The sequence below is a fragment of the Gambusia affinis genome, linkage group LG01, assembly GCF_019740435.1.
Source record: "Gambusia affinis linkage group LG01, SWU_Gaff_1.0, whole genome shotgun sequence".
Taxonomy (NCBI): Eukaryota; Metazoa; Chordata; class Actinopteri; order Cyprinodontiformes; family Poeciliidae; genus Gambusia; species Gambusia affinis.
The window spans coordinates 43,752,376-43,823,871 of NC_057868.1; the positions used below are offsets into that span (position 1 = coordinate 43,752,376).

At 39.7% G+C, this 71,496-nt stretch overlaps 4 protein-coding genes across 4 annotated transcripts in view; 2 read left to right on the forward strand and 2 right to left on the reverse strand.

Moving 5' to 3' along the window:
- The first annotated feature begins 12,479 nt into the window (after positions 1-12,479).
- On the forward strand, positions 12,480-27,188 carry LOC122836625 (mitofusin-2-like). The gene is given in 19 exon segments (XM_044126339.1): positions 12,480-12,795; positions 13,930-14,111; positions 16,458-16,593; positions 17,758-17,920; positions 18,033-18,157; positions 18,287-18,395; positions 18,563-18,670; positions 19,365-19,518; positions 20,115-20,182; positions 20,390-20,511; positions 21,137-21,263; positions 21,717-21,821; positions 22,750-22,852; positions 23,040-23,260; positions 23,443-23,598; positions 24,267-24,319; positions 24,321-24,461; positions 24,576-24,710; positions 25,862-27,188. Coding segments are annotated over 18 exon segments (2,274 nt in total). The 5' UTR covers positions 12,480-12,795; positions 13,930-13,933; the 3' UTR covers positions 25,932-27,188.
- Positions 27,189-29,064: 1,876 nt separating this feature from the next.
- Positions 29,065-37,508, reverse strand: LOC122836635 (zinc finger protein PLAG1-like). The gene is made up of 2 exons (XM_044126347.1): positions 37,361-37,508; positions 29,065-34,059 (listed from the first exon to the last, which is right to left on the reverse strand). Exon 2 carries the CDS (start codon positions 33,621-33,623, stop codon positions 32,358-32,360), a length of 1,266 nt encoding a protein of 421 aa, XP_043982282.1. The 5' UTR covers positions 33,624-34,059; positions 37,361-37,508; the 3' UTR covers positions 29,065-32,357.
- Positions 37,509-39,544: 2,036 nt separating this feature from the next.
- On the forward strand, positions 39,545-59,707 carry LOC122836642 (polycomb group protein ASXL1-like). Its single transcript, XM_044126360.1, is given in 13 exon segments — positions 39,545-39,877; positions 45,897-45,979; positions 46,422-46,424; positions 47,551-47,668; positions 47,962-48,163; positions 51,171-51,289; positions 51,830-51,914; positions 52,978-53,144; positions 54,649-54,745; positions 55,399-55,504; positions 55,667-55,844; positions 55,846-56,622; positions 56,718-59,707. Coding segments are annotated over 13 exon segments (4,566 nt in total). The 5' UTR covers positions 39,545-39,820; the 3' UTR covers positions 59,292-59,707.
- A 4,308-nt stretch (positions 59,708-64,015) lies between these two features.
- Positions 64,016-71,496, reverse strand: part of LOC122830119 (myelin transcription factor 1-like) — a 7,883-nt gene continuing 402 nt past the window's right edge. Inside the window, exons 2-7 of the mRNA XM_044115210.1 lie at positions 71,036-71,257; positions 70,103-70,194; positions 68,146-68,249; positions 67,833-67,976; positions 65,054-65,191; positions 64,016-64,925 (exon numbers count right to left, since the gene is read on the reverse strand). Of these exons, the coding sequence (XP_043971145.1) occupies positions 64,911-64,925; positions 65,054-65,191; positions 67,833-67,976; positions 68,146-68,249; positions 70,103-70,194; positions 71,036-71,257 (715 nt within the window). The 3' untranslated portion in view covers positions 64,016-64,910. The remainder of the gene's footprint in view (positions 64,926-65,053; positions 65,192-67,832; positions 67,977-68,145; positions 68,250-70,102; positions 70,195-71,035; positions 71,258-71,496) is intronic.

Consider the following 71,496-nt stretch of genomic DNA (forward strand, 5'->3'; position numbering starts at 1 on the left):
TGGGCAAACCCCAACTAGAAAATTCCTGAAGAAATTTAACTGGGGCCTGCCAAAGTGTGCCCGTCGGTTTGGACCCAGCGTTCTGATGCTAAGAATTAGCATCAATGCTAAAGAAAGCTGCAATGTAATCAATAGCATGTGGAGAATCACAAGAATGTTAAGTAAGCTGGACATGCAACATTCAGTATGATAAAGTAAGTGTATTAGCTAAAATGAGCAAATATGCTAATATAAGCATAAATACTGTCAGTAGCATGTGGGGTATCATTAGAATGTTTACTGTCATTTACTTACTCCATTAAGTATACTAAACATGGCTAATAAGTCTGAAAAATAGAAAATAGCTTATTTAAGCTAAAAGGCTAATGCTAATGAACTGCCTTGCTGTGCAAGGCAGTTCTAACCTCGGATAAACAGATAATGCAGAATGATATCACTGCACCGCCTCCGTGCACTATCAGAGGGGCATATTGAGGCTTTTATTTTGAAATTTGCAGTAAGCTTCATATTAAATGCCCACACTAATCCAGTGTCTAAGAGTGCTTTGGATAAACCAGTCACGCTACAAGCAAAATGAGCAAATATATGATGTAAAAATTGCCAAAGCTTTTATTTTGAAATTTTTGTTAAGCTTCATTTGAAAGGGTCAAAGTCATCCCATGTGTAACAGTCATTGGATTAAATCAGTCATATAACGCTCAAAAAAGCAATGACCTGATGTAAAAATTTTCAAGGGCTTTTATTTTGAAATTTTCAGTAAGCTTCATTTTGAAGGGCTAGACTCATCCCATGTGTAACAGTGACAGGGTTAAATGAGTTATATACAGCCCATAGCAGCAAGTTTTTCTAAAGGCCAGCTCAGTCCTCTGTTTTAACTGAACTACTATTTGAACTACAGTGATGCGTATTTGTAGTCCTCAGCAGCTCTCCCTGCTCTGGGTTCCGTTGCCATGGTAAATAATCCTCTCTGCCAGCTGTGAGTGAGACATCCAGGGGGAGACAATTCTCTGTTTGAGCCAGCCAGTTTGACTAAAAAAGCATTGCAAACAACTGTTTCCGTTACGGGAACCGTAATACATATTCGAAAACCGTTTGAAGCATATGAGAGACGGCTATTTGTCGTCTCACATAGTCCCGCCATTCATATCTCTACCTCACTCACAGTATTAACAGCGATGAGATAAAAAAGTGTGTGCCAAGGTCTGAAATTTTCCGAAATACATGGAAGTGAATCAGTGAGATCTGTCTGCTACCCTGGCGCATGACTTTGCTCTGAAGCACCTGGAGAGAAAACTGTAAGCGCTAGATAATTTTTTAAAACATTTGACCGGAGCAGGCACGTGTATCAATGTCATGACCAAGTTTGATACCAATCATGCAATATTTGTGAGCGTGAGGGCGAGTTAAAAAATGATTTGGGGTCAAAATGTCGCTCTGACTCTCACTCTAGAGGAGCAGCCTTCACACTCTGATTTTTCCAAAAATCAAAAACTTTGGGTCGCTTAGAAAGAAGTTGTGGACAAACCATAATACATATTGACGTGCTGTCTTCACTTTAAAAGAGATCAGACGTATCTACAAAATGAAGTTTGAATGGCGTTTCTACATAAGGTTATGACGACACAGAAAATCCTCAAAAATAGGGTATTTTCAGGATTTACTGGTTGCCTCGTCCCCTTGACGACGAGACTTGCACCTGGTGAGCTCGTTAGTGATTTTGGGGTCGTTTTTTGCTTTTTACGTCGCCATGGTAACTCCAAATCCCACCAAAAGTAATAGCTCCAATGCCGGGTTCGAGCCGCATCGCGTTTGATACCACTTTTATGGGTGGGCTCATGGCGGTACGAGCCGCATTAACGGTAACGGAAGAATAAAATATAATATATAAATAAAGAGACATTCTATTGGGTGTAGAACAATAGGTGCCTGCCATGCAATGCATGGAGGCAGTGACTGACTTGCTTCGCAAGTCAGTCACTGCTCTCCTTATGCATTGCTATGGGCAGGCCCCAACTAGAAAATTCCTGAAGAAATTTAACTGGGGCCTGCCAAAGTGTGCCCGTCGGTTTGGACCCAGCGTTCTGATGCTAAAAATTTGCATCAATGCTAAATAAACTGCAATGTAATCAATAGCATGTGGAGAATCACAAGAATGTTAAGTAAGCTGGACATGCAACATTCAGTATGATAAAGCAAGTGCATTAGCTAAAATGAGCAAATATGCTAATGTAAGCATAAATACTTTCAGTAGCATGTGGGGTATCATTAGAATGTTTACTGTCATTTACTTACTCCATTAAGTATACTAAACATGGCTAATAAGTCTGAAAAATAGAAAATAGCTTATTTAAGCTAAAAGGCTAATGCTAATGAACTGCCTTGCTGCGCAAGGCAGTTCCCTAACCTCGGATAAACAGATAATGCAGAATGATATCACTGCACCGCCTCTGGCCAGAGAGGCATTTTGAGGCTTTTATTTTGAAATTTGCAGTAAGCTTCATATTAAATGCCCACACTAATCCAATGTGTAAGAGTGCTTTGGATAAACCAGTCACATAAAGCCAAAAGAGCAATTACATGATGTAAAAATTCCCAAGGCTTTTATTTTGAAATTTTTGTTAAGCTTCATTTGAAAGGGTCAAAGTCATCCATGTGTAACAGTCATTGGATTAAATCAGTCATATAACGCTCAAAAAGCAATGACCTGATGTAAAAATTTTCAAGGGCTTTTATTTTGAAATTTTCAGTAAGCTTCATTTCATAGGGCTAGACTCATCCCATGTGTAACAGTGACAGGGTTAAATTAGTTATATACAGCCCATAGCAGCAAGTTGTTCTAAAGGCCAGCTCAGTCCTCCTCTGTTTTAACTGAACTAGTAGTTCGAACTACAGTGATGCGATTTGTAGTCCTCAGCAGCTCTCCCTGCTCTGGGTTCCGTTGCCATGGTAAATAATCCTCTCTGCCAGCTGTGAGTGAGACATCCAGGGGAGACAATTCTCTGTTTGAGCCAGCCAGTTTGACTAAAAAGCATTGCAAAAAACTGTTTCCGTTAGGAACCGTAATACATATTCGAAAACCGTTTGAAGCATATGAGAGGGCTATTTGTCGTCTCACATAGTCCCGCCATTCATATCTCTACCTCACTCACAGTATTAACAGCGATGAGATAAAAAAAGTGTGTGCCAAGGTCTGTAATTTTTCAGAAATACATGGAAGTGAATCAGTGAGATCTGTCTGCTACCCTGGCGCATGACTTTGCTCTGAAGCACCTGGAGAGAAAACTGTAAGCGCTAGATAATTTTTGAAAACATTTGACCGGAGCAGGCACGCGTATCAATGTCATGACCAAGTTTGATACCAATCATGCAATATTTGTGAGCGTGAGGCGAAGTTAAAAAATGATTTGGGGTCAACATGTAGCTCTGACTCTCAATCTAGAGGATAATACTTCACACTCTGATTTTTCCAAAAATCAAAAACTTTGGGTCGCTTAGAAAGATGTTGTGGACAAACCATAATACATATTGACGTGCTGTCTTCACTTTAAAAGAGATCACGGACGTATCTACAAAATGAAGTTTGAATGGCGTTTCTACATAAGGTTATGACGACACAGAAAATCCTCAAAAATAGGGTATTTTCAGGATTTACTGGTTGCCTCGTCCCCTTGACGACGAGACTTGCACCTGGTGAGCTCGTTAGTGATTTTGGGGTCGTTTTTTGCTTTTTAAGTCGCCATGGTAACTCCAAATCCCACCCAAAGTAATAGCTCCAAATCCGGGTTCGAGCATGCGTTTGATACCACTTTTATGGGTGGGCTCGCAGCGGTACGAGCCGCATTAACGGTAACGGAAGAATAAAATATAATATACTAGAAAATTCCTGAAGAAATTTAACTGGGGCCTGCCAAAGTGTGCCCGTCGGTTTGGACCCAGCGTTCTGATGCTAAGAATTAGCATCGATGCTAAAGAAAGCTGCAATGTAATCAATAGCATGTGGAGAATCACAAGAATGTTAAGTAAGCTGGACATGCAACATTCAGTATGATAAAGCAAGTGTATTAGCTAAAATGAACAAATATGCTAATGTAAGCATAAATACTTTCAGTACCATGTGGGGTATCATTAGAATGTTTACTGTCATTTACTTACTCCATTAAGTATACTAAACATGGCTAATAAGTCTGAAAAATAGAAAATAGCTTATTTAAGCTAAAAGGCTAATGCTAATGAACTGCCTTGCTGCGCAAGGCAGTTCCCTAACCTCGGATAAACAGATAATGCAGAATGATATCACTGCACCGCCTCTGGCGGTGCACTGTCCAGAGGGGCATTTTGAGGCTTTTATTTTGAAATTTGCAGTAAGCTTCATATAAAATGCCCACACTAATCCAATGTGTAAGAGTGCTTTGGATAAACCAGTCACATAAAGCCAAAAAGAGCAATTACATGATGTAAAAATTGCCAAAGCTTTTATTTTGAAATTTTTATTTAGCTTCATTTGAAAGGGTCAAAGTCATCCCATGTGTAACAGTCATTGGATTAAATCAGTCATATAACGCTCAAAAAAGCAATGACCTGATGTAAAAATTTTCAAGGGCTTTTATTTTGAAATTTTCAGTAAGCTTCATATTAAATGCCCACACTAATCCAATGTGTAAGAGTGCTTTGGATAAACCAATCACATAAAGCCAAAAAGAGCAATTACATGATGTAAAAATTCCCAAGGCTTTTATTTTGAAATTTTTGTTAAGCTTCATTTGAAAGGGTCAAAGTCATCCCATGTGTAACAGTCATTGGATTAAATCAGTCATATAACGCTCAAAAAAGCAATTACCTGATGTAAAAATTTTCAAGGGCTTTTATTTTGAAATTTTCAGTAAGCTTCATTTCAAAGGGCCAAACTCATCCCATGTGTAACAGTGACAGGGTTAAATTAGTTATATACAGCCCATAGCAGCAAGTTGTTCTAAAGGCCAGCTCAGTCCTCCTCTGTTTTAACTGAACTACTAGTTAGAACTACAGTGATGCGTATTTGTAGTCCTTAGCAGCTCTCCCTGCTCTGGGTTCCGTTGCCATGGTAAATAATCCTCTCTGCCAGCTGTGAGTGAGACATCCAGGGGGAGACAATTCTCTGTTTGAGCCAGCCAGTTTGACTAAAAAAAGCATTGCAAAAAACTGTTTCCCGTTCGGGAACCGTAATACATATTCGAAAACCGTTTGAAGCATATGAGAGGGCTATTTGTCGTCTCACATAGTCCCGCCATTCATATCTCTACCTCACTCACAGTATTAACAGCGATGAGATAAAAAAAGTGTGTGCCAAGGTCTGAAATTTTTCAGAAATACATGGAAGTGAATCAGTGAGATCTGTCTGCTACCCTGGCGCATGACTTTGCTCTGAAGCACCTGGAGAGAAAACTGTAAGCGCTAGATAATTTTTGAAAACATTTGACCGGAGCAGGCATGCGTATCAATGTCATGACCAAGTTTGATACCAATCATGCAATATTTGTGAGCGTGAGGGCGAGTTAAAAAATGATTTGGGGTCAAAATGTCGCTCTGACTCTCACTCTAGCGGAGCGGCCTTCACACTCTGATTTTTCCAAAAATCAAAAACTTTGGGTCGCTTAGAAAGAAGTTGTGGACAAACCATAATACATATTGACGTGCTGTCTTCACTTTAAAAGAGATCACGGACGTATCTACAAAATGAAGTTTGAATGGCGTTTCTACATAAAGTTATGACGACACAGAAAATCCTCAAAAATAGGGTATTTTCAGGATTTACTGGTTGCCTCATCCCCTTGACGACGAGAGATGCACCTGGTGAGCTCGTTAGTGATTTTGGGGTCGTTTTTTGCTTTTTACGTCGCCATGGTAACTCCAAATCCCACCAAAAGTAATAGCACACCTCACGGGATCGAGCCGCCCGTTTTGTTACCACTTTTGTGGTGGGCTGAGCGGTACGAGCCGCATTCACGGTGACGGAAGAATAAGTTAAGAACTAGAAAATTCCTGAAGAAATTTAACTGGGGCCTGCCAAAGTGTGCCCGTCGGTTTGGACCCAGCGTTCTGATGCTAAGAATTAGCATCAATGCTAAAGAAAGCTGCAATGTAATCAATAGCATGTGGAGAATCACAAGAATGTTAAGTAAGCTGGACATGCAACATTCAGTATGATAAAGTAAGTGTATTAGCTAAAATGAGCAAATATGCTAATATAAGCATAAATACTGTCAGTAGCATGTGGGGTATCATTAGAATGTTTACTGTCATTTACTTACTCCATTAAGTATACTAAACATGGCTAATAAGTCTGAAAAATAGAAAATAGCTTATTTAAGCTAAAAGGCTAATGCTAATGAACTGCCTTGCTGTGCAAGGCAGTTCCCTAACCTCGGATAAACAGATAATGCGGAATGATATCACTGCACCGCCTCCGGCGGTGCACTGTCCAGAGGGGCATATTGAGGCTTTTATTTTGAAATTTGCAGTAAGCTTCATATTAAATGCCCACACTAATCCAGTGTCTAAGAGTGCTTTGGATAAACCAGTCACGTCAAGCAAAAATGAGCAAATATATGATGTAAAAATTGCCAAAGCTTTTATTTTGAAATTTTTGTTAAGCTTCATTTGAAAGGGTCAAAGTCATCCCATGTGTAACAGTCATTGGATTAAATCAGTCATATAACGCTCAAAAAAGCAATGACCTGATGTAAAAATGTTCAAGGGCTTTTATTTTGAAATTTTCAGTAAGCTTCATTTTGAAGGGCTAGACTCATCCCATGTGTAACAGTGACAGGGTTAAATAAGTTATATACAGCCCATAGCAGCAAGTTGTTCTAAAGGCCAGCTCAGTCCTCCTCTGTTTTAACTGAACTAGTAGTTCGAACTACAGTGATGCGTATTTGTAGTCCTCAGCAGCTCTCCCTGCTCTGGGTTCCGTTGCCATGGTAAATAATCCTCTCTGCCAGCTGTGAGTGAGACATCCAGGGGGAGACAATTCTCTGTTTGAGCCAGCCAGTTTGACTAAAAAAAGCATTGCAAAAAACTGTTTCCCGTTCGGGAACCGTAATACATATTCGAAAACCGTTTGAAGCATATGAGAGGGCTATTTGTCGTCTCACATAGTCCCGCCATTCATATCTCTACCTCACTCACAGTATTAACAGCGATGAGATAAAAAAAGTGTGTGCCAAGGTCTGTAATTTTTCAGAAATACATGGAAGTGAATCAGTGAGATCTGTCTGCTACCCTGGCGCATGACTTTGCTCTGAAGCACCTGGAGAGAAAACTGTAAGCGCTAGATAATTTTTGAAAACATTTGACCGGAGCAGGCACGCGTATCAATGTCATGACCAAGTTTGATACCAATCATGCAATATTTGTGAGCGTGAGGGCGAGTTAAAAAATGATTTGGGGTCAAAATGTCGCTCTGACTCTCACTCTAGAGGAGCAGCCTTCACACTCTGATTTTTCCAAAAATCAAAAACTTTGGGTCGCTTAGAAAGAAGTTGTGGACAAACCATAATACATATTGACGTGCTGTCTTCACTTTAAAAGAGATCACGGACGTATCTACAAAATGAAGTTTGAATGGCGTTTCTACATAAGGTTATGACGACACAGAAAATCCTCAAAAATAGGGTATTTTCAGGATTTACTGGTTGCCTCGTCCCCTTGACGACGAGACTTGCACCTGGTGAGCTCGTTAGTGATTTTGGGGTCGTTTTTTGCTTTTTACGTCGCCATGGTAACTCCAAATCCCACCAAAAGTAATAGCTCCAATGCCGGGTTCGAGCCGCACGTTTTGATACCACTTTTATGGGTGGGCTACTCAGAGCGAGCCGCATTAACGGTAACGGAAGAATAAAATATAATATATAAATAAAGAGACATTCTATTGGGTGTAGAACAATAGGTGCCTGCCATGCAATGCATGGAGGCAGTGACTGACTTGCTTCGCAAGTCAGCCACTGCTCTCCTTATGCATTGCTATGGGCAGGCCCCAATAATAAAGAGACATTCTATTGGGTGTAGAACAATAGGTGCCTGCCATGCAATGCATGGAGGCAGTGACTGACTTGCTTCGCAAGTCAGCCACTGCTCTCCTTATGCATTGCTATGGGCAGGCCCCAATAAATAAAGAGACATTCTATTGGGTGTAGAACAATAGGTGCCTGCCATGCAATGCATGGAGGCAGTGACTGACTTGCTTCGCAAGTCAGTCACTGCTCTCCTTATGCATTGCTATGGGCAGGCCCCAATAAATAAAGAGACATTCTATTGGGTGTAGAACAATAGGTGCCTGCCATGCAATGCATGGAGGCAGTGACTGACTTGCTTCGCAAGTCAGTCACTGCTCTCCTTATGCATTGCTATGGGCAGGCCCCAACTAGAAAATTCCTGAAGAAATTTAACTGGGGCCTGCCAAAGTGTGCCCGTCGGTTTGGACCCAGCGTTCTGATGCTAAGAATTAGCATCAATGCTAAAGAAAGCTGCAATGTAATCAATAGCATGTGGAGAATCACAAGAATGTTAAGTAAGCTGGACATGCAACATTCAGTATGATAAAGTAAGTGTATTAGCTAAAATGAGCAAATATGCTAATATAAGCATAAATACTGTCAGTAGCATGTGGGGTATCATTAGAATGTTTACTGTCATTTACTTACTCCATTAAGTATACTAAACATGGCTAATAAGTCTGAAAAATAGAAAATAGCTTATTTAAGCTAAAAGGCTAATGCTAATGAACTGCCTTGCTGTGCAAGGCAGTTCCCTAACCTCGGATAAACAGATAATGCGGAATGATATCACTGCACCGCCTCCGGCGGTGCACTGTCCAGAGGGGCATATTGAGGCTTTTATTTTGAAATTTGCAGTAAGCTTCATATTAAATGCCCACACTAATCCAGTGTCTAAGAGTGCTTTGGATAAACCAGTCACGTCAAGCAAAAATGAGCAAATATATGATGTAAAAATTGCCAAAGCTTTTATTTTGAAATTTTTGTTAAGCTTCATTTGAAAGGGTCAAAGTCATCCCATGTGTAACAGTCATTGGATTAAATCAGTCATATAACGCTCTAAAAGCAATGACCTGATGTAAAATGTTCAAGGGCTTTTATTTTGAAATTTTCAGTAAGCTTCATTTTGAAGGGCTAGACTCATCCCATGTGTAACAGTGACAGGGTTAAATGAGTTATATACAGCCCATAGCAGCAAGTTGTTCTAAAGGCCAGCTCAGTCCTCTGTTTTAACTGAACTACTATTTCGAACTACAGTGATGCGTATTTGTAGTCCTAAGCAGCTCTCCCTGCTCTGGGTTCCGTTGCCATGGTAAATAATCCTCTCTGCCAGCTGTGAGTGAGACATCCAGGGGGAGACAATTCTCTGTTTGAGCCAGCCAGTTTGACTAAAAAAAGCATTGCAAACAACTGTTTCCCGTTAGAACCGTAATACATATTCGAAAACCGTTTGAAGCATATGAGACGGCTATTTGTCGTCTCACATAGTCCCGCCATTCATATCTCTACCTCACTCACAGTATTAACAGCGATGAGATAAAAAAAGTGTGTGCCAAGGTCTGAAATTTATCAGAAATACATGGAAGTGAATCAGTGAGATCTGTCTGCTACCCTGGCGCATGACTTTGCTCTGAAGCACCTGGAGAGAAAACTGTAAGCGCTAGATAATTTTTGAAAACATTTGACCGGAGCAGGCACGCGTATCAATGTCATGACCAAGTTTGATACCAATCATGCAATATTTGTGAGCGTGAGGCGAGTTAAAAATGATTTGGGGTCAAAATGTCGCTCTGACTCTCACTCTAGCGGAGCGGCCTTCACACTCTGATTTTTCCAAAAATGAAAAACTTTGGGTCGCTTAGAAAGAAGTTGTGGACAAACCATAATACATATTGACGTGCTGTCTTCACTTTAAAAGAGATCACGGACGTATCTACAAAATGAAGTTTGAATGGCGTTTCTACATAAAGTTATGACGACACAGAAAATCCTCAAAAATAGGGTATTTTCAGGATTTACTGGTTGCCTCGCCCCTTGACGAGAGTTGCACCTGGTGAGCTCGTTAGTGATTTTGGGGTCGTTTTTGCTTTTTACGCCGCCATGGTAACTCCAAATCCCACCAAAAGTAATAGCTCCAATGCGGGTTCGAGCCGCGCGTTTTGATACCACTTTTGTGGGTGGGCTCATGAGCGATGCAGCCGCATTAACGGAGACGGAAGAAAAATAAATAATAAAGAGGCATTCTATTGGGTGTAGAACAATAGGTGCCTGCCATGCAATGCATGGAGGCAGTGACTGACTTGCTTCGCAAGTCAGTCACTGCTCTCCTTATGCATTGCTATGGGCAGGCCCCAATAAAGAGACATTCTATTGGGTGTAGAACAATAGGTGCCTGCCATGCAATGCATGGAGGCAGTGACTGACTTGCTTCGCAAGTCAGTCACTGCTCTCCTTATGCATTGCTATGGGCAGGCCCCAATAAAGATATAAAGAGACATTCTATTGGGTGTAGAACAATAGGTGCCTGCCATGCAATGCATGGAGGCAGTGACTGACTTGCTTCGCAAGTCAGTCACTGCTCTCCTTATGCATTGCTATGGGCAAACCCCAATAAATAAAGAGACATTCTATTGGGTGTAGAACAATAGGTGCCTGCCATGCTTCGCAAGTCAGTCACTGCTCTCCTTATGCATTGCTATGGGCAGGCCCCAATAAAGAGACATTCTATTGGGTGTAGAACAATAGGTGCCTGCCATGCAATGCATGGAGGCAGTGACTGACTTGCTTCGCAAGTCAGTCACTGCTCTCCTTATGCATTGCTATGGGCAGGCCCCAATAAAAAATAAAGAGACATTCTATTGGGTGTAGAACAATAGGTGCCTGCCATGCAATGCATGGAGGCAGTGACTGACTTGCTTCGCAAGTCAGTCACTGCTCTCCTTATGCATTGCTATGGGGCAGGCCCCAATAATAATAAAGAGACATTCTATTGGGTGTAGAACAATAGGTGCCTGCCATGCAATGCATGGAGGCAGTGACTGACTTGCGAAGCAAGTCAGTCACTGCTCTCCTTATGCATTGCTATGGGCAGGCCCCAATAAATAAAGAGACATTCTATTGGGTGTAGAACAATAGGTGCCTGCCATGCAATGCATGGAGGCAGTGACTGACTTGCTTCGCAAGTCAGCCACTGCTCTCCTTATGCATTGCTATGCGCAGGCCCCAAATATTTGTAGGACATGCAAGAAGAAAAAACAGAAAACAAGAGTCAGTTATGACACGCCAGAATACAGTTTAATGCAAGTCTTAAAGCTGCAGTGTGTGACTTTAATAAAATATATATTTTTAACATATTTGTTAAAACTGTGGGCTGCACAGTGGCGCAGTTGGTAGAGCTGTTGTCTTGCAGCAAGAAGGTCCTGGGTTCGATTCCCGGCCGGGGATCTTTCTGCATGGAGTTTGCATGTTCTCCCTGTGCATGCGTGGATTCTCTCCGGGTTCTCCGGCTTCCTCCCACAGTCCAAAAACATGACTGTCAGGTTAATTGGTTTCTCTAAATTCTCCCTAGGTGTGAGTGTGTGTGTGAGTGTGTTGTTTGTCTTGTTGCCCTGCGACAGACTGGCGACCTGTCCAGGGTGAACCCCGCCTCTCGCCTGGAACGCAGCTGGAGATAGACACCAGCAACCCTCCCGACCCCATTAGGGAAGAAGGGTGTAAAGAAAATGGATGGATGGATGGATGGATGTTAAAACTGTCACCAGGTTGTCATAGTGTAATAGGAGACAGATAAAGAGCTACTACTACTGTCTGAAGAAATGAACCTCTCCTGGTCAAAAATAATCAGTCAAGAGGAGGATCTTAGCACTGTCAATCAAGAGTGTGTGCTGCTCAAAGTGGAATGGAGTAGAAACACCTTATGCTTTCAGGAAAACTGTTTATCCATGTTAACTTGCCTGACCATTCACAACAACAACTTAAAACCTAGGCTTTAACAAACCTAAATTCATCAAAATCTTTAGAAAACCTTCATCAGGGTAAACACCCTAATTGGAGTTTATTTGAATTTGTCCTGAATGTTTTCTTGTATGGAAGACCAGGAAAAACAAAATAAACATTTATGGTTTTATTTTTTATTATGTCAGTTTTGGTCCTCCATACTCACGAAGGTGCATCACATGTGAACCACAAAGGGGCTCAAACAAGGACTGAATTAATTAAATACACAAAAGAAAATCTTTTTGGAAGCAAAGTAATTAAAATAATAGCTCAAGACATGTCATTTTGAAAAGTAAAAATCTTCTAGAAAAAAAATCTAATCGTTTTTAGAAAATAAAATAATTTCCAAACTCCAGTCCAGTTAGTGGCGATAATCCAACTTTATTCTTGGTCTGTCAACCGAGAAGAAGAAGTCAAGCTTCTGTCTTTAGCGGATGTGCTTCTGTTTCCGTTTCCTGCAGAGCTCAGCTGTCTGTCTGGAGAGAAGGGACAGGACGAGATCAAGCTAATAGGAACGGCGCTGAGCCTGTGCAGCTTCTGGGCTTGTGGCTTTAACCCAACAGCATAACTGATATTTATAATATTACGAACAGAAGCTGTTAAGATTGCAGTGTCGCCAGAAATGCTTGCGGCGTGACGGGTTTTTATTCTCGTCTGACAGCTCGGATGGTCACACACTAACCTTCGCAGCCCGTGTGCATGCAAGGATACCGACCCTGTCCTAACCAACGATGCAAGGAGTCTGTTCGTGAAAACACCCTGATCCAAGGCAAGTAGCTTAACTATGTTTTTAGTTTTTAACATTTGCCTGCGCCTCTGCAGTCGAGACGAAAACTCCCGGATTGTTTTATTCTATGAGACATTTTTTTAACGATAAATTGGAATAACCATAAATGCAAGACCTTTGAAAAATCATTATAAGTAGCATCTCACGAAAATGTCTCATAGCACATCAAGCAGACGGATAATAAGAAAATTGGGTTTTGTTTACGGAATAACTGCTTTTCGAGGTGTCAGCACGCCTCGGAACCATCTTGCTAAGTAAAATTTGTCTATAATTACAAAATTTATATAGACTTTCTGAAGAAAGTTACCTTTTAATAGGTGAATAAAATGTTCTAGAAAAGCTTTGTAGTTTGTACCTAAATGAAACATGATTAAACTATTTTCTTTTCTTCCATTAGTACTACTTTTCTATTTTAAAGTATATTTAAAGTCTCTTTGTTTTTAGGGGTGCACCGATTGCAGTTTTCTGACCAATTTCCAACCACCGATCTTTGACAAGCCTGACTTGCCGTTGCCGCATTTGGCCAATACATTTTTTTTGTCTGAAATGCTGCAAAGTACAGCAAGAAAGTTGCTGAATTGCCAACAATAGGGGTGACCATTGTTGACTGCAAATGTACAGACGTGGCCTGATGTGTAGGCCTGTCATTCAACCTCTCTCACTGAAGGGCAAAAGAGGACAGTGGCTGGTTGATATGTGGAGAAGGTTGGTGGATGAGATCGGCTTCATATGTAAATATCGCAAATGTAATGAAATTGGGACCGGTTTATCGCTTCACCCCTATTTGTCTGTTGAGAGGTTTCGCTAATATTAATTAACTACCTTTTTTGGGCCTCAAGCCTGCTGATGAAATCCTGGCTGTATACACATTTTTTTTTTACATAACTGAGCTGACTTACAAAATGAGGGAAAGAGAGGTGTTGGAATTGTCTTGTAACTTCTGCTTTAGAATATTTGCTTTTGTGAGCTTACAAATCCGTGAACGTCTCAGACGGTTTTGTTAAGGATCTCGATTAAAGCAGTTAAGGGTCTTCAGGATGTCAAGACAGCGAGATTTATGTACGTGGATTACTTTTACTATAAATGTTTGGGTAACCTTTATTCTGATTTCTGCAGTGCCATGTCTATATCTGTCCCAAGACCCAGCCCTCTCCAGTTTCAATGCAAGAAGAAAAACAGAACAATGGCTGAAGTAAATGTGTCACCACTGAAGCATTTTGTCACTGCAAAGAAGAAGATCAATGGAATATTTGAACAACTTGGGACCTACATCAAGGAAAGCGCAGCCTTTCTGGAAGGTATTTTTCATATAAAATTATCACCACTGATAACCTCTGGTAAAAATGTCACTGTTTTATTATAATACTGTTCTCACAGTATTATTTTTATGGCTCTAAAATGTGTGATTTTGCTTCTATATATATATTTTTTTTTACATGCTTTGATGTGAATGCTTAGCTGATCTTCATCCTATAACATTACCTGTTGCTGTCAGAGCAATAATAATAATTGTAGGAGCCATTTAGCCTTTTTTGTGTTTACCGCCACCAGGGGGCGTATTTCATTTTGAGTTCTGTGTCTAATGGGGGATGGGTTATTTAAGGACAAGCATGATTATGTTCAGGTGTTGTTGATAGGAAGGGGCAACAGTTTTCGAATGTGTTTTTGGTTAAGGTTTGATGTCAGAATGTAGGTGAATTGCAATGGAAATAGCAACGATGGACAGCATGCAAACAATAAACGACTTTATTATAAATCAAAACAAAGACTGGCATCCAGAATTCTTAATAGAGCACACGTAAGACCAACGCTTCAACAGTCAACAACCGGTAGCCTAAAATACAGGATTTTAGCCGCTACAATAATAATAATAATAATAATAATAGATTTTATTCATAATGCCCCTTTATATCTATCAAATGTTCCTAAATTTTATTTATGAGGCACTAGTAGAGACAAAGCTTTTCCGTTTTCTGACTGTAGAGTTTTTAATAAGCATCCTCTGTCCTAAGTTGCCATCTGTCTTCTCATGGGAGCAAAAGAATAGCAAATTTTATGCGTTTAGACGGGATTATACGTTGAAACCCATAACCAGCCAATGCCTAATCTCCACAGATCTACTGTAAGATGGGAGCGAACTTCCCCTTTGTGAAAGTGTTTGAATCAAGAGCAAAACCCTGAAAGTTTTATGTGTGTGGTCTATGAAGAAAACAACTGAAGTCTGATAATCAAATACAATAATAATAAAAAAAAAAATCTAACATTTATATTAAAAAAAACAATGTGTTGAGGAGTTTTATCCTGGGCATCACCTTGTTGAATTTAAAATGCAGCAGAATATAATTCCTGTAATATATTCCTAGTGAAGTGACTACATTCTTCAACTAAACATATATATTTCTTCAGTGGACTGACATGAGTGCTTTCTTGACATCCTAATCATAGGCCTAGGCGTCTGCGTTTGCAGGTTTGCAGTGATGTCTTAAGGTGTGTTTCTCCTCAGACCTGACTCCTGTCCTTGCAGCGATCCGTTTGGCTTGATGCTGCAGGATGTTGATGACCTGACAGTTTATTTCAGGAGGTGGTGAGATTCAGAAAGTTAAAACTGACTGGTGTGGGAGTTTTGTCTACCCTCCAGTGGTGACATTTCCATCTCTCTCAAAGTACACCAGACTTTCTACCAGTAAATGTAGCTTGTTGTCTTTAGCATCATACCAACATGAAATTGATGTGGTTGTCCACTGACTTGAGTTCAGTAATGGCTTACTCTTCTTTGATTTGGATTTTGACCCAGGTGTTTTTCTTATAGCTCAACTAGATGGTAGGTGTTGAGTAGGAGTTTGGTGCCCTGTCTCACAACTCCTTCATGTAGAGATTGGCTAAAATAGGTCAAACTGGGGACCCTGCTGTAGCACATTCACAATTCTGGTAACCAGATATTTAGCAATGCTCTGACGGCAGAGATTCAGGCACTTTGAAATTATGAAGCAAACATTGAGCCTGTTGACAGGAAAACATTGAAATGGCTGCAGAGTTAAACTATTTAAAACAGACATGAAGCAGGAAAACAACCTAAAATTTAACTTAAATGTCTTCAACGTTGGAGAAATCCTCAAACTAAACTTTCACATGGGCAAAAATAGACATTTATATACTAAATATGTAACATTTTGCCACCATATAACTTTATGCAAGTCAGCATTTTTAAATCTTGAGTCCCAAGTTGTCCTTATTTGCTCAAACAGAAACGATCGGCTCCCACCTTAAGATTTCTCTCACTTCTCTATACCGGTAATTAGAATATAAAAGATGTTTTGCTCCAGTTTAACCATTAAAATATCTTCATGTAAATACAACAATCCTCTTTAGATAACTTATTGGATTTGCTTATGATAGATCTCATAATCTAACATTTTGCTCCTGCATTTTGCCTTTGGAAGATCATATATGCATAGAGTGTCCTTTTTCGAGTTTTAGTAAGTAGTCTGTGACCTTGTGAGTGTAACAGTCTGATAATTTACAGTGGGTAAAACACTGACTGGCTCTATAGTTTTCATAGTCTGATATTATACAAAACAGGATGCCTTTTTTCAAGGATAAGACGGATCATTAAGCGACTAACCACTGTGTCTCTCACCATTTAGATACTTACAAAAATGAGCAGCTGGACCCACTGACCACTGAGGAGCAAGTTCAGGAGGTCTGCAGTTACCTGTCCAAGGTGGCAGGAATAGGAGAAGTGCTTGCGCGGAGGCATATGAAGGTGGTTTTCTTTGGAAGGTAAATTAAATGACATTTTCTTTCAGTTTAGAGCTTACCACTCTGGTAATTGTGTATTTATTCTCACACAAACTTTTATGAATAAGTTGAACTGTTTTGTTTCTTCCCCACAAACATTCAAACTCGATTCAATTCTCTTTATTAATCCCAAATGCAAAGTAAATGTTGTAACTCAAGTTACGGTGATGGCTGTGGACAGAAAGGACTTTCTGTGGTGGACTTCAGTGTTTCCCTTGGGTCTTGGTCTTGGGTGGGTAAACTTTAGAGGTGCACTGATTGCACCGACTTCTTTAATTTTGTGTGATCGACGATCGGTCGACACCGACACGTGAAACCGATTTTATCCACCCATCTTTTCTACTACCACAAGAGTCTGAGGGAGGGGCAATGTTTCCCAATAGTTTGCCTTCTGTTGCCAACTTTGCAAGTTTGCATCACAGATGCAAGTTTAGCACAGAAACAAATCGGTGTAGGCCAAAATCAATCAGGCTTTTTAATTATTGGTGATTAAAAAGCCTACCATCTTTTACAACATCAATAACAACACTTATTCCTGCTGTTACTGACAGGAGAGCAAGCTGCAACCATTAAAACAACACTTTGCGTTTAAACTTCCTGCAGTCTTAAGTGGCGGGTCATTTGGACCCCCACAAGTTTTTGGTTTTTTTACTTGGTGCGCGGTGTGGTGGAGTCACAATGACCCCATTTACTCTTGTACAGAAGTTTCTTTTGTGCGGTTTTGGAAACTGACGGCCTATTTGATTTCCCTATGGGACCAATAAAGTATTTGTGAATATGGAGTTTGAATTTGACGGGACAACCCCTCCGCCTCCCCACTGTCCGACCATGACATCTGCTGTGCTCCACCCGAGCGTAGCCCTAAGAGCGCAGGAAGGTCGGAAAGATGCAGATATCCTTTGCTTGCCTTCCTGTTTTTTGCGACTGTGTGGTCGGATCGCGTGTTCATCCGTGTGCGAGTGCACCTCACTCAGCGCGTATGAGAATCGATGACGGAGTAGGATACACATACAAATTTAAACGTAGCAGCAGAGTTTTTGCTTGTCTCAAAATATCAAACATTTTACATAAAGCGTAGGTAGGTTCCTGAAATTACTGCAGGTTTAACTGGCTTTACATGCTAATGACTGATTTGTTCTTTCACAGAACGAGTAATGGGAAGAGTTCTGTGATCAATGCCATGTTATGTGATAAAGTTCTGCCATCTGGAATCGGACACACAACCAACTGTTTCCTGAGGGTGGAGGGCACAGATGGCAATGAAGGCTTCCTCCTCACTGAAGGCTCTGAGGATAGGAAAAGCATAACGGTTAGTGACCTTACCAACAGCTCCAGTTACCAGTGTAGCTACCAGAGTACGTTAAATAAGTGGTAGAATGCTGTTTGTGAGTAAAGGTTGACCCATGGATGTCTCTGATCAGACGGTGAACCAGCTGGCCCACGCTCTTCTTCAGGATGTGGATCTGGACGCGGGCAGTCTGGTCTGTGTCATGTGGCCTAAAGCAAAGTGTGCTTTACTAAGAGATGATTTGGTGCTTTTGGACAGGTTAGCTGAAAGTTGGTTTTTAGCTTTAACTGGAGTGTTGATACTCAGTTTTGAAGAAAAATGTAACTGATCATTTCCATTTAATCCTTTCTTTCACAAAAGCTGACACTGCCTCATTCTCCTCTCCAGCCCAGGCATCGACGTCACCACCGAATTGGACAGCTGGATCGACAAGTTCTGTCTTGATGCAGATGTGTTTGTCCTAGTAGCAAACTCCGAATCCACGCTCATGCAAACAGTGAGACCCAAAAGCTTTATTCTACAGAAGCAGCTGAATCAAGTATTTTACCAGATAAAGCTAAAGTAACTGGGAATTGTGCAATTGCTTGTTTGATGTAAATTATGTAAAACGCAGATAACTGTGTTTCAGTGATCCGTTTTAAAACGTATCTTTACTTTCTGCAGGAGAAGTCCTTCTTTCATAAAGTCAATCAGCGTCTCTCCAGTCCTAATGTTTTTATCCTCAACAACCGTTGGGATGCCTCTGCCTCAGAGCCAGAATACATGGAGGAGGTTAGTCAAATTTATACGGTAAAAGTGTGCACACAATTTTTTTTTCCGACAGTTATACTTGTTGCTAAAAAAGTAATTTTTAGAATGAAAACGAGACAGACTGGCAAAACAGCACTACTGTTACCTCAAGACAAAGACAGCAGGGTCAAGCTCAATTCATGGCATAGATAGTTTTGGTAGCTGCCACAGTTTAGTAGCATCAGCTTCTGACACTAGGGTACCTAGTTGCCTGACAAGCATTTCATTTTTTTAATTTTTTTTTTCCCCACCAGGGGGTCTTTTTGTGGGCTCTAGTGTCCCTTATATGACAGTAGGCTGACAGGAAAGGGAGAAGTAGAGGGGGGAAGACATGCAGCAAATGTCGTACCCTCTACGCCACCGGAGCACGCCCCAAGCATTTCATTTTTGTAGGAAATGTCAACACATCAGATGAAACTAAGATGCACTTGCTTTTGAATACCTTACAATTACAACCTTAAATATCTCCTTTGAACATCCAGTGTCATATTTTAAAGACTATTAAAAATGGCTTGCAGGATCTTCTCTGCTTGCTGGGAAAGAAAGTCTCAGTCCTGGAGGAATTTTATGTTGATGGTAAACTGCATGGAGCGTTTGCACATGAGCACCCCGGTCAGTTCAGAGCCGTTGTACCCAAATCTGTTGCGTTTCTTACAACGTAAGTTTAACTCGACAGGTTCGCAGACAGCACATGGATCGCTGCACTAATTTTCTTGTGGATGAGTTGGGCGTTGTTGACAGAGCCCAGGCCAGCGACCGCATCTTCTTCGTCTCAGCTAAAGAAGTGCTTCAGGCTCGTGTGCAGAAGGCCCAAGGAATGCCTGAATCAGGTTGATTGGATTCCAATTGCTTGTGGTGTTTAACAGGCTTTGTGGCAGGGAGCCAGGGTGGGGAGAGTGTTTTGTTTTTATTTGGGAACAGAACAAAAGAATGACACAGAAACAAAGGCTGATCATTTACATTACCTTGCAATAATCCCAACCCCTACCAATGACTGTCAACCAATAATGGAGTTTATGAGAACCAAATCTTAAAGGTCCGTTTACTTTAAAGAGCCATTAAAAGGATCCATTTTTGAACATTTACAACAAGCCATTTAAAAAAAAAAAAGCCATTTTATCTCTACTATAGTTTTTGGAATTCCCAAAAAAAGTCAAATAATCTATCAAATTAATATTTGTTGAAAGGTTGCAAAATACAACAACAGTATGTTCTTACTTAAAAAATGTAAATGTCAAATAGGTGTTATTTTTTACTAGGTTTATAGTAAAGATTATATATAGGTTTTTATGTATGTGTGTGTGTATATATATATATATATATATATAATCTATCTGTCCGATATGTAAAGTCTGTCTTGTTAATAAATATGTGTAATGTGACAGTGTGTAGGATCTTGAAGACTGTATTCTTGCCGTTGTTCCAGGTGGAGCTCTGGCTGAAGGATTTCAAGCCAGAATGTTTGAGTTCCAAAACTTTGAGAGGCGATTTGAAGTAAGACACTTTTACTGTGCAGCATCATAAAATATTTCCATTCCTTTTATTGTGCTTTTGCTAATTTCTTCATATCATTCATAAACACTTACACGTTTCAAAATGACGGTTTTCATAGGAGCAGGTTGCAGGTTTTTCAAGACATTCACATTTTGCATTGATGTCCAGATTTCTTGACTGTCTGTTTAATCAGTTTGCTGTATTTAGGAGTGCATATCTCAGTCTGCGGTGAAGACCAAGTTCGAACAGCACACAGTAAGAGCAAAGCAAATATCTGAAGCTCTGCGGCGCATTATGGACGTGGTACATGTAGCTGCCCAAGAACAGAGGTGAGTGTGTGTTGTACTGTCCACACTAAACATATGAGCACTGTCACAGTGGGGTACAGCTCTGACAAACTGAAGTTGTACTAATGATTTGGTGGTGGTAAATGACTAAAATCATTTACCACCTGTGACTAAAAGTATGAAAGTTTTTCATTATTAAAATAAGACATATTTTAATAATGTTTAATTTTGGATTTTGGGGGGACTGATTTGTAGTGCAGAGGGGGAAAAGAAAACAATACTACAAAGTGTTGGATCTAATTATGCTTCCCTGCTCTTATATGTAAATCATTTAGAAGAGCGTTTGTTGAAAGAGTGTACTTTGATGCGTTGAAGATATGTCAGCTTGTCTATAGTGAATCTCCTGTCATTCCTTGCCAATGGTCCAACTGGGGTGGGAGTCTCCAGGTTATAGACCAGCTTATAGTTTTCTTTTGGTAGGATTTTAAAAAGATACGCGTCTTATTTTTGAAACCCCTTTCCAGATATTAGCCCCAATAGGAGAAAGTCTGTCTATGTCACGGTACCCTGAGTACCACTTTTTTTAAAAATATATCTTTACAACAGGTTATAATCAAACTCCTTTCTTCAGCTTAATGAGTTTGTACTTTTGTGCATGTTTCCTCAGACTCTACTGCTTGGAGACAAAAGAGGATCGTCAACAACGGCTGGAGTTTATAGAGAAACAACTGGATCTGTTAACTATGGACTGCAAGGCTAAGATCAAGAGGATTACAGAGGAGGTGGAGAGACAGGTGAGATCCATGTAAAAATGCAAAATGTGACGTCACAGTCTCTGTGATTACGTGTTATCACGTTTAGTATTTGTTTTAAAAATAATGGCGGCGCTTGACTGTTAAAATTTGCTTAATATTACTGTATTTTAGTTCATTAAATCCATATTAAATGAAAACTTCAATAAATTGTGGCTTTCATTTTATATATTTTCAATGGCAGAAGTAAAGGTTAACAGAATGGCATTAGGGTTGAAAATCCAACTCAGTTTAAGAAACATTAAACAAAATGTGTATATGGCCGTTTTATCATTGAAAGAAAGGTCTATTTTAACTGACAGTAAATCTTTTGTCCATTGTTAGCTTGGTTTAACAAAACGACAGAAAATAAAAGCAATTGGCTGCGAATTAGAATGTCACAAATGATTTATGAACATTTGCTAATTAATGTGGTGTGTTTGTGGTCCTGTCCAGGTAACCAACACTATGGCAGAGGAAATAAGGAAGCTTCATGTCCTAGTGGATGACTTCCACATGGACTTCCACCCATCACCTGTGGTCCTCAAGGTCTACAAAAATGTGAGTTTCCCTTGGTAGTTTCTAAAATGATTAATTCATTAGTCTGTGCATATCAAAGAATTTTTAAAAAAAGGGGAGAAAATGAGTCCTTTTGTGCTTTACTTTGTTTGGTGCACTTTGGGGTCAACATATATTCTTTTAGCAACAAGAACTACCAAACTCAAATGGCTAATTTCCCTTTTGTTATGTAAATGTAAGGAATCAAAACAGAAAATAAACTCACAATTTCTTTGGTTAAGAAAAAACTGAAAAAAAAGAGTAAAAAATGATTAATCTTAATGAATGATGACATATGGAAATAAAATGTCAAAGGTGTAATATTTAAGTTTGCACCTAGCCAAAACAAAAGAAGTTTCAAAGATTTATTTGATAACTTGATTGGTTGCTAGATTACTATAAAAGGCTGTATAAATGAAATATGACTTCATAATTTAACGCCTTGAAATTGAGCCTCTGAATCTTTTTCACATGATAATGCCCCTTTAAGCAAAGAAACTAATGAAGAATTTATACTAGTTACTTTGAATACTAAATACCAATCTTCAAACCACCTGAATATAAGCCGCACCCACCAACTATTATTTTAAATAATAATGAACAAACCAGTCACTACTGGTGTGACCTTTACAAACTCAAGCAATAGTCTTTTGGTCACTTGATGACTGTGCAACTATTTTATTTCTTTATTTTTGCTTAATTTTGTCAGCAACCTATCATGAAGTCAAACTGGTTTGGAGAGGTAACTGTAGAGAGTGTGAGATGTATATTCCCTGCAGTTAATTGTATTCTGAGTTTTAAACCAACAGACTTATTGGATGTTTTATTTTGGTTCCTCACTCAGTTTGAATTACACAGTCTGAGTCTTTGCTAAACTCCCAAACAGTTGTCCAATTTTGATGACAAACAACAAGATCGTTTTGTGTTTTAGGAACTCCATCGGTACATTGAGGACGGTCTGGGTAAGACCATGTCTGACAGGTGCTCCAGCTCCATCACGAACGCCCTGCAGGCCACACAAATGGAGATGATCGGTAAAATATCATGCAGCTAAATACTAATACTTCTTGTCTGTTGTCTCTACACAGTCTCATGTTTGGTTTGTGCCATTTACATATTGCTGCACGCTTTATGCTTCTTTTTGTCGTCATCTTATGGATGGTTCTGTCTCGGTAAATGTAAATTGATCTCAACTGATTTTTTAAATCATTTTTATTATAGAGGGCCTGAAGCCTCTGCTGCCAAATCCGATCAGAGAGCAGGCCAACAAGATCATTCCTCGTCAGTACTTCAACCTTACATATGACCTGGCCTGTGACAAGCTTTGTAGTGATTTTCAAGAGGATATCAGCTTCCACTTTTCCCTTGGTTGGACCATGCTCGTCAACCGGTTTCTAGGGCCCAAGAACACCCGACGGGCCCTCATGGGCTACAACGACCAGGTAATCTTTCCCAGGATTTGGAAAAAGAAACTGCTTAGTTTTGGTCAATAATTCACTGTATTTTACATGTTTAATTACTACAAGAAAGGTTGTGGTGCTGTAGAAGCATGACCTATAATAAAGCCTGAATAAAAGAGATCTTTGCTTTTTTTTTTTTTTTTTTTTTGCTGCTAAACTTGCAGGTTCCTCGGCCCATGGCCCTAACACCAGTCAGCACTAGCATGCCTCCATTCCCACAAAGTTCTGTGACTCAGGAAGAGCTCATGGTCACCATGGTGACAGGTCTTGCATCTCTTACATCGCGCACTTCCATGGGTGTCCTTGTGGTCGGCGGTGTGGTGAGTTAATTACAGGGTCAAATTCATTTTTTGAAATCTTTCCAAATGTGTGTAGTCATTAAAACATTCTACAACAATCAATAATTCCCTTCCAATTGAGTCACTATTACACTAATGGTCAGAGTCCATCACTGATCACTAATCTGACAGTCCTGTAATCTAGTTACAGGACTGTCAGAATTGACCTAGATTTGTGAAAATCTAGTTTGGTAATCCTAGTTGATCCTTCAATTATCTGTTTAAAATCCTACTCAGTATATTATTTCATTTCCTTCTCTTGTCTTTACTGTTCCGATTTATATTAAAATCCCCCAATAACATCACTTCATTTCACATGTCACACTGCCTGAATAGTTCATTAAAATATCTTTCATTATATCAAAGGCGCTCTAAAGACTCTGCTCTCTTATCATTAGACGCTGACATCGATAGGGTTCACTGATTACATCTTTTTCAGGTTCTGGAATAATTTCAATGAAATGGGTCGAAATATTATACAGCAATCCCTCAGCTGAAATAATGACAAATAGGAATATCTCTAAAACAATAAAGATCAATAGGGGCTACAGACAAGGCTGTGGGAGTGATAATTGTTCGCACAATTTTCTTCAGTATGTTTTGATGCCAAAGCGGTTAAGATAACTTGAGGCTTTTGCTACTGTATGCAGATTTGGAAGGCAGTGGGATGGCGCCTGATAGCGTTATCACTGGGTCTTTATGGGCTTCTACGCTCACGAGCGACTCACATGGACTACCAAGGCCAAAGAGAGAGCCTTCAAGCGACAGTTTGTGGACTACGCCAGTGAGAAGCTGCAGCTAATTGTCAGCTACACTGGATCCAACTGCAGCCACCAAGTCCAGCAGTGAGTTTCAGTCATGGCGTCAAAGGATACAATAATCAGATTATATGTTTCGACAGTAAAAAGCAGGTTCCTCGGCCCCTTAAACTTGTTGTGTTTCGGTCTCGTCTTTGACAGAGAGCTGACAAGCGTGTTTGCACAGCTGTGCCAGCAGGTAGACGTCACCCGTCAGAACCTCGATGATGAAGTCAATGAAATTAACAGGAAGATTGAGCTCTTGGACAATCTACAGAGCAAGGCTAAACTTCTACGGTAAGACACCGCAGTACGCAGTATGATGTGTTTGGAGTTACAGGATGGGCTACGTGTCTGTGTCTTCGCTGTCCACATGACTAGGGAAGGGCAGGATTTTTGAGACCTGTTTTATTGACTCTTTTAAACTTTGTGTTTATTGATTGTTTTACATTTATCAATCACATACAAAACAAAGAACCGAATAGCTGTCGGCAAGAGAAATTACTTGCGTTCTGACGAAGATAAACAGTTACAGGTGTGAATCAGCATTCAGATTTACTTTCCAGTTTTAGAGCAGCATATATAATGTCAAAGAATAAAAGACCTGATTCAGCTATTCTCCAGAAATCTTGTCCATTTGCTCCATCTCTTTTTGTAAAGATCCGCCTGTGGTCTCAGCATATAAACGCTAACTTTTCCATTTTGTGTGTTTCCTCCATCAGTTTCAGCCAGACCTTTAGCATCGGTGGGGTCAGGTTGAAGCCATTTCCGAGTGACGTTTTATTTATTTTTTTGGCTGTAGCACTGAAGATTTTTACTGAAACCTGTTTAAAGAGAAAACTGTTTTGGGTTTTCTAATATTTCCTTGTGGGTGTGGGGCACAAATACCGTATTTTCCGGACTATAGAGTGCACCCAGAAAACATTTCTCCGTTGTGCCTGCTGCTAGCATGTGCTTGTTAAAAATGAAAATCAGCACTTTCTTCTTTGATTTTCAATTCTGACTTCCAATGACTCACTTCCTGCTAAAGAGCCCCCTGGTGGTTGAAGGAAAATCCACAGAAAAGCCGCACCGGGTTATAACCCGTATGGTTCACAGCATGGGGAAAGTAGCGGCTTATAGTCCGAAAAATATGGTAGTCAAAAACCTTACCATTTTAGAAAAAAAAACCCCAAACATTGCTGTGTGGTCAGACCCTAAGGAAATCCAGCAGACTGTATTGAGTCAGACCCTAAGGACCCTATGGCTTAGTGGATTTAGTGTACTCAATGTCCCCCAATATTCCACCTTGTGTCTGTTCTAGTCATAGCTTTACTGTAAATTATAATTAAGCCCATCTTAGAAAACTGGACTTTGTCCTTTTTGTTAGTATTTATTTTTACCCTGTCAGACACTCGCCGATGCCCAGATGCAGATCTGAATTCTGTCTCCTTTTTCTTTCTCTTTAGGAACAAGGCAGGTTGGTTGGACAGTGAGCTCAATATGTTCACCCAGCAGTACCTCCAGCAGAGCAAGTGACCCAGGCGGCTCTTCCTTTGAGACTGAGCATCATCAGGGGAACATGTAAAATGCTTGCATGGCTAATTTATGATGTAATTGTAATGTTCTGTTCAGAAGACACGGCTAACACAAGTCAACAGAGCTCTGTGGTGATTGCCATGTGTTTCTATAGAGATAAACTGTGCAGTATGCATGTCATGCAAAGCCTATTTGAATGACAACAGAAGTAAATATTCCTCTCTGTACATCTCCATGTGCGTCATTTCATCCTCACATGGGCAAATTTGGTACATCTAAGGAATTTCAGTGTCACGTTTGTAGAATAAGTTGTATTTTAACTTAAAAAGTAACACACTTTGTTCTCACTTATTCACTGTCAGCATCGTAACTTGTGGATGTTCTCAACCAGTGTGTAAAAGGCTTCAATGTACTTCTGCTTTTGGAGTTACGTCAGTTCAAATCAGTTTGCTTTATAGCTCTGATTCAGCAACAAACGTTTCAAGTAGGGTTGCACAATTTTATCGCAAACAATTTGTCGTCACAATATAAACTGTATGCGATATTCATTACACAGGACTGTTTAGAGTGCAGCAATTGTTGGCTAATTCAATTGTAATGAACTTAGATTTTTTTTAATGCTATTATGATTAGCCAGTTTGATAGTCTCATGGCGGCAGATGCTAAACACTAATTATTTTAGATAAAATGCTAAAGGTCAGAGAGTGATAGAAGCAGAGGTCAGGAAGGAAAGGAGAAACTGATATTGTCGACAAAATATTTACCAAAGTTATCGCCATTACAAGATTTTCTAATATCGTGCAGCCCTATTTTCAAAGCACTTTACGAAATAAACGGATCCTGTTTGTGTACAAAAATATACAATAGTCTCTGTCTGAACAGACAGACACCAAGTCAAGTACAAAATCGTTTCAATTTGATCCTATTTATAAAGCAAAGTAGTAAAGTTTATTCATCATTCAAATTGGTCAAAGGCTTCCATCAACAGAAACCTTTTGACGCATGTATGCTAAAACCAATTCATCCAGAGCCATTTTATATTCAGTTTGTAACCTAATTTATTGACCATATATTTGAGCCAAATTAACAAGTTCAGATGTATGATGTTTGTTTTTGTTGAGGTCTTGTATAAATGTAAAAACAGTTTATTTTGTCAATGTATTTCCCTCTTCAACAATTGGCAAACATTATTTCCAACAAAATGATTACACTGTTCTTGTACGTGCTAACAAATAAACATTTTTTCCTTTCTCGTTATTCTGGTACTTGGCAAAAATGATTAACTTTGGTAAGTCTCGCTCATCTACAACTTATGTTATTGCTTTATTAATAGCACCTTATCCCTATTTGGGAAAAAATGCCCTTGTGCTTTTTTAACAGTTTGTCTGAGGCCCACTTAAAGCTGCAGTCTGCAAATTTTATGAAAAACTATTTTTTACATATTTGTTGAAATTATGTTGAGATAATCTGTGAAACATTGAGCTCCTCTTGTCTTCTCCCAGTGCCCCCAGAAGCAACTGCAGAAATAGAAAGCTTGACCAGAAACAGAGTCGTCAATCACTGTCGTGTATTCGCCGGTGTTACCCTCCTTTGCTCTCTGCTGTACTCTACCCCCCTTTTTCCATTTCCTTCAAAACGCTTCTATATTTTATGTGTAATGTGCTAATTAATACTTAGCTTACAGTATAGATGACTTCTGGTCAACCCTGTTTTTGTTTTCGTTTTTTACGAGCTTTTTGTTCAGAGACTGCGTGTTTATACCAGGGATTAGCTGCTAGCTTCTGGTAGGTCTGATGTACTGCATCCCACCGAGCAACCCGAGCTGAGAAGGAGGAGACATGGGAAATATTAGGATATTATGAAACATGATGATGGACGGTCTGTCGCTCTTTCAGCGGTGTAAGTGACGCTAACCTTTTTCTCACCACTTGGGATTATGCACCTGCTACTGCAATACAATATATCACCACATGGTGGAACTACTTGCCTTGATTTTGATCAAGGCAAGTACGTAGTTTTTTAGACCGGTAGGTTGCGTTTGATTTGTAGGTCACCTGTATTCTTCGTTGTGGATTCTTTCTGATGGATTCCTACAGGCTGGTGTGCTTCCCAGTAACGTGTGGTGATAGTGGCACATTATTTCTGATGTTCAAATAAGTACTTGTGGAGAGATGCGAGTCTTTGCTCTCTTGCCATCTACCTCCGCACTTGTCTTCAAGTGTGGATACACAGACAGCCCACTGAACCCAGGATCTCACCTCACTGTAGCAGTAAACGGGAGTTGATTTCCTGTTATTTCCCCAGGAATCTTAGCGCCATACTTCTACTCTGTGACACCAAGAGCGAGATGGAAGTCCGTCACATTGACCTGTTTCGTGCGTTACTAAAGTTTGTACAATCACAGGTTTAAGAAAGAGTTGAGTGCCACAATTGCGCGGCACACAACGTAATTTTGGAGCACTCTGGTGAAGAACATCGCCAATAGAAGGATTCAGAGGGAGCATTTCATCAGAGATCACACCGATCTGCTGCTCTTGATGATGGTTTATTAGCGTTTAGATTGCCCGGACTGATCATCCTGGAGCTCTGAGCAAAACTTAAAGGAGCCGTGCGGTACCGGTACCAAACTGCCTTCAGTCGAGCCATGTCCGCTTTGTGAATGAATGCGCATTTCTGGACAGAAAGCATCTCTATTCTGTAAATGTACAACTTATGCACATGATTCTACTATTTAGAATAAACGTCCACAGTCCCCACTCAAAGTCCTTTGAGTCCCGGCTGAACTCGCTACTGTTCAGACAGGCATGTTCTCTTTATTTTCTTTTTAAATTTGGATTGTTTTCCCCCTTTTAAAATGTATTATTTTTATTTTGTGCCCTCAAAGCACCTATTAAATAAAATATATAATTATTATAAATATCTATACTGCTTCAAACAAGGACGTTGCCATGGTTATTGCTTCACGTGGTGACACACTTCCGGGTATTTTTACTAATTTACATAGGCTACTGTATATATTTAAGGGTGGCGACAGGGCGGGCCATCAGCTGCGCTCTATTTCACGCAAATTGGGATGTATAAAGAAAAGGTGCGCGGCCATGTGCGTGCGCACGGCTTTATACATCCGGATTTCTTTGTGCGCCGCACTTTTCTAAATTTGTCCGTACGCCAAGTTTTAGTATGAAAACTGCGCACTCATACACAAGGCCCCGGGTTTGAGCATTTCTGTTGAAATCTGAAAATGGCTGCCCAGACATCTCCCATAAAATCTGATGGAGTTTAAAAAGTACTGCCAAGAAATTAGCCTAAAGACAGATGTGCTAAGCCTGTGTGGCAAAATATTCAAAAAGACTGAAGGTTGTAAAGGCTGGATCAACAAAGCTCTTAATGGTTATGTAAACATGTTTTCTTAGTTTTCCATTGTAATAAATTTGCAGAAATAAATAAAAATGTTTCACATTGTCATAATGAACTGTCAGGAAAGAGAATAAGAAATAAGGCTTTAGCACTGAGAATACTTTTCAGATGCACTACGAAGGCTGGAAATATTTCACTCTGCATTCTATGCACGATTCACTGATAGTGTCTCTATAGAAAATTGTTAAACTACTTTAAATAATTAACTAAGCTAGGGAACGGTTTGACAAGGATAGAATGTATGTGTGATTGAATTGATTTTTTTGTAAAGTGCCTCAAGATGACATATGTTGTGGAGTGGCACTGTATAAGTAAACTGAATTGAATTTCTGAAATAAAGATATTTCATTTTTTCACAATATTCTTCTTTAAATGTACCTGTAAATGCAGTGTTCAACTTACAAGCAACATATGCACAATTTTCAAATGGGTTGATTTAAAAAGAAAACTGCAGAACCACAAGTTAGATTTGTTGCGACAAAAACAGAACTCTACTGAAGATGTTTTGCTGCAGCTTGAGGTAGTAATTTTAATGGAATTAAAATGTTTGTTAAAAAAAAAAATCAAATAAAAAAATCTAAGAATTCCACTATAACTGAGCCATGTCGGCACACTATCATTACAAAGTACCAGTTAAACGTTTGGGTACACCTCCCATCGCTTCTGGAAAGCTGTCAGTGGATGGTTTTGTGAGTGACACTGATGAAGAAAATCAGCAATAAAGAAGAAGATTGTTGGATTGCAAACTGGAAAAAGAAAAGCACCAGACAAACGTTTACCATGGTTGGGTCCTCCGAAGGAAAAACATTAGTGAAAGAAATATGTAAAAGTAAAAGTTAGAAAGGTGCAGATAAAAGAAAGGTTCACTAAAAGTTATTTGAAAGTCTTTCTGTTCGTCCACACAATCTCCATGTAGAAAATAATCAAAATATAGAACATAATTTATCAGGAGGTGTGAGCCTTTTTTTTTTTAACAAGTACTCTACACATATTTCCATTGTCCATAATAGAAACGTTATACATCAAAATATGATAAGGCAGAGGTAGTCTCATAGACTTTCACATACATTTACACACATGTGTATGAACATACAGTCACAGTATTCACTCTAATGTAAGGTTTAACAAATTAGAAGAGAAATTGGAAGCTGCTCTGGTTCCTAGAAGGTCCTACATATTAACAATAAAAAAAAATAAAATAAAATAAAAATTAGTCAACCTCAGATGAACAAGATTATTTAAATATATCCAAAACCCAGAAGCAGTGGATAGTAAAAGTCTACCCTTATTGTATCCATGGGAGTTAAGAAGCAGCGAGCTGCTCCTGGCAAGATGGATGTAGTCATCATAGACTACATCCACCACCAAGTCATCATAGACATGAGAACCTCAAGAAAAGTAGCTATTTTGGCATTTTGCTGGTACAGCGGATATACGTGAAAGACATAACCCAACAGAAGCAACAGTTACTGCCAGCAATCAGGGATTGTCCATTAGCTGACTTTAAGCTTTTAAGAGGCAACTAGTACGTAAGGAGCAACTACACATCCACATGTGTTTGATACATCCTCTTGTAACTACTGTAAGTGCTTTAATCTAGTCTGGACTACAGTAGCAGATTAAGATCCTGGGGCAACACTATGAAAATAAGAATAAGTTTCATAAAGTTTCTTTTAAAAAAACCCAAAACAAAACAAAAAAAACAACGCCACAAAATTAATACTAGGGAGAAAAATCTACCAACCTCTCATGGCATCAATTTTTCAAATTTCACCTAATTTTTCCACACAAAGCTGAAAGGAACTCGTAACAGTTCCTTAATATATTTTAATTCCTTGGAGCAGGAAAACATGGACTCCGTATGTAAAGTATCTGCTTCCTTCTGCCTTTCTAGACATTTTGTAGCAAAACAGTTGGTCAATATCAAACATATGATAAAAAACAGCAAATTGGAGAAGTGCCTGAAAATGTCATTAAATTAGACTTCAGCATTAATTTAGAGTAACGTATGTACAGCAGGTCAGTGGTTTCTAGGACAAAATACAATGACTAAGAGGAAGTCCTTCAGACCCCCTTCAGAGGTGGACGATCACACATTCATACATTGAACTGCTTTATGCAGGAAAACATGCCTTCGAATTCTGGGCACATACCGTTAGACCAGTAGTGTCCAGCTGCAGTCCTAAAGCACCAGAGTCCTGCAGCTTTTAGATGAGTCCCTTCTCCTACACACTTGAATTAAACCAGCCTTCCTAGGATCCAGTCAAGCTCTACAGAGTTCTGCTCATGAATTAACACCGGAGCCAGGAGTGCTGAAACACAGAGACATCTAAAAGTTGCAGGACACTGACCCTTAAGGACATGAGATTGAGACCACTAGTTTAGACTGCCATAAGCTTATATTTTCATTTTTAAAAGTTCTTCTCCTTTAATATGTTTTTCTAGATTGATATGGTAGATGTCTTGCAACTAATGTGCTTATTGAAGACATCGTTTCCGAACAAGCGGAGGTTTTGATACTATTTAGTTAATTTCATTGCAAATCAGAAACTTTGGTAGATACCCATTTGATGTGATAAATGTTTCCAGATATTTTCAGCAACTGAACACAAGTAATATTACCACAGCTTCCTAAATCCACATTAAAGCAGCAGATGAGAAACATCCTAAGAAAATTCCATCAACACTTTTGTCAGAAAGGCACAGACGATCAGAAAATAAAGCCATCTTTTCTAGATATATACATTTAGAAAAGGTGACTTTTTTTTTTTTTTAAGAGGTTACATATCTGCATTCAAACATTAAAACATTGTCCATGTTAAAAGTGGAGGGATTTTGAGGGTTGGGAAGGTAGTGAATCTCAGCTGAATTTTTCTAAAACATTCAAATCTTTTCAGTTATGAGGTAATACTAATGAGGTGACTTGTTGCTTGGATGCTCGTTTTCAAATAATATGTACAACAATATATACAACAAGTGCATATGACAATACTTCAGGAAAAGAGCTGTTTACTGCTGAAAAGCATGGTAATAGTGAGGTAGGGAGCTGGAATTGCTTACAGCAGGACTATATGACTGAGGTAGCTGGCTGTGGTTAAAAACTCCTGAGCCTTGTGGTGCATGAGACTGGGGGGGTTGGAAAAAAGTGAAAGGCCCTGGTGCTTGGGAGGAGAACCCTGATGAAGACGATGGAGAAGAAGTGGGGGAGGAGGAGGGTGGATAACCCATCACTAACCCCATGTGAGGGTTATAAGGTGGCAGGCTGAAAGGCAGAAAGCTAAGCAGCGACCCAAGGTCCACGTTAGTGTTGCACGGCAAATCATTAGAGACAGCAGGAGTCCTAGGTAATGCATGCGTGTCCCCACCGACATCCAGCCCGTCACCCAAAATTTGCTTCTGGGGTGAAGCAGAAACGGAGGAATTCATCGTGCTTAGTTGAGGTGAAGGGTTACTCTGAAAGTCCAGCAGGAAGCTCTCCATGTCAGAGCGCGGATATGAGGAAGGTCCGTACTGATACTGTGACATGTTACTATAGGGTTGCTGCTGTGATGCTGCTGGTGGCTGAAGACCATGGCGAAGTGAGTGGGAAGAATGTGTAGTCAGATGATGTCCTACACCCATGCTCGAGGACAAGGACCCTTGGACGAGTCCATGAGGATGCCCCATAGCAGGGATTAAATTTGTCAATGTGTAGGAAGGGCTCATTTCCCTGGTAAAAGCTTCAGAGGTATCCTTAGAGGCAGAACTAATCATAGAAGACTCTGGACTGGGCTCTTCTTTGACTGGACAGGGGTTGGCTGAGGTCTGAGGAGCTACATGAGTGCTGGGAGTAGATGGTGGCATCAAACCAGACTCCTGTGCATGGCTCTTTTTCAAATGGCGGGTCAGGTGGTCTCTGCGGCCAAATCGTTGTGCGCAGCACGGGCAAAGGAAGTCACGGCGACCAGTATGCACCACAGCATGACGGCGTACATCCTTGCGGGTATAAAACCGCCGGTCGCATCGTTCACATGAGTACTTCCTCTCTCTCAATGGCACATTAGGGCTTCCCTCTGTTGAGAGAGGTGTGTCACTATGTTCACCCAGGTTCTCCAACATAGCTGCAGACTCCTTCATGCATTGCTGGCCCGCCGTAGTGCTGTGGAAGGCAACCAGGTGGCGTTTGTAACCCAATTGAGTGTTGTATTGTTTTCCACAATCCTGGCATTGGAAAAGCTGCCTACTGGCTGGGAGGTCCTCATAAACATGCCCTTTGAGATTATCCTGGTGAAACATGGTCTAATTACATGGAAATTGGTGGCTCCGCAGCTGCGCAGGACGCTGAACAAGAGCCCAAGCAGATACAAACAAGAGTCATGAGGAGAAATAACCATTAGTCACTAGAATTGTGGTTATTTTCTCAACTCCAGAATGAATACGTTTTGGTAGGAACCATGTTTTTTTTTAAAAGTTCGTTGTTCTTCTGCAGGAATGCAAAAATGATCTGATCACTATTAATGGGGAAAGTCCAGAATTTTAATTGTGCTAAAAAAGATGCCATAGCAACCCCAAAAGGGCTGCAGTCATGAGATGTTTTCAGAGGATGGCTCAGTTAGGTGTTTTTTGAGAAGGGCAGTTGTGCTGGCCTCCAGTCTATTTTAGGACCGAAAAGATCTGAAAACAGACAGTGCCAGCTGCCAAATCACCTGGGTAGTCCATTGTCACTACAAACCTGAAAAGTGAACACAAAAAGACAAACAACGTCACTAAATGTCAAAATCACCAGTAAATGGTGCAACAAAAGACAAGACAAGTAGAAATGTGAATCACTACAGAATCATGGAACCAGTGGAATCAGTTAACTTAATTTGCAGATGCACATGCAATATATATCTATATGCATTTATATACACATTTAAAAATGCTCAAGCTACGAGCTACTTGTTTTTTGGGGAAGTAGTTTGTGTTTCAAAAAGTGTTTTTGCATGGCTGACCCCTTTATTCTGTTGGTGTGTACAGGAGCACATCGGGTATGGGAGCTGCAGCGGGAACAACGCTACTTTATATCACAAAGCTAATTTTGTAAAATTCATTCCAGTTCTGTCTGTGGACAAGCTCACCAGCTCCTTTTGTGTTTTAATGGCGGCTGGGAAGCATTACCACATAGCGTCTGACAGAGGAGCAGAGGTGGTCCAAAAAAGTTGCACGAAATTGAGTCTGACTTTTTTTTTTTTCCCGAACACCAGCTGGTACTGATGATTGGATATGCTCATCTTGGATAGATGCGCACAACGGCATGGAGAGATTATATGTCAGTCAATGAAATTGCTCCGGTGCAGTACCTGGCTCGGTCCTGCTTTTCCACCAGATACCCTCTAACCAGTATGGTCCCGGTTCGCCTTGGCCAGATTCCTTTTCTTTTACAGGCGTGGCTGTCCTCAGATTTTGGAACCTATTTCTGGGATAGTATTAGCAGGACCAAGCCAGGTAAGGCACCGATTGACAAGTGACCGTATTCATTGATTGGCTCATGATTTAGGTCACTGAAAACTCCACAACAACATTATAGTTTAGCTGTGGTCTGCGGACATGCAAGAGCTGCTTAGTACTGAGGAGTAATTATGTGTTTAATCAGGGGCAGCGCCAGGAACATTCCACTGCGTTAAGTTTTGCAGCGGAATGATCGTGACTTTGCAGCACTAATTCATACCGGAGGGGAAATTACAAGCATTATTCCAGTCAATCCAGATGAACAAGAATATATCACCCAGTCCTACTTCAAAAGACTTCATCCCACAACCTTCCTCTCCCACATCCATCTCGTCTCTTTCGGAACTTCAGGTGACGAACAAGCTGTGAAAGATCATGATGCCAAAGGCTGCAGATTTAGACAGCACCTCAAGAACCTCAGGGTCCTGAGGTGCTGCACAGATCGACGGTCTGACATCATGGGGTTTATGTTCAACTTTAGCCCCACAGTTATGGGGAAAGTACCATAACTGTGGAAGATGTCTTGTGTTCAAAAGTCCAAGCTTCCAGAGGACATCAGCACCCAGAGGCTGGTTGCATCTAATGAAGAACCCTGGCAAAGTTGGTCCTCAACCATCTACGCTTCCTAGTGACGTTGTTTTGTTTTTTGATCCACCAGTTTGCCTACAGTCTAGCATTAGGGTGGATGACGCACCGAAGACCTTCTCTGACTAAAGCAGCGTCACTCATCTTCAATGGTGTTATCTGTTGAAGCAACAGCTTATCTACAGCTGAGATGAAGTGGCTAGATAAGCTCATCTGGAAAGCCACTTCTGTGCTTGAATGGTCCCTTGACCCATTGGTGGGAGACAGAAGGACTAAAATACTATTACCAGGGTTTCCCACAGTGTATTATAAGCCACCAGGTTTTACTTGTCCCCCCCACCAGGCTAAATGTCATTTATTTTAAATAGGGTTTTTTATACACAGCAGTACCAGTGACAGGAAAGACAGATTAAGCTAGGTTTATAGTTGATGCACTGAACTGGGCATGAGGGCATGCGTACCAACTGTGCTGTCCCTGCACCTGCCCGTTTGCTTCACATGCTGGTATTTCTAAGTAACAATGCTTGCTTCTGCACCTCACAATTTTTGTAACTTTTAATATTTTTAACAAGAAAACACAATGGGCCACTGGTGAGCATCCCTAACGCCTTTACCACTGGGCTTCGCGAGTCTTCAGTGGGAAACTGATGGATAATGTCTCCCACCCAGTGCATGCAGCTGCTGCTGCTGAACTCGAGCGCTCCTTCAGTAACAGACTGCTGCATTCAAAATGCACAGAACAGCGTTTTAGGAGATTGTTCCTCTCAGCAGCTGTTTAGTATTTACATACACATGCTGGCATTTGCACAATCTACTCCTCCAATCCCAGATGAGGCCTCCCTTTTAAATCCACCACTTCCTGAGACAAGATAAGCCTGATTCTTTGTTGAGAGAGCTTGCCACTTTGCCAGGTGTTTGACTGCTTTAAATAGCTTTGTCTTATTGTGGGCAGAACTTGACTTAGGTTAAAATATTAGGATTTATGGAGTCCCTGTAAAATTTGGGCTGATTTCTTCAGAGTATTCTAATTTTTTGAATTCCTGTTTTCGTGGGTTTTATGAGCTGGAAGCCCAAATTATGTAACAATAAACAAACAAATACTTTAAATCGTTTAAACTGTGGGCCCTGAATCTATAACCTATATGAAAGCTTAACTTTTTGAATGGAATTATGGGAATTAAACAATTTATGAATTATATTCAAATTTTTTGGAAAGGGCCTGCTGAGAACTGTTTTATTTCACAAACATTCAGACCTATTTGTGTCAACTTGTGTGGATTGGGTCAAAATCCACAGGAAATATAAACTTTGGTTATGGTCATTTGGGAAGTTCCTGTGGTCTTAATTATTTTAAGACTAGTAAACAAAGTTGTTTAACAGTAAATGGCTACACCCAACAAGTAACAATGACTGAAAAGTACGTTTTTTATGATATTCATGTCCTCTAGAAGAATATCAAAATAAATAAATAAATAATTCCGCCAAAGTATGCACACTTATGATCACAACTGTGAGTGACGTAGTAACATTAGCAAACCTTTAGTCCCTATAGAGTTTCCAGAAGACAAAGTCAGACTATTCAAAGCTTGTTATTAAACTGATGCGCTGCTACGGCGTAGACTCTCGGCCGAATCTTTGACTGTGAAGCCCAGTCCCAGGCTAAGTTTCACAGCTAGCCTGCTTGCGGAAACTAACTTTGTACAAACGTATTTCTAACTCGTCTGTTTAGACGTAATACGCCAGGTTTCTCTCAAGGTGTTTCCAAAGAACAACTAGCGTGTCTTTGACAAACGGAAGACCTTGGTCCAGAGTAGGAGGATTATTCATAAACAAAAGATGAACGCTTGAAAACTTCTGTCGAAGGTTGTTGTGACTTCAATTATCCAGTTTTCTTGTGGGAAACAGACCAGGCACACAGCTTTGGTTCTTTAGGCAGACGAAAACACAACTGTACTCACCGGATGCATGTCTTTCCAGCTTTCTGCCCAGCTTTCGTTTTGCGCTTCACGACGACATAGTGGGATAAGTTTGAAAGCTGTTTCTTGGAGTTTGGGCCTGGACAGTGGGACACCGCGCTGGAACCCAGGCATTCTGGGAGAGTGACGTAACAACGGGGAGGGCGACTTTCCTGTAGACATTAAACACGAGAAAATATTTAGCTGCTCCTATTTCGTCTTCCTTCTTTATTAAAGGATTAAGTACAACAAGTATACAAAGAACAGTGTGCGATATTATAGTAGTCACAACGTGAGACAGGGGTTATAACAACATCATGTACATTAACTAAATTTGGAAAATACACTCATAATATGTTTTAATCGCCTTACAGTTTTTTTAATTGAGATAGTAACTGAAAGTAGTTGAAAAGATAGAAATTTAAAAGTCACAAAGCAAGGGAATTTTCTATTGAATTTACACTTGTGAATTAAAAAAAAAACTTTGCTAAAAATGCAATCAAATTAATTAAAAAAATAATTTATAATTTCATGAATAGTTGTTAAACCAAGAGCAATGCTATCCCAGCATAAAACAAACACCTTATATATACTATCGATTATAAACCAATATGTATTACTGTCGCAATACATATTGGATTCCCTCGCAATAAATTTGCTAATATACCCTGGCCTATTTTGTACACAATCACAGTGATGACAAATGTTGACTTAAAATTGCAAATACCTTAAAGAGACGCAGTGAAAACGTGCTTATAAATCCTTAAGTCTTTGATGAATGTTTGTGTAAGTTTGAGATAGGACTGCGCATGAAAACGGCCCTTTAATGACCAGACTAACTCAAAAAACATTGTCAAAGTTGTCAGATGACTTTATTATCCTGTAAAAAAAATAACTCAAACATAGTTTGAATGTATTCTTTCTTTATTTTCTTCTTATATAAAGTTTCTGTTTATTTCTTAGAAGAGAAAGAGATAGAAAGCCCATGTTTGGATTTTGCACATATGTTTATGGTGCATTTTTATCTTAAAGAAGAATATATAAAACTGCAGATATTTCACTAACCAGACATTAAAAGACATGAAAAAACTTTACAAAAACCTTAAATTGCAGTAGAATGACTTTCAGTATTCAAGATGCTGCATGAACTGATCAGTACATATGCAACGTCCCCCACGGGGCTCCTTATGGTTGTCCGTAATGTTCTTTATTTGATGAAGAATTGTTTGTCCAGTTATTTCCAGAGTTATTTCTCTGGATCAATGGAAGAGACGATCCGTTGATGTCTCTTCCATTTCCATCGATGGAAGAGATGGTTTGAACTTCCTCCCTCTACCCTCAATTTTGGTCCTTCTTCAGGTCCATAGAACCTCTTTTTTGTAGTTGAGGTATTATTTGAGCTTTTGTGATGTTAATCAGCTACCCCAATTTGTAAAACACTTTGTTGATATTGCAATAATTTTAAGTGTAAAGAAATTGTTTGGACTAGAAATGAGACAAAATATTCTTGGTAAAATTTTGGCCAGTACTACTTCATCATACCTTGTTGCAGAAATTAAAAGTTCAAACACACAGTTCCTAACCCCTTTGACTGACTGAAAGTACATTTATTGTCTACCAAGTAGAAGAAATGTGAACTAGCTTACCAAATGGCTTAAAGAGAAGAGCTGATGGTTCATTTAAACATCAGAGGTCTGTTTCTCATGTGGTGTGCCATCTTTGTATGTAGTGGCATAATTGCACACAGTGACTGATGATTCAGATTTTTATTCCATATTCTCTATGTGATTATAATTTGTCACTGTCCTGTGTGGCAGGTCAGCTACTTTGCTTTGTTGCTGAATAATTTATTCCTAAAAAATGGGGAGTCCAGCAAGTCACAATTTTGTGATAGTATCTCGTTATCCCGAGACCATAATTATGACATAATATCTCAATAATCTTTGCTTGTATCATCCAATTATTAGAAATTACCTAATTTCTAATTGCCTACTGTTCATTAATTATCAACATGTTCTAGAATTAATTTGTCCCAATTGTATTTCTGCTTCCTGTCTAATTGTTCCGATGTAATTCACATTTAAATCTGTTACGTTTTAAATTGTAAACAGTATTTTATAGAGTAAGCAGACTCCATTGCTCTGTTATAAAGTACAGTATAAACAGCCTATTTCCTGGAGGCGGATAGGCTTTGTTGCATTCCTGCAGAGGATTTGACCTCTGAACTTAGCTTGTCCTGCAACACTACGGCTGCTAACACTGTAACTCTGCCTCGACAGGAAGATGTGTTTGTAGTGTTGGTTTAAACTCGGCAGCAGACACACCAGCAACTACTGCACAATAGCGTTGCCTTGCGTCGAAAAGAGCCTATTCTTCGACTACACTTAGCCGCTGCTGAACAGTTCAGTCGCGATTGCTTTTAGGTTGCTTAGTAGCCACCCAGCAGAGGCGAACGCTAAAGAAATGAAGGACAAGCAAAAGAGAAAGAAGGAGCGGACCTGGGCTGAAGCAGCTCGAATGGTAAGAAAGAAGACTTTATTTGCATGTAAACCATGAATGTTTTAGAAAAGAAACGATTTTAATCCAGGCACGTTGCTGCCTGTGGACATTCCACTCACGACCACATCCTAGCTTCTGGTGTTTAGTTAGCCAACTATTAGCAGCTAGCAGCTTAATCATATTAATGCGAGAATTAATCTTGCCAACAAATACTTTGTGTTTAGCACGAACGCTACTTCTCTTTTACGATTGTTGTTTGCGTAAAACGTGTCTTGTATAATGTATTAAAATGCGACGTAGTGAAACCCCTAAAGCTTGGTAACAAAATAGCCGCTTCTTATTCAGGTCTTTGTTTGCTAGGCAGCTAGTTAGCTAGCTAGTTAGCCAGTAGCTCGACGCTTTTGAGCATCTGAACAGCCTCAATGCGCAAATATAGCACAAACAGGCACACAACGCGACTCAAATACCAAAGTAATTTGGTATAAACACATATTTATGGGTGTATGTGAAGCAATTTTGTTTTTTGGAAATAACATTTTGAGGGCAAAGCTATTTTACCATTATCAAGGTTAACGTCTTCAAGTGTCTTGAGAATTTACTCTTGCTGTTAATAGTGCACCAGAGCTGGATTCAATGTAACCTTCGTGTAAAGCAACACCCAATTAAAAAAAAGAAAAAAGCAAAGCAGTTTTGAGGAGGTGCATAAAAGGTTGTAATTGAAAATTTTCAGTTGCCAGACACATAAGTACAAACACAGTAGATTTGTGGTCAGGTTAAGGCCTGTATTAGTTTAGCATATCTGCAAAATTAATATTGCTATTGGTTGGGTTTTATTTAAAGTAACAGACACCACACATGCTCTTGTAGACATTGTTTTCTAAATAGTGACATGTTTTTCAAATACATAGCTAAATACAAGTTTTCACTTTATGGTCTTCAAACTATTCTTTGATTACAAATAAGGGTGCAGTTTTCTGGCCAATTGCCAATGACCAATCTTTAAAAAGTCCGACATGTTGATTATGATTTTGGCTGTTGCCAATTTGTTTTGTCTGAAACGTCCTAAATGTAGCAACCAATTTGCTAACAGTGGGGTGACTACTGCTAACTGCAAATGTGCAGACATGATCTGGTGGGTGGGTCTGTCAGTCAAACTTCTTTCATGGGAGAGCAGAAGAGGAGAGTGGTTAATTTTTAGACTTTTGCTCAGGTAGATAAGATCAGAATCACATGCAAGTATTAGCTGATTACTGATCTCCCAAAATAAAGGAAATGGGCACAGTTGCCAGAGGCATAAGTACAAACAGAGTAGATTTGGGGCCCAACCATACACTTCCGGTGACTGGTTGGGCCACTCTAAATCTTTGTAAATTGACGTAGATCACAGCCAAGTTTCACACAAACTGGACGATTTGGAAGGTGCTCTTGCAGAGCCGGTCCCCTTGCAGTGTCATTTATATAAACCCTCTATGAAGGTTAATTTTATGAGTATATAGCTCCAACGATCGCCTTGACTCTAAATGCCGTACCCTGTTTTGGCTCACTCACGACGCACAATGCTTTCAAAAGCGTGACTATAACTCGGCCATTGGCAGGGAAAACGCATGGGTGAGGTTGGTTTTTCAAATAAAGTAAATATTTCATGACATTTAAATTTATGTAAAACTCTGATGATCGCTAGTATAAGTGTGCAAATATAGGGCATACATATGTTCACATTGTTTTAACATAAATGGTAATAAACTTAATTCTGAAAGTTTGGGGCTTTTATTTGTGCTGTGCCTATTAATTACACCTCCTGAGCACAAAGTATAAAATTGGATTGAATAGATCAACCCTTATGCCTCAGGCACATTGCCACCGATACACAATCAAAAATTTTTTTCACAGATATTGATATCATATTGGTACATCTCTAACCCCAAACCAAGCGCAGCCCCTCACCTGGCAACCCAAGTGGAGCTCCTCCCACATCATTACAAGAGATGCAGTGTGTTCTGCCGTGGATTTATGCTGCACAATGGCTGACGAAATAGGAAAATGTTTTGTTTTCACCTGCAAAAGAGAGCATTTGTCTATGAATTTTGTCCCACTCAGAGAAAATAGAATTGTGTGGCTTCATTTTATCTTTGCTTGTAATGTTCCTGCGATATTACCATAGAAAGTTGTAGTTTGCGCTGTTCGGTTTAGGAAGGAGTTCTTTGAAACCTACATGGCAGGATTTGCCAAAATACTTGGACTGAAGGAAGTTTCTGTCCCTACTGTCCACAAAAAGTCTCCAAATTATGGTGTTGTAAGCACATAATAATATCTTGTGTTGTGCTTTGTATTGTTGTCCGGCATGTACATTAATTTGTCACTTAGCACAAGATAATGCTGAACGTTAGCTTCCACTAGTCCTGTGTCTCATGTCATATTACCCACAATATCTGCCGATTTTCTGTCAAAATTGTAGCAAACTGAAAGTGATGGTCTACATTGAAAAGATGTCGTGTTTGTTAAAACATGTCAGACACTCTGGCGTTTTGTGTTTGGTTTTGGTTTTTAACATGTTGAGAGAACTGGTTAGCCTCTAACCTTGCAAACGTATATTTTAAATAAAGATGGCAAAATAGTCTTTGTGCCAAATTCTTGTGCTGATGTCAGCTGCTGGATGTCATGACACACACTGCCCTGAAGCAGAATCCCCAGAGTTTGAATTAATAACATATATGTGTCTCAGATATGCAATGTTTAATCCTTCAGTGGTTGTGGCTTGAAGATTTGTTCAGGGTTCTGCGCTTCTTCTGCTTCAGGGTCAAAGATGGATGTTTGTGCCACTACGTGTCTGCTTCTTGCCTTTTTCACTAGTCTGAAGTGCTAATGTAAACACCGAGTTAGGAGTGCATGACCAACAGTAACTTAGTAATTTCCGGACTATAGAGCGCACCTGATTATAAGCCGCAACCCCCTACATTTTTAAAGGAAACCCATTTTGTACATACATAAGCTGCACCGGTGTATAAGCCGCATGTGCCTACATTGAAACATGAGATATTTACAAAGAAAGACGGTGCACAGAAAGTGTTTTTAAAGTTTTAATAATATGCCGTAGCTTTTCTTTCTGAACAGCAGCAATGTAGCAAAACAACACTAACAGGGCTGGTTTAAATAACATACGGTTAAAAGTCACGGAGAGCCGTCATCCTCTTCCTCTTGTGCACTGAAACCATGGAAGTCTTCTTCCTCAGTGTCTGTTTCCTTCTTTATCGGCCAACTCGATTGCTTTTAACTTGAAAGCTGCATCATATGCATTTCTTCTTGCATTCTCCATGATGAGGGTCTGTTCAAGCTAATTTTATTCATGCAGAAAGCACGATGTTACATTAGTCTTCCTCTACAGATATATTCCAGCTGTCTCACGCTTACCTTTTCTGCTCCAGTGCCCCTACTGGCCGTTAGAAAAAATTCATAAATAAGCCGCATCGTTGTATAAGCCGCAGGGTCGAAAGCGTGAGACAAAAGTCGTGTCTTAAAGTCCGGAAATTATGGTACATACATGTGACGTAGCCCTAAAACGGCACGGTCCTAAATGAGATCTCAATGTCTGAGAATGATTTTGTATATTAAATGTAATGAACGTGGGCGTGCTGTGGTGGTGTAGGGGACAGGGCGAACCACATTTGGAGGCCTTCAGTCCTTGACGCGGCAGTCGCGGGTTCGATTCTGGACCCGGCCAGCGTTTGCCGCATGTCTTCCCCCCTCTCTTTCCCCCTTCCTGTCAGTCTGCTTTCAAATAAGGGACACTAGAGCCCACAAAAGACCCCCTGGTAGGGGAAAAAAAAAAAAAAATGTAATGAATGTGTTTTGTAGGCCACACACCTATGCTAGCTTGTTCAAGGACTCATTATGGTGGACCTTTATCCAGCTGCTGTCAGTATCTTACTAGTGAAGGAATTACAAGTTGTGATGATGAGCACAACCTGTGAATCCATGCTTAAAAAAAAAAATTTATTAAGAACTGAAGTAGCTAAGTGGTTGTTTCCCTCTTGTGTGCTGAAGGAGTCAAATAATAAAGATTGGTGACTGACTGACAGTACTGCTAGAGAAACTTGAGAAATGATAAAAATGTTTTCTCCAATGTAAATCATTTGTGATGAAGCATTTTGAGAAACCAGTGCAAGGATTTCCCCCAGAGGACTTGCTAAGTGCTGTGTTAGAGGCATTGGGGCAGTCCACTAACAACCCATAATTTTTTCCACGTTAAAAAATGTTAGTCACAAAAATCTTGAGGTGCACGAGCAAGCATCATAAGTTAGAAAATGGGGGTGCACTAATTGTAGTTTTCTGGCCGATCGCTGATAACCGATCTTTTAAAAAGCTTAACCTGCCGATTCCGATTTTTCACCAAGGTAGATGAGAACGGTGGATAAGATCGACTTCACGATAAATTGGCTGACCGATAAATCGGTGCACCCTTATCACAAAACAATAGCGGGTGAAGCAAACGGGCAGGTGCAGCTCAATTGATGCTGCTCTTTCCCAGTTCAATGCATCAACTATAAACCTAGCTTAGTTTGTCTTTTCTGTCACTTTCAGAGGGCAGCGTAAAGTGAGGAGGAAAGCTGGGCTATCCCAATAACAGCTTATTGACTCTTTGTATTTCAAATTATCTGTTTAATTAAGGTGCATTATTAAAAAATCAAATCCTCCTGAACTAATCTGAGATTTAAAATAAACATACAGTGAAACTTATCCCATAAGTTCAAAATAAAACATGCTTTGACCCAAGATGGATTCAAAGTACGTTCACTTGTATCCTTAATGTATAACTTGTCGTGTTCTCTGTGCATTTCTGATCATATGGTGAGGTGCTACTCACTCTCGCATGCAGTGGTCGATTATATGACCTTATGTCTTGCTTGAAAGTGGAGATAATATGCTCGGGGAAACCCTGTGGTTGTTGTGACACGGCTCCCAAAGAAGAGCTGGCTTTTTTTGGCTCCCAAACGTCTCACTTTATTGTCTGCAGACCCATATTTTAGCTTGACTGGGCTAGATATGTTTTGCGTGATAAATCATTTTGCATTCTGTGTGCCCTATAAAAGAAGCCTTTACTTGCTTAATTTTAAATGTTTGTTCTGTTAGAAAAGCAGGATTTTAAAAAGATTTTTGTATAATATTTTAATCAAACTTTACATTTTTATCACAAAACGAAAGGAAAAAAAATCACTGGAAGCAAGTCTAATGATCAGACCCATAATTCACAATTATTATATAATTAAACTGCAACCAGATGCTGCACTCTTCTCCTCACCACTGTTGTCTGTTCCACTTTCTGTTCTCACATAACGGTCTGGTCCCATATCCTCACACATGATTGGCCACAAGGCCACCTCGCTAATCAAAACAAAGCTCTGCCCTGAGCCGAGTCACAGAGTGAGAGCTGAGCAGCAACTAGGGGAAAATATATGGAACAGTCTATCTCGAAATCCCGAGTCGAAATATTCCCGACCGACCCGTCACTGCTGTGTAATACGTGTGCATCCTGAAGTAGTAACTAGTTCATTTTAAGGTGTTCATCATTATGTCAGTACTTCTCTGGATGGACATGTTGATCTATTTACCATACTGAACAATATAGAGATGGAAGGATTTGTCTGCTCATCAAAACACCTGCTTCTGACCTGTGCTTAAGGTTCGTTTTGTATGTATTTTTGTTTATGTATATGTGAAATCGGGGATCCTCAATGCCAATGCCAGATGTCCTGCGATTTTAGCTGTGTTCTTGCTCCAACCTAGCAGATTCAAATGGCTTAATTAGCCCCTCGGCATGTTATCAAATTCTACTGAAACCTGCCGACTACCCATTTGTTTGAGTCAAATGTGCTAAAACATGGAAGCCTTTAATACATTCAAGTGACTGGCCCATAGGCCTGATTTTGGACAGCCTTGTGTTACATCATAGAGGTCTGATAGAGATGTCCTTCGGAGTCCTCCTCTGGACTGCACACAGTTTAAATTTTTTTAAACTGTGTTCTTCAAAAAATTTATCTTCCAGGTCCTGGAGAACTTCTCTGATGCACCCATGACTCCCAAACAAATCCTCCATGTCATCCAGACCAAGGGGCTGAAGGAAATGAGGTCAGACACAAATGCACAGGATCACAGTTTTGCTGGATGGATTAACTTCAGACTTTACTAAGTGCTTTCAGACTACAATTGTCTAGTCTCCTTTAAGTGAGCAGGTGTCAAATCAAGGCTCTTGATTGTCTTGGAAGGTAAACATTGTGCACTTAGCTTATAGTGGCAAATCAGAATCTGCTTCACTAATTGCAAGTCATTTTTAAGACGTAATTGCCATGGTGGATCTTTAAACCACATATTCTTCTGTGTGAAAGTATAATAAAGTCATCTAATTGAACAATTGAGCGACCTCAAATATCATGCTCAAACATGTCAAAATTTTTCAGATTTATTTGACTTGGGACAGGAATTTTGTCCCAAGTTTTTGTTGAAATTTTTGTGTTAATAACTGACTTTCTTTCTGTCTCCATGAACTTCGATTGCTGCCAACTATAAACAGAAGGTACGTTCATAGTTTTCAAGTAAATGTTGAAATTGGAGCAGTTTTTTTCTTTTATTACCTATAACATTTCCTTTTTGACACCCTGTCTGTGTGCGAAGGGCATTAAACAGTATATAGAGAAGTGATTCCTTTGTCTAGTCAGGTCTCTGTTCTGGGTTCTCCGTCTGCAGATGAAATAAAGCTGTGTTTTGTTCTCTTTTTAACAAGGTTTGGACTTTGTTAATTTCTCGCGCTCGACAAGTGCAACTTGTTGACCAAGTATGAAAGCCACATTTAGGTGGTATTTTAACAACTTAAGAGTTTTGCTTTTGGTTCATACACCATTATAAAACTCAAGTATTTCTTTATATAAAAGTTTCTCTTCCAGAACACAATCCTGTTTAGTCCAAGACAACATTACTAAGTTAGAAGTGCTAATATTTCAGCTACAAACATCGTTTTTGTGTCAGAATTTCAGAGAAGAAAAAAAAAGAAATAAACTGGGACAGACCAAATGCACATTTGGTAAATACTATAAGGACTAGAGGTTGTATTTATAAAGCTTATACACACAAAACCTGGCCTGAAACTTGCAAATGCCACTTGCCATGCAAAAATTCTGATTTATAAAACGGTAACAAAATGTTATGTCCCACCACTGCTGCTCTTGAATAGCATTCCTATTTATAATAAGTTTATTTAGGACATGTAAACAAGTGTGATTTATATCACTAAATACAGTAACTGTATTTTCACATTTATTTACAGATGCTTTTATTGAACAAACACTGGAGAAAATAGTAAAACTGTCAAAGCTGAAAGTTATCTTGATAAATGATGAATGATGCGATAAATGCCCAGCTCCAATTTAAAGCCGTTGCACAGTTCTCCCTCAAAAAGAGGATTCTTTTGGCACTAAAGCCAAAGGAAAATAAGTTACATGCTCATCCATAAAGTGTAAATGGCACTATGTAATTTATTACCCAAACCAAACAAGATTTATCAAACAAAATGTGGAATAGTTTCAAATTTGCTTTTTACATTTTAAAAGGACTTGATGTATTATGAAAAGATAATGGTGGAAACATAAACGTACTCTACCATCTCTGCAAAGTCTAAAAGTTGATTTGTGTGCGTGTGGCTGCAGTGGCACCGCTCCTCTGGCCTGCCTGGTCACCATGCTACACTCTCAAGTGAGGGGAGACCGGGTCAAGAACAGCATTTTCTTCAAGCTCCCTGGACGAATGAGCTTGTTCACTCTCAAGGTACTTCAGTCTGAAATTGTTTTACCTGCTTAAGTTAAAATAACATGGAATTACAACTATTTTCAAATGAAGTAACTCTAACAACCTAACATAGAAGTAATGCATTGGTTTGCATTGCTGCTGCAGGTAGCTAGTTTTAGCTTACAATCTTGGTCACAAATCGCCAGTTTAGCCACTAGCATGTGACCAGTAGCTAAAGCTCTTTTACTTGTCCCAAAAGCCCTTTTAAAGTCAAGTTTTGTATCACTTGTGTTTCTACAGTGCTGCCTCACTTTTGTGTCATTTTTCTGCAGAAAAATGCCCTCCAGTGGACAAAACCAACTTCAGAGTCGGAGGTTCCACCAGAGCCAGTGGGAAATGTTGCGCATCCAACTTCAAGCTGCAGTACCTCAGTGGCGGGTTCTGCTGTTGCCCTTGTTGACTCCAGTGAAACCATTGAACAGGAGAGCTGTGACTCCTCAGAAACGATTGTAGCAGCCATCATAGACAATGATGGTAACTCAATAATACACACATCATTAATTCATGTTTTTGTGTTGAGTCTTTAACAGTCTTGAACGTTTTCATACACCTGAAAACATATGCAGTGAATCTATATTTTCCATAGTTGATCTTCAGTTTAATTTACTTAGTTTTGGATACTTTTGAAGTGAGGATATTTTAACTTATCAGAACTGGTTCAATGGAAAGATTTCATAACAGGTAGTCAAATATGTTGATAAAAACTGCCTTTTTTTAGCAATAACTTTGTGTTATCTAATAACATATTAGTGCTCAGTAAATATTACCTATAAATTCAATAAGTAAATACTACCTATTCATTAGTGACGGACCATAGTACCTCAGCCCTTCAGTGGGGATTTAAGTTTTATGACGTTGTAATTATGTAATTAAAAATGTTGGTGGGTAATTATATGTTACTGGAAGACGTTCCAACAATCCTTAAACACTCAACTATGGTCTTAAAAACGACAAATTAAATTTAAGATTTTATGAAGATGGCAAGTTTACGTCTTAAAAGTGCATAGAACAGAACACTTTTCCTTTATACATCCAGATTTGCTGGAAATAGAGCGCAGCTGCTGGTCCACCCCGTCGCCTCCATAAATACATATAGAATGTAAATTAGTATAAATACCCGGAAGTCTGCCGCCACATGAAGCAATAACCATGGCAACGTCCTTGTTTGTAGCAGTATAAGTATTTATAATAGTAATTATATATATTATTTAAAAGGTTCTTTCAGGGAACATAAGGTAGCCTCACAAAAATAAAAATAATACATTTTTACAAAAGAAAAAAAATCCAAATAATAATAATAAGTAAATAAAGAGATGGTGCAAATGCCTGTTTGAACAGCAGAGCGTCCAGCTGGGTTTTAAAGACAGACAGTCATTTGTGTGGGGAATGTGGATGTTTATTATAAGTAGTGGAATCAACTTATGCACTTTTGTGCATCAGTTGTAAATTTACAGAAAAGAGATGCTTTCGGTCCGTAAAGGTGCAAAGCTGGCTGTTCCACTGAAGGATGACTGCAGCTGGACCGGTACCGCACGGCTCCTTCTATAAGTTTCATCTGGATTAATCTAAACACTAATAAACCATCAACATTTCCCAGCAGATCAATATGATCAATCGCTCCCTCTGAATCCTTCCAGTGGCTGATGTTCTCCATCAGAGCCAAAGCGTTCCACAGTTAGCAGCTCACCTTTATGCTGCTACTTATATATGTGTGATTGTCTCCACACCTCCATCAACCTTAAACATAAACCTGTTTGGAGTTAATCTGCTGATCCAACCATGTTTTATTGTCTTTTTAGTGAGAATGAAATTACCCCAGAGATGCATTTCGCACAGACCAATAATATATTTTTTGCATTCTAGTGAGGTTTTTGCATCCTTTTACTTTAGCTTTCTTTATTTTTTGTGTGTTTTAGCTTATTTTCCGAGGACAAATGTGGTTCAGTTTTGTTGTTTAGTTTAAACAATAAGATATTAAAATCATTAAAAAAAAAAACCTAAAACATCGAGTTCGATACTTCTTGGTCTAGATAACACTGAATGTACCGCATTTTCCGCACTATAAGGCGTTCCACATTATAAGGCGCACCTTTAATGAATGGCCTTTTTTAAAACATTTTTCATATAAGGCGCATAGAAGAGACGCTACAGTAGAGGCTGGGGTTGCGTTATACATCCATTAAATGGAGCTGCGTTAAAGGGAATGTCAACATCAGTCAGATAGGTCAGTCAAACTTTATTACCGTAATGGATCACAAACCAGCGTTCTGACAACTCTCTGCTGCTTTATTCCCGTGTTCTACTGCACGATTGATCGCCTTGAGTTTAAACTGCGTCGTAAGCGTGTCTCTCAAAAGGAGCCATTTTGGGGTCTTTACACAAACGCACCAATGTAAATGAAACGGCACGCTTCGCGCAGTCATATATCCCAGCATGCACCGCGCGCTCCTTCTTCTACGGGGGAAAATGAAGTCGGCGGCTGCTTACTGTAGTTGGGAGACCTGTTGGTCCACATATAAGGCACGCCGGATTATAAGGCGCACTGTCGGCTTTTGAGAAAATTGAAGGTTTTTAGGTGCGCCTTATAGTGTGGGAAATACGGTAGTCAGATTTTAGTGTATTTATTTGAGTTTTGCCGCTTTGTAGTTTGATGTTGTCCACAGAAAAAGTTTGCGTGGCTGCCGCACGAAAAAGTGCTGGCATGAAAATATTTACGCAGACTTTGACGCAAAGTAAATTTTTATGCATGCCGACTTGTGCGTAAAATATGGCGCCGCACATTTTTTGTGCACACACACGCTTTAAGCATGAGGCCCCAAGACATTTTGCAACTGGCCTTAGTAACATCTTTTTTTTTTGTGAAATATAACCATGTCTTGGATATTTTCTAAAGCAAAATACAGAGCATGTGCAATACGTCATCACGCAAACGTGTCACATGTAATTGAACCGATGAGTAGGATTGTTAAGCAAGCAGCTTAACTATTCCCAGGAACTGAACTGGGTTCTCTAAAAGAACCGTTTCTTGATTCCCATCCCTAAATCGACCCTTTCTCATATCTATTGAGGAAAAAATTGTTTTGCAATATGTATTGCCTTTGTTTTGTTACCTAGCTCTAATCATAACATACTGTCTGTTAAGAATAAAGTAACACTTTTTTATATTACAGCCAACATTGACAGTCTTTCCAAATCCCACAAACTCACAAGTATGAATATTGCAATGGTTGCAGTCAACACTGTCCAAATAATATCACTTGTGAGTCAAACTTGGGGAAGTGGAACAGACCCACCTACTGGTATGTTTGTTCCTTTTAAACTGCTAACTTCACCAGAATTTCCACAGGTTTGGTGCTGTCACTTGGTTGTTTAGAAACTATTATAGATATTGTGTCAAATAATACTTGCTTAATTTAATATTATTTTTCCTGGGTTATAGCATCAGTGGATGAGAATTCATCCAGTGCCTCCTGCTCCACAGAGCTGCAGACTCCCACCACCCACCCTCAGACACGTCTCAGCAGGGCAACAGGACAGCAGGGACGCACGGATCCTCAGCAAAGCCAACACGCTCAGACTAGACTGAGCCGTTCAAGACAGGTGAGCACTCTGCACAAAGACATCAAATGTCATTTAGTTTCAGACTACACTGGCCTGAAGACTACTTATGTTTTTTTTTGACTTCTCACCCAGTAAAATGTTTGGGACCTGTTATGCTCGGTTATAGTAACATGACATTTTGTTGGAATGGGTTCCATGCATCTCAGATATATTCTGGCTGTTTGTGAACCCATTTCTTTATTTTGGTGTTGCTGTATGTATCTTCAAGGTAGGATGTTGCACCTACGTATTGCTCCATAGCACAACAGCCCTTATTCTCAGTGGCACCATAACATTTGCTGTAATATTTGGAATGAACTTTGCAATTTAACATTTTCTTAGTTGAAGGAACTTATAGCATTACTAGCTTAGTGGGGTTGAGGTTTAAGTTGTCCTTTTACTTTCACATCCAAAGCATAGTTTTTGCAGCTTGGAGCTGAAAAATCTGAAACATGTTTTTGGTTAAAATGCTCACTTGCCTAATGTGTGTGCACAAAGGATAGAAGTTCTGACATCTTCTGTTTTCCCTGCTTTCTACAGTCAGGAAGACAAAGGAAGAAGGCTGTCATGATGCCCCGTGTTGTCCTCACGCCACTTAAAGTCAACGGAGAACATGTGTCTACAGGTAAAGATGTGAAAAGCGTAAACTGTGTAATGAAATTCTGTTTCGGCTTGCTAAATTAAACATTACTTGAAAACTGTATTTTTAAATATAGAGAATGTATTACAGATTGCCCGAGTCAGAAGATGGGGCCGAATAGGACATATTTCTCAAATTATCATTATTTTTCAGAAAATATTGTCACGGTTGTGGTCAATGACTTTGCTCTTCTGTAACTAATGCTGTGTTTCATTTATTATTATTTTTTTTTTACTGAAAATATTTTAGCAATAGAAAAAAATTGCAACAAAGCAGAATTGAACTCACCCATTCCATTTAAAAATCTGATGAATATTTAAAAAAACCCACCATGAAATATAAAAATGATCCACCCATTTCTATCAATTGCAATCTTATAGTGTATTGCTGATTAAATACTTTAAAATTAAATAAAAACAACAGTAGTTGTTGACATTTGTGCTGCAGGCTGCAGTCCTACTATTCATGACATAAAGCCGTTCAAAAGAATCGAGTGGCAGACCAAGAAGGACTGAGGGTTTTCATTGGATTAACCCAATGTCCTTCGAGAAAATCAACCAATGGGCCGCTGCAGTCGGTGAAAATTATTTTTGTTACACCTTTTTGGTTAAAGTGTGCATCAACCCACTCGGTATTGTCCAGTACACCAGATGGGAAGTCGAGCCTTGGACAGGAATACAAACTTAACACAATTATTATTATTATTATTTTTTTTTTGTTTAAGTTGCAAACCGCCCAAGATGGCTGGTGTTGTTCAAAATCACACACCACTTCACACATTTACCCACATTTGACCAGTGGCACCCAGAGTGGAAATTTGCGAAAAGATTCATACCATTCATACCGCATAACAAAATGTGAAAAAAGTGATGTGCTGTGAATACTTCCTGTGTGGACTGTACAGAGAATTTGTGCTGATTCTATTTAACTGGACCAGTTTGTCTTGTAAAGTGTAAGGATGTCATTTGTTTGCATTTGGATTCTGTTGAATGTATTCCAAGTTGAGCTCATTCCTTTTTCTTCTTCTATTTTTAATTTTTTGTCTCAGGGCCCATGAAAAAGAGTCGCGGAGGTGTAGACATAGACTTTGAAACGCCTGGGTCCATCCTGGTCAACACCAACATTAGAGCACTCATCAATGTTCGGACCTTTTCAGCTTTTCCCTCGCATTCACAGCAGCAGCTACTGCAGCTGTTGCCTGAGGTGGATCGACAAGTAGGTTACTGTGTTTTTGTTCATTTAGTGTAGAGTTTCCTCTGACAAAATACAAGATCTCTCTCTGTCCTTTTTCTGTGATTTAGTAAAAAGGTGAAAATTACAGCAAGGTATGAGAGACTACTGCACACCCAGCAGTGGGTATCTCCCAGTCACAGGAGGCTTTATACTGGTCTCATTGATAGGCCATAACTGGGTTAGGGTTAGCGCCACTGGTAAATGAGGAGACTACTTACTTGCATTGGCATTGGAGAAGCTACTCATATGCCTAGGATGGTCACTCATTGGATCACCTGCTCCCTCTGCTGCATGAATTCTACATGTGTTAAGACCTGGCTCAGTGAGCTCAGTGAGCCATCAGAAAAGACAGGGAGACATGGACTTCAAAAATAACTAAACTATTGAGGGGAAAAAACCAAACAAACAAAGCAAATGGGTTGTCACGTAGCATAACTGTACAGGGTTTCCCCCAGTGTATCATAAGCTTGGTGGCCTACCAGGCTTTACCTGCCCCCCCGTGTTGTTACGTTGAGGGACCTTCGGCTTTCACGTTCGCCTCGTACTCAGCATCACATTGGTTTTATTTTATTATTATTTTCATTATTTTCCTGGTTACATTTTGCATCAGACCATATCAAATGTTTTGTCCACTTAGTCAGCCGGAGATCAAAAACTCTTGACCCGTAAAGCTCAGGCAACCGAAATGGTTTCTGTGGTCCTTATTAAAAACTCAACAGACACAAAACGGAAGAGCTGCTAAAGCCACATGAATTAAATTTCCAGTTTGTCCCTCTGTATCCAACAGAAAGTGCAGCGGATGTAGCTTGTCATACAGGGCCGGGGCCTTGAGCAGAATTTGATTTAGGGGCCCCTCTTCCTGCTAAGAACGTCAGCACCACTAACAGTATTTCAACATGGATTAAGTAAATTCTGGGAGAAGGGAGTAGTTTAATTGGCCAATCTAGAGCTCAAACTCAAAAATTAAACGGACAGCATCAGATTATAGCTATGGTAACAAAACAATCTGTGAAGATTGTTCTTTGAACTTTTACAAACTAAATTTGCCAGCTCCTTAAAATCTTAAATTTAAAGATAAAACTATTTAAAATCTTCTAATTTATCTATGCTGAAACCATAAAATCATATTTGGCAGTATTGATAATCTCAATAAACAAATGTTGCATTTGTACATCTGTGGTCTGTGTTAAAATATTAATATTTATGAGGATATGTACTGTTTACCTTCAACTTGCACACTGTCACAGCACAATTATTTTAGACCTTATACCAATGCACTATACACTTGTTTATTAGGCAAGAAAGATTTTATATAAAAACTTGATGATTTTCAATTATTTTATTAAATAAATTGACATGTAGCAAATACATTCTTAATATTCCATTTTACACTTATTTCATTTTAAGCATTTCTGTAAGTGTCTTATTATCTTGGTCGGACAATATAGTGAACATTGATTGACTTTTTTTTTTTTCCTGCTTTTAGATTGGGCCTGACGGTATGACCCGCCTAAGTACTTCAGCTCTTAACAATGAGTTCTTCACCCATGCCTCTCAGAGTTGGAAAGAAAGGCTTGCTGAAGGTAACTTAATTACTTACAAACAATTCAGGCTCCGCTAGTGAGATTTTATGACAACCGAATTTACCGTTGATGTTAAAGGCAGACACAAATTTAAAAAGATGTATATCAATTCCAGGTTTACGCCTTGTAAAGCTTCAATTGAGTCACTAGGAAGCGACATTGAGGTCAATCGAAGTTTGAAAAGTAGGAAATGTTCATTATGGTGGCTCCGACTGACTTGTTTTTGTCAATAATGACATACTGTTTTGAGGCTTGTAGCATACAGTACGTTATTAATACAGTACGTGTACAATATTGCATTAATTTTCCTACTGGAAATTAAGAATTTTTAAAGTGCACGCACTAAGGAGCCAAATATCTAGTTAAAATGTCTAGTGGTTCACTTGCTAATTTTAGGATGACAATTCGATTCAGAAGCATTAGATGACATTTGTTAATTGGAACTATATAAATAAACTGAATTGAATTTTTCTTTTCGTTTAAAATGCTTGAAATGCGTTTTCAAAGCTTTTTCAAAGCTTTTTCAAACTTCTTTCAAAGTCATTTTTGATTTAACAATAAAAGGCAGGTAGGCCAAGACTTTGCAAGAAATATGCCCAATTTACATTAAACACCTTTAAATGTGTTTGATTTAAAAAAAAAATTTTTTTTAGGTGAATTCACCCATGAAATGCAAGTCCGATTCCGACAGGAAAAGGAGAAAGAGAAAAAAGTAGAGGCTTGGAAAGAGAAATTTTTTGAAGAATACCATGGGCAAAAGTAAGATCATATTCATTTTATTGAAATACGGATTTTTGTTTTGCATAAGTTTACAATTTAATTTGTGTTTATGTTTTGCATGTTTTTATCATCACTGACATTTTGTCATATATTGGTCATATAAATCCACAATTTGCTAAAACTCACCGTGTCCACCTCTAGGTCTGGCTTAACACGAGATGAGTCTCTAAAACTCATGAGTGAAGCTAGTGAAGTTGCAGGAACTGTGCTGGAAAGTGATGCTGACGTCGTCTCAACCGGTGTCCCGAAAAGACGCAGTGTGGGTCGGCGAAGGAGAGACGGCAGGATGAGGAGACGACAGGCTGACTTATGCGTCAGGGGCCCGCTGCACCCTTTGCAAGACGGGTCCAGCTCTGCAATCAAAAGACACTAGTGATGACACTACTGCTGTTTTGGACATAGCAGCAGTGTCCATCGACTCTCCTACATCCAACAACACAGTTGTTCAAGGAGAGGTAGTTCTCCATGTTGACTGTGGTGTGGAGCTCCCTCTTGAGAGTACTGTGACAGAGCCTAAGGCCTCTCCCGCTCCAGAGCCAATAACATTGGCAGTTCCTACTCCTCTTCCAAGTCCTAGTCCCAGCACAGCATCCACCAGTGCAAACGAAGAGACTGAAATTACTCCCTCTTTGCTCCCTAAGGAAGCTGCACCTGTTCTAGCTTCCACCACCTCGCCATCTTCCTCATCCAGTTCTTCCTCTTCACCTGCCTCCTCACCTGCCTCATCACCCTCTTCTTCTGAACAACAGGGAGCTTTTACCACAGGTCTGGATTCGTCATCCTCTTCAGGATCTTCCAGTGCCACCGTTCCTGCTGATCCCTTGGATGATACAGCCTCTGTGGTCACCTCTATCACAGGAGGGACCGTCACTAGCAGCCGTGAGAGCAGTCCGTCGGCTAGTCCAGCTACCACCCCCATGCTCATTACTCAGCTCAAGGAACAGAAGAGAAGGCAAGATGAGGTTGACGCTTTCTGCAGCTTTCCCGAAAAAAGGGCACGTCTTAATGACCGTCGGTCCTTTCGTACCACAATTGACAGTGTCTGTTCAGAGAAGCCGCTGCCGACAACCGAAGAACCCAAGGTGCCACCTATCCGGGTAAGACTTGGTTGCAAAGCTAAGAAATATTTTATGTACAAAAGTATGCTGCTATCTGGAGAAATACTGATTTGCTGTTTTGTCTGTTGTACTAGATTCAACTTTCCAGAATCAAACCTCCCTGGGTCAAAGGGCACCCCACCTACCAGATCTGCCCCAGGATCGTGCCCCAGACCGAATGCTCGCGGAGGTCGGGTACGGGCGGCGCGCGGACCCTTGCAGACATCAAGGCCCGCTCAGCAAGCCGTGCCCAACGCGAGCTGCTGTTGCTGACTCTAGCGAAATAGGCCAGGGCGACCAGTGTCCGGCTGTGGTCTTCTACTGGGTTATCGGATAGCAGCAGCCAACGAAGAACAAGAGAGCACCCAGGACCAATCGAGCCCGGAGGAGGAGGAGGAGGAGGAAGAGGAGGAGGAGGAGATGGTGAGATTGAAGAGCAGGAATTTTCTTCAGAACCTAATTCGTCTGGAACACAACTACAGCTTCTCGATGTAGAAGCTACATCCCACTCATCTCCTTCATTGTCAAATACATCAGCTTCCATGTCACCACAAGTTGCAAGTCCTCATCAACACAGACCAGGCATGGCAGCAAAGGTTCAAGTGGATATAGGGGAAACGTCAGCCAAACCCCTGAGATCCTGTAATGAGTTAACAGATGGGGATTTTACAGTTCCCCCAGAGCCTGACTCCAAGTCGGTGTCATCAGCCACCAAGTCAGACAGAAACAGCCCAATACCTGAGTCTACTGCTCCCTTTTCAGAAGTGGCAGATCCAGGTTGTGTAAAACTTACCTTAACCCAAACTTCAATCCCGGATTCCTTTCCCAGGTTTGGGGCTCATGGCGTGGACGTTATTCAAACACTGGGGACCAAAGGACAAGAAAAGGGAAAGGAGGTTGGTCTGGGTGGTGTTATCCATCACAGTTCACATCATTTAGACCCACGGGAAGAATTTTCTCATTTAGCCACATGGCCAAAAACGGTATCTTCTCCAAAACATGCAGAGATGGTTGACGTTTTCAGACAGAAGGATGACGAAGAGGGCGTGCACAGCGATTCAACAGAAACTGCTTCAGACTGTGAAAATGAGACTCAGGAGGATGAGCAGCAGCAGCAGTATTCTGACCCCAACTGGAGCTCGCAGCTGAGCACCCAACGAAATGGCCAGTTGGTAATCTGTAGCCTTTCTTCTCAAAAGCAGCAGCCAGTGATTCAGAGCTACTTGTCTAGCCACAAAGGTCAGACGGTCATCCAGCCCTGCTTCCCCAAAGGTCTGCATGACAATCAGCCTCATTCCCAAGACCACCACTCTTTTAGTACTTGTTCACAAGGAAAAAAAGAAAGCATTGCTTTAAAAGTGGAAATTGGAGAAGACTGTCAGAGCTCTAAGGAAACCTATACTGAAGGGGAATGTTGTGGATCTTTAAAGTCTCCTGTCACTCAGCCAAATGGCTTAGTGGCCTCCAAAAAACTGACAAGCTCGGCCAGGCCTGTGTCCTCCGTAGAAGCCAACAACCCTTTGGTCACACAGTTACTACAAGGCAGTCTGCCTCTTGAAAAGGTTTTACCATCACATTCTGCAAATAGGCTTGCTTTTAGCATATTACCTGGTCAACCAACAAGACCACCAGAACCAAGGAATCTTGAAGCTGGCCATAGGTCTGAGTTTTCTGTCCAGTGTCCTACTCCAGATTTAACTCATAACCTTCCGAAGTCACCCACAGACAGTCCGGTCTCATGTTTCACAGGTGCCCAAGATGCACCTCAGCTCCAGCCCCAACTAGTTGTTGGGGCTGTCCCTGTCATTACCTCTCTGCCCATTTCTTCAGCTTCTTTGTCATCCAAAGGCAAGTCAGAAGGTGTCTCTCTGGCTGCTCTAGAATCTAGAGTTATTAAAGAGTATTGTGGTCATCAACGTTCACAGAGGAACACTCCAGACAGAGTTCAACAATCTGATCAAATCATGTCCAACAACCCCTCTACTCCTGCTGAAACCTACCATGCTGAAGCAATGGCCAGTACTAAGTTTAACATTCAGCTTTCACAGTCTCAGCATCCCCACTCTCATCAGAGAAAGCCGTCTCCTGCACCTGGTGTGAAAAACGAAATTGGTCCACGGCCTTCCTGCCAGGCCATTGCCAAGTCTGTATCTACCGTACCTGGTGTGACTAAAAAGGAGCCAGGGAACTCCACTGATGGATATTTAACCGGAGGAGCAATGGAGGGACTTCTCAACATGGAGATGACATTGACAAGGATATCAAAGAAAGAGCACAGCAAAACTCCCTGTTCATCCAGTTCCCCTTCCCCTCTTTCTCCTTTACCCTCGTCTTCATCATCCTCCCTTCCCTTCCAAATATATGGAAAGTTGCCTAAACAAGGTGGAAGTGGTGGAGTCGTAAGTTACACAGCTAATGTGTCAATGATGGATAACGGTGGTTTCTCCCGCGGTATGGCTGATGGCGTACTCCAGCTGCATCCCCGCTTGGCCTCCAGCCACGCCACACTCAGTATTCAAGCTTTTACAGACACTACAGCTGAAGAAGTAGCACTTAAGTGCTCATGTCGCCTCAAAGCCATGATCATGTGCCAAGGCTGTGGTGCTTTTTGCCATGATGATTGCATTGGACCTTCCAAACTCTGTGTTTCGTGCTTGGTGGTCAGATAATGTGTTCTAGTCTCTGTGCACTGTAGAATTGCAGTCTGTAAAATACCAGCAGCATTATTGGGCAGCTTTGGAGTGTACTGAAGCCTAATGAGGCTAGAGAACACAGGGCAATCCAGACTGCCAAAACGTGTCTTGTAAAAAAAAAAGTTTCTTTTCTTGTTGCAGATTTTGTGAGGTTTTTTTGTTTTGTTTTTGTTTTTTTTTCTTCTAGGTGTCTTGATTTATATATTATTGTTGTGAATCTGGGGCATGCCTAACTGTAAATCTTGCCATTTACCTCATTGTCTTGCTCCATTTTACATCATTTGGAGGTCACTGTTTTTTTTTTTTATGTCTTATTTGCTCCGCAAATAGGAACTGACTGTATGTCCAAAGAAATATTTTTTTATTCATTAAAACAAGTAAATAAAATGTCACCTTATTTGACTCATGCTGTAATTATCTCCAACTAGGCTCAGATTTAAATACATTTGACATATGAAGGAATTATTGTTATTGGAAAGTGTTATGTTTTCCAGCCACATTGTATCATTTTATAGCGCTAAAGTGATTGTTACTTTCTGTGTACAGTATATCAAATATGACTTTAAAGAAATTTGACGTTGTAATTGAACACCTTTAAATTGGGCCTCCGTCTCTTTAAGAAAGTCCTGCTCTTTCCAGCGCTTTGGCTCCAGAAAGTTACCACAACCGCCGAGGTGGCGCTCGGTTTCACCAAGCGTTTTGCACACCTTTATGGTTGCCACAGGAGATTAAGGGATTTCTCAAACATGCATGGAAGAATCAAAGCATCAAAAACGTGTGTTTTCTATAACATGGAATAAAAAAGCAATCTCATCAGTTTGATCTCTCTGGATTCAATCCAGCGCAATGAAAACGTGCAGAAGTAAAGCCGTTAAAATGCTTAATGAGCTGATTTGAGAAGTAGCCCAGTGAAGCTCAAAAAAAGTCTTTTACATTTTACTATCCCTTTAAAAAAAATCTGAATAGCCCTGAAGATATTCCATTTGCTATCAATAATATTTCTAAGATGTATAAAAAAAATTTTACTGGTGGCTCACGGATTTCGTATGGTTTTTGAGAAAAGGTACAGATTACATCCAGGGAGAAATTTTCAGAAATCCAGTCATCTAGAACAAACTGAAAATTATTGATTTCAAACTTTAAGGACACATTTAAGTCGTGAATTTTGTAGGTCAGATCTTATATATATATATATATATAATTTTTTTTTTTTTTCTTAAATTATAATGTCATTAATGAGGATTTAACCTTTGATTTGGACTGAAACTTGGCAAACTCTTCAGATGAGTCAATGCTCACACAGTTGATTTTAGAAGAATTTTACATTAGAAGGGATGAAATATCGGCCTGGAGTTTATCTGAACGTTTGGATCACAAATAGAAATCTTAAATGCAAGTTTATTTACCTCAAAACTTTGGTGTGTATCTATTAATATGTGCATGTTGTAATGATTAAGAAAGGTAACAAATTGAAACTTGATCTGAATGGGAATGCAAAGATGTAAATATTTTCGTTTTCTGACCCAGACGGAATAAATCAGAAAACGGAAATATTCTGCCCTATGACCTGTGGAGTTTATCCAAAATGCAGTGACAAGAAGATGCAATAAAACATTAAACATTTAGTAAGATTTGATCAGAATGCGCTTCTGTCATTGTATAGAAGCGCAACAAGATTTCATTTCAGTACAGCCTGTCCCCTGATTGAATTGTTTACCCAGTTAGGAGTACAACTCTCTGACTACGAAGGTTTACATCGGGTCCAGACTGTGACCCAATGTTCTGGAACAAACACTCACACACTCTGAAAAGGAAAACAAGTTATGAAGAAATATTACGCCTGAATTCAAATGTGATAAACTACGAAAGAGAGGAAGAGAACAAAAGACACTGACTGCGATTGAACAGCTGGAACAAACCGAACGAGTCGTTTCACTCGCTGGGAGTTGAGTTTAATTCCCTGGTTTGGATCTTGGCTGCATTGTGTTTCTGCAAAATCTTCCTCCATCCTTCAGCTAGACAGTTTTCCCAAATTGCTCACAGACAGACTGTGAAGTCGGAACTTAGTAACCTCACTAAATTCCAAAGAGTTGTACCTTTGGCGCTATGAAAATATTCATTTCCAAGACGAAGCCGCAAACGGCGGGATCATCTGCGTGACCTGAGCAGCTGCGGTGACAGGACGCTGAGGAGGACCATGCACCCCCCAGTTGGAAGTAACTACATTTACTTGAGTGGCTTTTCTTTTAAAAGTACTTTTAGGACTATTTTACTACACTGTACTTTTTGCTCATACTGAGTAATTATTATTATTATTATTTTCCCCACCAGGGTGTCTTTTTGTGGGCTCTAGTGTCCCTTATATGACAGGAAAGAGGGAAGGAGAGGGGGGAAGACATACGGGACTAGGAATCGAACCCGCGACGGCCGCGTCGAGGACTGAAGGCCTCCATATGTGGGTCGCGCTATCCCGTACGCCACCACAGCACGCCCATACTTGAATAATTTTATTATAAAGTCTCGCTACTCTTGTGTAAGATTTCTGGATTATCTACCCACTGAAGGAAAAACAAACATGTTTTAACCAAAAATTCACCAGACACAGAAACACACCTGCAGTTTCTGTTAACGTTTCATACATTTTATATTGAAAGAAACTGAGTTTGAAAACTGTTTCCTTTGCCCGATTTTGTTTTTGTTTTACTCATACGAATTGTTGTTTTGCTCCTTAAAATAACAAAATTTTTGCTTGACTTCGAATTTTTGGTCCGTCCGATGTAGTTTTTAAATATAAAATGATAATTTGATCAATTACTCGGCACTGGAGTTGACATGTTACCAAATACTTTTTTACTCTGACTTGAGTTAATTCTTGGATGACTACTAATTATTTTTACTAGAGTAAAAATATGTTGAATAATTCTACCCGTATTTAAGTAAAACATTTTTGAGGGATCCGATATATTATTTCAGTAAAGTTTTTACTGGTTTAGTTTTTAGACCACAAGTAGCAGTGTAGCTATATATTGTATATCTGTCATTTATCATGTGAGATGAGTGACTAATTGGAGCGGAACGGTGGAGCAATGCGCCAGTTGCTGTCTGACGGACATCTGCACTGATTTCCCTTCCTCAGCAGAGTCAGCTGGCCACTCCTCTATTTAAACCACAATAAATAGATCAATACAACTTGATCGCGCATGCACGCACACGCACGCACGCACGCACGCACGCACGCACGCACGCACGCACGCACACACACACACACACACACACACACACACACACACACACACACACACACACACACACACACACACACACACACACACCTAAGGAAAGGTTTTTGTTTTTGGACTGTGAGAGGAAGCTGGAGAGAACCCACCTGTGTACAGGGTGAACATGCAAACTCCGCGCAGAAAAGCCCCAGTCTGGGTTTCAAACCCAGGATCTTCTTGCTGCAAGGCAACAGTGTCCCACTCTGCTTCCCCTAGGAACTTCCCCAGATATTCACTTTCGTGTACATCCACCCAAGAGCCAACAAAGAGCAATGTACACTGGTCAATGCAGCCTCCGTGTCTCGATGCCCCTGTGTTTGTTCTCGTTAATTTGAACTCCTATTTATTAAAAGGAAAACTCTTATCAATGTCACTGTCAATGCCATATCAGGGATAACACGATCTTGAACCAGCATTGAGGTTCTTAACTCTCTGATTCGTAAGTGACTGGACCACACTCTTCCGTATACGTGCGTCTTTAAATCACACATGGATGATCCGATTGGCACCAAACTCGAAATGTAAGACCTATGGTAACCTTTAAAGAGCTCAAATGTTTTGAAATGTAATTTGACTCCACTGCGCCCCCTAGGTTAATCCATCAGCTATATCTCCGCCGTAAATGGACCGATCTGCACCACATTTTTTGTGAGTCGTCTAGATAGATCTAGCTCTAGATCTAGATAGATCTATATCTATCTAGATTTAGATATCTCTATATCTATCTATAGGTAGAAATAATGAATATTTCATCTGGAAAATATCATAATTTAAGCTTAACGCTCAAAGCACCAGGGTTTTTTTTTTTTTTTTTTTTTTTTAGAGAAATTATTCAGATGTATAACATTCAGATTTTATTTAAAACCACAGATTTTATTGTATGGTTTTAAAGGCTCCACGTTGAAGATGGTAGAAGAAATAAAGTCATCCTTTCTTTTTTACTGCCATCTGCTCTGCAATGTCGCCCGTCTGTTCTCGGCTCTCACACAGAGCTGTCGGCTGGTGGCAGCACCTCGCTCCGGTTTCAGACTCTTCCTATTAAGGTAAACGTGAGAGAGCTGAATATCGCTGTGGACTTGAACAGCCCAGCTCGCGGGCGATCCCCACACAACCTGACGGAGCTTCAACAGTTTATCAAGGAAGAAAAAAATAGTAAAACTGTTGTGTCTGGATGGGCAAGCTTATGCTTCAATCACAGCGCAGACTTAAATACTGACTTCAACGGGTGACTTATTCATGCAGTCACTTATTTTATGTTAAATGTTTATATGATATTGCCATTCTTTTGCAGAAGTATGTTTTTTTATACTTTGAAAATAAAAAGAGGTTGGGGATTTGAAAAAAAAAAAGTCAAATTATTTTGATTTGATTGTAAAAGCAAGTAAAACATTCAAGGGGATGACATTGTTTTTCATAGGCACAGTGTTTTAATGTTTTATACAGTAAACATTGTCTTTGTACCATGGAGCTTTTCTGGTGTGTTGCTTAAACAAGAGCAGTGGTGTCAGAATACCTGAAGAGTACAACAGATTTATGGTAGCTTTACTTTTATTTCAAGATGAAGGTAAAGGCTAATCAATTTACAACCATCATTAGCACATAGACAATAAAAAATAAATATTCACCATCACTTTTTTTTTTATATATAACCAAATAAATACCAAATATGCACAACTCCGCCTCCTTTTCTTTACTGTATAGCAGTGTATTCAAAATAGTTTGGGGAAATAAAAGGCAAAAGTACAGAAGCACAAAAATCTTTACAAAATTATTTAAAAACCTGTAGATACAAAATTTTTGCACATAAAAAGATCCCAGTACATAAATAAACAATAAATATAGAAAATAATTCATAGTTGATATCTTAAAATATTTCCTCTTTGTTCAGCCAGGAAGGAAACGACCATTTGTCTCTCATTGTGTTGGAATATTTTAAATTCGGATTTTTTTGAAATAACTTAAAAAGCAGATAAATAATAATAAATAGCTAGAAATAATGCAGCAAATCTGAGTAGTTAGTTATTCAACTAACAATTGCACAGGACACAAATAGTTACACAACAATAGCAAAATAAACCTACAAACTAGGTATTGGAGGTGCAACAACACTAATCTAATGTAGAGTACTATCAGATTTCTTGGGATATGGTAATAACTAAGAGTCACTTAAGCTCAGGCTATTTTCTTCTCTTTTTTTTATTTTGTTCTGCACACATTTCCTGGTTATGCACTTTGTCTTCCTGACTTAAAGTGACCTTTGGATGCCAGTGCGGTGACACACACACTCGACATGCAGTCATCTGTTCTGGCTCATATGTCATCCAACAACATGCTAAAAAAAACAAACAAACAACTAGTGGAGTTATTAAGTAACCGAGTAAGAAGAATGATCACATACAATATGTAAGAACTCAGAAGAAATGTGGCAGCTGCTTGTTTTGTCGTCGTCTTGCATCATACCTCTATTCCTTTTACTGCTTGACTGATGGACTCCAGCAGGGCCCGGGTGTCGGGGTTTTGGTAGCAGTCTTTATTGGTGAACATGTAGGTCAGAGTCTCCACGTAATTATCGAAGTTCTGCTCGGACACTGGTTCCTGCTGAAAACACGAGTTCAGAAGTCAAGATTAGTAGTCGGGATAAATTCATAAATTTGTAGAGTTGATTTGGATCGTCAGTGTGGAGAATTTATCTGTTCTCCTTGTTGAGTTCTTGATGTTTGAGGTTGAAGAAGAGTCGGTGAGTTGAATTCACGAATTGTATTTATTATTAATATTAATACCAAAATACAGCCGGTCCATTTCTCATGCTACCTTTAGGAGTTCGCAGGACAAAGAGGCATCAAACAAAAGTTTTCCATTCCCTTTGTTAGCCTCTATCTAAGCTACGCCATAGAGAGGGAATTCCCTAGTGTGTCGTATCCTCTACCCTTAGCTTTGAGGGTGTTTCCTAACAGGTCATTTCCTTTAGCTTTAGCTTTGCAACCAGCTAAAAGAGATCAAAAGAAAAACACAAAATTATTTATTCTCAACATCAGACAGCCATGTAAGTCAGGCCCTAATTTATTTGATTAATTCACAATATATAAAGGAATAAGTCCAGCATTGATGTTTCAAACAGCACTACGCTGGTATGGAATAAACATAGAGAGCTTCTCTTTAATATAAATTATCAAACAAAACAACAAGAACAAAAATAACTCCACCTTCCAGTTAAAATACTTTAACAAACTCACTAAGCAAGTAACACTTAACTGAGCTACCAGTAAAAACCGAGAGGCCCTGACTCTGTCCCTCTGAATGCTAAGCAGTTAAATTATCCTGAGTGATCTCCGTGGAGACGCTGCTGCAAGCTTGGGATGCTGCAGGACAAAAACTAATTTCCTTCTCCCACCTCGCTCCAATTTCACAGTTTGTCTTGATTGCTTTGACCTGGGATCCACTCCGTTTTCATCATCACTATTTCAGCAGAGCAGAAGGCTCTTCTTTCATATGTCTAAAGTTGTTTTCACTGGACCGACGCATTTTCTTCACTCCTTGTGCAGAACAGTTTACCCGAATGTCATTAAAGCAGCTCAAACTCCATCGTTCTACATGCGGCAAACCAAACTGAAATCACTTGCTCCTAAATGTTAGAAGCTACATGGATCAACATGAAATCACCTGTTTCACACGCCACAGAAACCTTCAACTAGAAATCAATCAGCAAACATTTAAAGATCTCACAAATGTGTTGCTCTTTTGGATGGAGGAGGGAATGACCATCAATAATTATAAAAAAATAATTAATACCATTGAAGATTAGATTTTTGTTTTCTTAAGTTGTTATTTGGTTTTATTTTAGTTTATATTTACAGTACTACCTGTTCTATTTGCTATATTTCAGTTCTTCAACAGATTGTCAAATAAATGTGATGGAATCAATAAAATTTGAAACAAAAATCTCTGATTCTGGATGTAATCGATTCAGATGGACTTAGGGAGGAGGGAGGATTCTTTTTATTTGCTTTACCTTTAATATCCCTTTGGCCGTGTAATGGGTTTCCTGGTCTCTGTTTGGAGTCAATGTTCATTTTTGTTTGTTAAATAACACGGCAGAATATTAAAGTTTAATCATGGTCTTTTTTGTTGTTGTTGTTTCGGTTTCATTGCATAACTATTGTCAGTAGTCCGGCTGCACTAATCTGTACTTATCTGACATCCTTTGCCTGTGCAATTTGTGGATCATCCAGCAGATAAATATCATCTGCACCACCATTACTGGTCTCTAGAGCCAGGGCAGCCAGACATAACAGTACTGTCGCATAACGTTATGCTGGTACTGTTAAGTAGTTTTAAGCTGTTCAAAAGTGGCATGCTGGGAGATGCTTATCATCTATTTATTTATCAATCTTACAAACATTTGCCTAGAAATGTTTTTTTCCATCTTTCTCTGACACAATGTGCACTCGGGAAAAGCAGGCGAGTCAGTGGTTAATAGTTTGTAAATAATCTTGTGAAAATCTGAGCTGTGTTTTCGATCACGTTTTTCAGGCTGTGTGTGAATATTTGTACCACGTGCCTGAAAAGTTACAGCTCAACAAAGAAACCGTATCCATTTTGTAGCCACAACACACAGTGTTTTAGACCCAGCTGGATTCATTAAGCCTGCGATGTAATGTAAAGATTTAGTTGCCTTCATATAGACAAACATATAGTTATACCTTTGATCACTGTTTGTATCCAGACGTGTGCATCTTTTACATTTTCCAGACTAAATTGGGGTTTTGGAAACGGTATAAACTCTTCCCTGCCCTCCAATTGCTTTCGGTAAACTGTGTTCCCCACTGACAACATTTAACCATTTCTTCCGATTATTTCCCACCAAATCTCTATGACTGCAGTGCATCCATAAAGATACATCCAGACAACTCTGCCAGAGGCAAAGCGGGTTTAGTTTTTCTCCAGGTAAGGGTTGTTTCACATCAGAAAAAAAATAATAATTTCTGGAAAGTCATGCTTGTGTCACAGATGCATTACAAACTCCATCAAAGTATTCAAAAGAAATCTTCTGCACATGCTGTTTAAAAAGTATTATGTTGTTGGATTGTAGTTTCTACATTTTTACACCCCGATAAAAAAAAAAAAAAAAACATAAAAAAGTGTAATCTTAGGAGGAAGTGTAATCTTAATTACAAAAAAAAAGAGAAATAATATGAATTTGCTTGTTTTATTCCTTAGTTTGAACCTTGAAACGTCTCACCATGGTAGGCAGGCGGATGTTGGCCAGGCTGCGAATTAACACCTGACTCAGACCAGAGAGCTCCAAGAACAAAGCTTCATTCTTCTCCTCTATCTGTTTGTTTTCCTCCTCCATGTTCTTCAGGTTCTTCTCCATTGAAGAAATCTGCATCAGAAAGAGAAAAAGTTCTGCATTGGGTTAGGCAGAAATGTTCAACCCTGGTTCTTTGATAGACATGTTTCCAAGTTTAAGTTGAGTATAATTAGAGAGGCAGCTAAACTGCACCCAACGACTGCAGAGTGTCTGAAAATGACAGAACTTGCTTTAACCTCACCTGAGTGTGCAAATTCATCATGTCAGCCTCCATCTCTGCGTTGGACTCATTCAGTTCACTGATGTCCTTGTTCAGCTGCTTGATATCTTCATCATTATCCAGAACTGGTTGACAGAATCACACACGATGTGTAAGCATATTATTTCTGCCTGTCACGTGTTGCAGTAACAGCTTCCTTCCTGGGATGGAGCTGCATGTTTTGGTATTGACTTTGTGAGTGTACACGCAGAGGTTTGGGACGCGTTTAATCTCCAGCTGTTCCCAAATTGAGGTTCTGAATTGACTGATTGATTTGATGACGACATTCGGGTCATCAGAGGGGAATGCAGGAGGACAGAAAGGAAGTGGGTAAAGGACTGGCTTCACGTCTCATTTGAAGCACTAGAGGAAAGTAGGAATTGTCATTACAGAGCTGTAAAGATTTCCAAAACTAGTTATTTTTCCAGGATTATTAATGCCAACTTGTATGACTTTTGTTATAGGAGCCATTTCTCTATTTGATGGGTTAAATCTAAAAATTTTGATTATTTTTTTTTGTTAATTTGCTTATTTTTTGATTGATGGATAATGAGTATATTTGTTTTTTGTTTAATCAATTTGCTGGTTGGTAATTAAATTAATTAATTAATTAATTAATGTTTATTTAGGACATGGGTGTTTCACGTATAATAGATAGGCTTTAAGGAGCTCTGTGTGCACATGGGTGGTCTTGTGATTTTTCGTCAGTCGGTCAACCACTTAGTGGCCCAGTCCCAATATTTACACTGCACCCTATGACCCTCTATGAAATGTGCACTCAGTCGAAGTGAACATAAGGGGCTTGAATACGCAGGTTACAAGCTTGCAAAAATGTGCAAAGTTTTAAAAGTGAGGCCAGTTGGTGGGTGAGCAGATGAGGCATTCAGGCAAAGGCAAGAAATAGATCAGGAGAGGCATCTTGTGAAATGTTGTACCATGTTGTTTGCCTACAAACTCGGAACAAACCAACAATGAAGTGCATTTCTGAGGGTTTTTGGACCTTTTTTTGGCCTTATGTAAACCAGAAACCCACGGTGCATCAAGTGACTATTTGAGTTACATTCACTTTGACTTGGATCGCCTTTAAGTTCTAAGCCTTTTAGTTTTCATGGACAAGTAGTCGCTACACTTGTGTTGTTTATAGAAGACTTCACCTGGTTTTAAATGTAAACATTTGCAACCATTACATAAGGTGCATAATGATTTTGCTAACTTCTTTGTGGAATAAATTAGATCTCAAATGTCAATAAGCTGTACATGCTAGGATCCTGATCAAGTTTGCACGTCCAACACAACCCTGTCTCTTCCTCTTGTCAAGAGAAGTGTGTGTCTTGTACCAGCTGTGTGGCGCCCCCTGTGGCCTTCCTCCTCCACTGCTACAAAACACCCTTCCTACACTGGGCCCCTTTTTTTTCCTTGCCTTTATTAAGAGTGTCTGACATTGGGCCAGGCCACTGTTAAATAAAGGCCACCACAGCATATTTGGGTTTTTCAAGATCTTGTAAATATATTTCAGGTGACAGAAGGCCAAATTTGCAATTTTTAGTGAATCTGAGAGTTCATCGCGATACCCAGATTTTGGGTTCTGACTCTCGATTGTTTTCCTCCTTTAGCCATAAAATAATTTCTTCAGTTTTGTTCTCATTCAGCTGAAGAAAGCTGTGGCACATCCTCACTTTGGTTTGTTCTATGATTGCATTTAGCGCTCGAATGGGTGTCATCTGTGTGTCATAAACAAACTCATTTTATATTCTACACATCACTGACCACAATAATTGCAATTTGTTTACCAACGAGCAAAGGAACGAGACCCAAAATGAAAAAAAAAAAAAAGCAAATAGACTAATAGAAATCTGAATGTTTTTTCTGATTATGCCTAAAATAATCTAAATAAAACAGTGCAAATACATGGCAAACATCGTTACTGTGTTCATCTTACCGTCGCTGGCTCTGAACTTTGCTGTTATATATTCGTCTCCAGGAAGCCTGACTTTCTTCTTGCTGGCTGGAGCTCTGGGACAACCTGAGAGACTAAAGAAGATTCTTGTCATGATTTTTATAGCTGGCTCAACAGATTTTGGAGCCTCAAGGAAAGAAAAGAAGAAATGACTTCATCAAAAATTTCTTTTTTGTAGTCATATCAGGACAAACTGAAATGTCCTGACAGCTAAAATGCTCAGCCCAAGATGAAAAACCTTTCTTTTCCTTTTGGCTGTTTTTCTGTTATTCACTTATTTCAGTTTATGGTCTTATATTTTTACATTTTATCTGTCTAATTTTAATCTATTTGACACATTTTTTTCTGCTTAGGTGTGTTTTTAACTTCTTTGTACAAGGACTTTCAATTGTCTCTGGCTGACGGATGCTGTGTACATAAAGTTGCCTTGCCTTAGATTTATAATTTTCCTTTGCCAGAGTATTGCATCAGTGTGAACCTGCCACATCCACTGCATAGTTAAATTGAATCATTTTAGTGTAAGATAATTTTTTGTCACACTGTACTGTACAATTAAAATTTTCACTGAAATGCCTGCTTGTTTATTTCTGCATGTTCTTGTGGGATACGGCATAGAGAAAGCAAACAGGAAAAAAAAAGAAACAACAGCAGCAACAAAAAACTGTGGTACTAATAGACCAGCTTAGGAATCAAAATGCATTTTTTAAAAGTTGTAATTACTGCAGAAATCTCGACTTCATAATGAGTACGTTTGTAAACTGTTTCACTTTTGTGCCATTAGAATAGTTACAAATATAATTCTTTTAAAGCTACATTGGTCAATAAAGAACAGCGTTCAACATCCAGTCGCTCCACACTTCCAAATGTACTTGGGCAAGACACCAAAACCAACATTTTCTACAAAAAGCAGGATACCTGCGGTGTGTCAAGAAACTGCCATTAGCGTGACCAGAACCATCACAGCCTGGTGTTGGGCAGGTCGGGCCTTCGGTCTTAAAGGCCTTCCAAGAGAAAGGAGTGCCATTTAGTAGACCTTCCCTCTGTCGCTTTGCTGCAAGTGGACAGCCATAGGCACTACGGTGGGTAGCATACTTTCCACTGATGTGTCCAAGACTGTCACAGCCAGGAACTGGACACCTGGAGATAAGCAGAAATCCTAATTTGACTAAACGCTTTCTTCATGTTCCATTCAATACATTTCTTGGTGAATGCATGTTGGCAAGGTAAAATGTTTAAGAATTGCACAAAAACTACGGCCTTTGCAGTTTGATCTGATTGTTGTTTAAAATCGGTTATTGTAGGTTGACACAAACGACTGTCTGGCCCACAACGACAAAGCGCATTGTTAATTTGCTGACACCACGGTGCTCAGACTC

Coding starts and splice junctions, on each gene's coding strand:
- LOC122836635 (XM_044126347.1), bottom strand. CDS start 33,623: ATGTTTCACCAGGATAATCTCAAAGGGCATGTTTATGAGGACCTCCCA.